General features: G+C 38.0%; 1 protein-coding gene and 1 non-coding gene across 5 annotated transcripts; both read right to left on the bottom strand.

Moving 5' to 3' along the window:
* Window positions 1–3,824: 3,824 nt before the first annotated feature.
* Window positions 3,825–53,690, bottom strand: LSM14A (LSM14A mRNA processing body assembly factor). Of its 4 annotated transcripts, XM_061172774.1 has the most exons (11): window positions 53,366–53,690; window positions 31,078–31,241; window positions 28,256–28,385; window positions 21,253–21,375; window positions 16,185–16,364; window positions 15,840–15,905; window positions 11,991–12,173; window positions 11,714–11,885; window positions 10,398–10,629; window positions 8,185–8,261; window positions 3,827–4,954 (listed from the first exon to the last, which is right to left on the bottom strand). In XM_061172774.1, exons 1-11 carry the CDS (start codon window positions 53,484–53,486, stop codon window positions 4,912–4,914), a joined length of 1,491 nt encoding a protein of 496 aa, XP_061028757.1. In that variant the 5' UTR covers window positions 53,487–53,690; the 3' UTR covers window positions 3,827–4,911. The 4 variants fall into 4 exon arrangements, with proteins under 4 accessions (XP_061028759.1, XP_061028760.1, XP_061028757.1 ...); XM_061172776.1 differs by lacking the exon at window positions 16,185–16,364 and having other exon boundaries at window positions 3,825–4,954; XM_061172775.1 differs by lacking the exon at window positions 8,185–8,261 and having other exon boundaries at window positions 3,829–4,954.
* LOC133079242 (U6 spliceosomal RNA) lies at window positions 13,734–13,840 on the bottom strand. The gene has a single exon (XR_009698122.1). It is a non-coding gene; the product is annotated as a U6 spliceosomal RNA (small nuclear RNA).
* Window positions 53,691–60,209: the final 6,519 nt, after the last annotated feature.

The raw sequence follows: 60,209 nt of genomic DNA, 5'->3' as shown, positions 1-60,209 counted from the left end.
TCCGCTCTTCCACTCCCAGGCTGCTCTTCAAGTTTAGAGGCAAAGGCAAGATTTTCTGGGCCATGAGCTCCTTGCTGGCCGCTCTCAGTTGTTTCTGTGCACCTAAACTATGAGTCACTCTGTGAAAGCCTTATTATTAAACTGAAATGTGCTTTGGCCTCACAGAGCTGCTTTGTTTCTTTATAAACCACAATACAGACACCAGTGCATTTTAAAGCATTTCCCTAAAAATCAACATTATGAACTAGAATCAGATTCAGGTTGATTTTGATATGTTTATGAGCTAAACCTGAAAACATTTTATCAGTCAGCCAAGTCTGTTAAAATACGAACCGAACTGGAATTTAAAGAACACCCATATAACGGGCACAGCTTGGCACCATCACTGAGAACAGAAACCACATTAGATTCATAGTCTCATCATGTGCTCTTGGAGCCAGATTTCAAACTGTCTCAAAAACCACAAGCTCGCTTTTACTAACCCTGGCTTTGAAGAACAGCATAAAAACTGCGTCACTCCTCCTCAGGAGGCTGGTTTGACCCCCACAAGAGCAGGGCCTGGGACCTGCATCTTTAGCTTCCCAGTGTACACACTAGCTGACTGGCTGGCTGCTGCTGGCCTCCAAGTCTCTGCTGCTCAAAGCTACACTCTCCCTTACTTCCCTCACCTGACTAGCTCCTATGCCAAGAAGTTGTCCCAGTGTCTCTATATTGGGAGAAGCTAAGGCAGCCTGCTCTGAGCAAATCCCCATTAAGCACACCCAGATTCAGAGATTAACGGTGCTACTTTACTTCCTTAAGTTTGATTCCGATTGTACTCATACTTGTCATTTTTTTTTTAAGTTTTTAATTAATTAATTATTTATTTTTTGTCTGTGTTGGGTCTTCGTTTCTGTGCCACAGCTTCCTCTAGCTGCGGCAAGCGGGGGTCACTCTTCATCGCGGTGCGCGGGCCTCTCACTATCGCGGCCTCTCTTGTTGCGGAGCACAGGCTCCAGACGCGCAGGCTCAGTAGTTGTGGCTCACGGGCTTAGTCGCTCCGCGGCATGTGGGATCTTCCCAGACCAGGGCTCGAACCCGTGTCCCCTGCATTGGCAGGCAGATTCTCAACGACTGCGCCAGCAAGGAAGCCCCTTTTTTAAAAAAAATTAATTAATTTTTATTTTTTTGGCTGTGTTGGGTCTTCGTTTCTGTGCGAGGGCTTTCTCTAGCTGCGGCAAGCGGGGGCCACTCTTCATCGCGGTGCGCGGGCCTCTCACTATCGCGGCCTCGTTTGTTGCGGAGCACAGGCTCCAGACGCGCAGGCTCAGTAGCTGTGGCGCACGGGCCTAGTTGCTCCGCAGCATGTGGGATCTTCCCAGACCAGGGCTCGACCCCATGTCCCCTGCATTGGCAGGCAGATTCTCAACCACTGCGCCACCAGGGAAGCCCTGTCATCTTTTAAAATCACAGTCAAGGTAGGTAAACTAAGCAAACTGGTTGACATCTGAGCTCCTCTAAGAGCTCACTCACCTTCATTACTTTATTCTGTGACACTCTCCCCACTGTCACTACTTAAACCAGCTTATAGTCTCTGAACTAATAGGGCAGGGGGATCCTGTAACAATGAATCCAGACATGATTAGATGTGAGCTATTACCACAGGGCTGTGCAGAAAGAGTAGCTTTTCTTTCAGGCAGACAACCCATGGAGACAGGGACAAAAGCCATGTAAAATTGAGACACAGAAACAACACACGCTCATTTCCTATATGCTAGGAACGGAGCCTCGGTACTCAAAGCAGCCTAACCCTGGAGGAAACAAGTCTCAATTTTCCTGTTTCCCCTTAGATTCTGTCCTGCAGAAATGCTCCCCTGTTCCATTTAGTTCTTTCCCACTCTTCATGCTGGAGTCACAATTTAGATATACTGAATTTGGAAGGACAGAGAAATGATAAAATAGTTCTACATGGAAACATCACCAAGGCCCTTACAAGGAGGGGGGCTAGATTAGATGAGTCAGCTGTGATGTTTTAAAATTGGCTTTCTAAACCTGGCTGATCAGAACTACCTGTGGGACTTAGGCAGATTCCCAGGTTTCACTGCAGAACTTCAGAATCAGACTCTCCAAGTGTGGGGCATGGGAATTTGTACTTTAAAAAAATGCTCCTCAGGTGATTCTGGTATGAGATTTATGAACTACTGACAGAGAACAGGATGAAATGGTAATTCCTATGTGATAATGAGTTTCCAAAATGTTGACAGTACTCCTGCAACTAAGGTCCTTTTCCTTTTATATACCATGTAAAGATTCTTTAGTAAAGTTTTATTAAAAATTTTTGGGGAAAAATTAATTCCCCACTCATTGTCTTTCCATGTAGAGGGACTTTAGTCAGTATTTCTCAAAGTCGAAGGGTCACTGCTGCACTTTGGGCTGGATAATCAATTATGGCACCGTCTAGCATAGCACAGAACATTTACCATCCTGGCCCTTACTCTTAAATGCCAGTGGTGGTCCCGAGTCATTGTGATAACCAAAACACCTGCTTTCTCATTCCTAAATGCTCCCCGGATGTCAGTTCACCCCTGATTAAGATCCATTGAGCTGAATTAACATTCCTGACCACTCTCCCTACCCCTCACATTAAGTCGTGCTTTTGGAAGGAGAAATGGTCTATCCAAAGACAAGTTGCAGCGGAATCAGCCCTTCCCTTTTTCGTCTTTTGCACCTGCTTGCCCACAGAGGGTGCATTCTAGCCTAAGGTTTCCAGCTTGGCCTGTGCCTGGTTGGCTTAGTCTCCTCACGTCATGGATTGTAACTCAGGAGCTGTCTGTACTCTAGGAGGGGGAGAAAGGTCTTCCAGCTTTAAACACAACACTGTATAAATCCTAGGAAAACAAATTAATTTAGCTATTTTAGGGAATATAAACATGACCATAATTCCATTCTTACATGTTAAAGATGCCCTTCACTATACTTCTTTCTACTGTAAGAAAATATTAGTGTTTAAAGAGAAAGAACTTTGACGAACATTTTTTATTGAACAGTTTTATTCTGTCTTAGAATGAAAACCTTTTTAATACTGTAAGGTGCACTGCAGGTATGTCATGCTGCCGGTTATTACTGGGGTACCAAATGCCCTAGTCAATGACCCAGAGGGCTTGGAAAATGCATGAATTCATACTTTCAGAGCATGTAGAACTGGTATTCACAGTTTTTTTTTTTTTTTTCAAACCAGCCCAGGACATCTCAAATAGTCTACACAGGCATTGCCATAGCACTTGCTTTGATGTTCAGAATGCCTCAGAAATGTGTTCAATGCCATGATTTGTGGGTCCTCCAAAAGATTTTGTTGTTAAAATGCAAGCAAACAGTATTAAACAATATTATCTAAACTATGGCTGCCAAGTACTGGACCTTAATAATGAAACCAAATTACAAAACATTTTCTTGTAGAGCTACACAAAAGATATAAAATTAAAATTAAAATTAAAAATCTCAACCACCTTTATATACTCCAATTGTCCTACAGTGCAGTTTTCCATATCTTTATCACTACTGAATATTTTAAGGAGAAAGTTAACAAATATCAAAATAGATAAAAGTACTTAAACTTTGGATCCCTTTATTCCACGGCCTTCATAAAAACACAAAGTGGCCAGATTTTTTTTTCCACCATAGCTTAAAATATCAAAAAGATTTACTAATAATTTTAGCAATGAACTCTATACTGAGTCATTTGTGGGTCACAGGCCTAAGGACCAGTGTTATGATATCTTATAGGTTGCCAAAATAATTTCTAACACTCTGAATCCTCTTGAAATATAATGGAAAGAGTCAAGGTATCACAACAAAATTCCAGGCATATCAGGAAGAACAGGTTAATTGACACCTAGTTTTATTGTCTTAAAAAAGGGGGGGGGTTACTTATTTGAAAATACAGCTAAATACATTCTTATCTATGATTATTTACATTTGTATACTGAAAATATCTATTATGTGGATAAATCCTGTGATATGCCATTTGCTACAAAATAAAGTTCTTACAATGAGCATAAGTAATTTACCCTTTTTAGATAATGAAAGAATGTATCAAATCTTCATTTACGTTCCAAACATTTAAAAAAAAAAAATCAAAATCAACAATCTTAAGCCTGAAAAGCTATGAAAAAAAGACCCACCCATACCTCTGCTCCTCAGCACATCAACTTCTGCAAGGACACAGTATGTTTGCTGACTTTAAAATGTTTATTCTTTAAAAAATTAGTTGCTTTTTATACAGCTATACAAAGTTCTTAATGTTTCTTTGGCAATGGAATATAATGGAATTTTACAACTATATAAAAAAGTTACCTTTGCCTAAGAAACAGTATTTACTGTGTGTACATAGTTGACTGACAAAATTCTCTACCATCCAGCACCCTAATTGGCGAAATAAGCTACCTCAGAAGGGTTATTACAGGATTTCCAAAAAAAGAAAGAAAGAAAGAAAGAAAAAGAAAGATACAGACAGACACACAGACACATAGACACACAGACCCTTCCTTCTGTGGCTCAAAACAGTATCACGGCCCTATCTGCAGGCAACTCACAATAATTGCCAAATACAATTTAGTGATAAGAAAAATCCTTTCAGTGATGAAAAAATACTTATAAGTTCCACTGGAGTACTGCTTTAGTTTAACTATACATAAGAAATTACTTAACCTTCTGCTATTCCAAATATATTTAATGCTCATTTATTAAGATGAGCCTTCCCTCCCACCCCCAAAATTAACTGTATTGTATCTTTGAAATTAAGCAGAAACACAAACAAACAAACAAACAAAAACCCAGTGCTGGTGACAAATATACAGCAAATTCACTTTTTCATTCTTCTCAAAGACTGAAACCAATTCTCAGGACCACGAAGAGCTAAAAATCCATCTATTTTCAAAGACTTGTTTGCAGACTATGCAGCAACTTTGTTGTCTTTCTAAAAAGGAAAAAAAAAATTAGCTCATGTTCCAAACTATTGGGGTTTATTAATAAGTATTTCTTTTAAATTTGCTTTAAATATATTTTTCATAACCTTTAAATATATCCTCCTCTTACTTTCATGTATAAATTCGTTTCACTGATTTCCAGGAAACACTTTTTATAACTTACACACCCAGCAGTAGCTCATTATTTGTTAACTGTATTTTCCAGTTAGTAGAGGTTAAAGCAGTGGTGCTGTGGGCTCGTCCTAGCAAGAAGGCCCCCTGCTAATATACAGGCACACCCTACTACCTTTGGTGCTGTCCTAATAATTAAAAAAAAAAATTAAGCCTTCAACATAGTAGTCAAACTCATCAAATACAACTGACAACATATTTTGGAAGAAGATAAATAAAATTCCCGAGTCTCTGATATCTTTACTAAGCAATAAAATATCCAGGCGGTAAAATAACATTTCTCTTCTCCACAGTTTCATGTCAGGAGAAAGCAATGATTTGGAAATTCATTTCAAAAGGACAACATTTAAATCTGAAATAAGTTCTGAAAATCAGAGCGCTGCCTGGGAAATGTTTTTAAAGGCAACTAGGGAGAAAGCAATAAAAATCTCAAGGAGCCTCTAGCTTTCCAGTGAGATTAATCCTAAACCAAATGACTGTACACAGAGCCAAGGGCTTCTCTTTTCCTCAGGACTAGTTGCTACCACGTACCTGATTTTTACTGCTGATTCTCACCCTGCCTGTTAGAAATACACACTGCCTATGTTAAAAACTTAATTTTATCTGCGTATACAACACCAAACCATTTGTACAATGTTATTAAATTAGAATACAAATGGCATGGTATAAGTTGATGCAGAAAGAAATAAGCTGAAGATGATCCTGATGTCTGTCCCCCACCAATGCCAACCTTCACATGCCCTGTTTTTTTTTTTTTTTTTTTTTTAACCTTTCAGAAAGCTGTATGATCAATCCAGACCTTTTAGGGTTCAAAAGCTGTGATTTTCTGAAAGGTAAAAAAAGAAAGCGAGAAAGAAAGGGAAAGAGAGAGGGAAAAGGGAGAAGGAGATAGAGAAGTAGCAGGAAGGAAAGGAGAAAATAAAAGGGGAAAGGGAGAGAGACAGTACCATGCTGAGTCATTTCAGATACCTTGTCGTCTCTGAACCCTCTCTGAAGAAACACAGACTCAAATGAAAGGCAACCTGTCTCACTCACCATGGTGGCTTAACCTCCTTAGAAGCAGAGTATAAAATAGGAGTGGGCCACTCTCTCATTATCCCCAGCCTGATCTCCCAGCCCCCAAAAAAGAAAGAAAAGAAAAAGCACCATAGGACCAAACTCACCACAAGTTTATGTTTCTAACATTATCCTTAAGGAAAACTCAGAAGCCAAAGAGTAAATTTTGGCTAAGCTTATACCTAGATCAAGAGAGTTAACTCCTCTGGGTCCTTGGTTTCCTAACTATCTATTGGAGTAGGGTGGGAGAGAAGTTCTAGTTTGACTGATGTTTCTAAGGAGTTCTAAAAAAATATATATGATCCTATCTTTACCCATGTTTTCATTAAACAACCAGATCTGCTTATAATGTTCATGTCAGTGGAGCATAAAGAACAAAGCTAACCCATTACATGAAGGCTGCTGCAAATGCCACTGTACTTCATCTCTGAGAAGAAGTATTAGATGCTTCAGAAGCAAGTATAATCTTTGAAGGTAAATTTCCTTTATGTAATAGTGGTCCATCACTACTTCCAACTTTAAAGGTGCCAGATGCTATGATTTAGAAGGAACAGGCTGCTGAGAAGGTCCGGGATCTAGTGGCAGACAGAAGGATCATTCAACTTTGGAATGGACAATCAATGGCTAGCCACACTGATGGACCTTCAGCCTCACTGAAGTAACTTATTCCTAATCAACATGCTAAGTACTTACTTCAAGCCCACTATGGCTCCATGCTGAGATAGGTGTTCTGGTGGAAAGAAAAGTAAAATACATATTCACTAATGCCAAGAGGCTCCCATCTAGTTGGCGATGCAGAACCAAACAAAAGACATGAAATAGGGAATATAAGTATATGTAAAATGTGTGGTGATGAAAGCAGATACCACAGGAAGTCAGAAAAGGAAGAAATCAGTGGAGGAAGGAAGAGAAGTTTCTAAGGATAGAGCAAACCTTCGGCAAGATTGAAAGGAAGCCCCTGTCTTTCAGCTATGTCTGTCTTCCCACTGTATTATAAATATCAAGAAGGCTGGGACTGCATGTGTTTTGTTACCACCAATGTCCAGCATAGAGCTTGGCATATACGAAGAATTCAATATATTTGGTCAATGAATGAAGTCAGAGTTGGAATCAAGCAGTGTGTATAAAGAAATGACCATGAGTCAACTGCTTGAATCAGATAGGTTAAAGGGTAATAATAAATGAGGCTGGATATATCCAGTGGGACCCTTTCAGAGTAAAACGAGCAGGCAGTGCAATGTCACATTAGAACCTTCTAGCCATCAGCCTGAGGTCTAGTGAATCTATCACTCCTTGAAACACCCAAGCAGAGGTTGAACTATCTGTCAGGGATACACTAGTGCAGGTAAAGCCTCATGCAGACAACCTCTACGATGCATTCTAATTCTACAATATATATGATAGGAGTTTTAACTAAAGGCTCAAAATGGCTGAACAGTGAGACACGGCGTCAAAACGAAGGTTTGCATTAATAAGTGCATATTCTATGCACACAGTGGTTATTCAAAGGTTTACTGATGACTGCTCAGATAAAGGGAATTAATGGTCCAGTCTTAGATAACATGACAGCTAATTTTTTCAAATATATGAAAAATCATCATGAAAAAGAGTATATATATTCTGTGTATAGACAAGGGTAGAGTTAAACTAATAAGTTTAGAAGATAGAGGGAAAAAGATTTTTGTTCAAATTCTGTGTGTGTCTGTGAAATCCTAATAATTAGAGCACCCTTGGGGTGGGATGGATGCTCTTAGAAAGAGTAATAAGTTCCCAGCCTTCATAAAGGACACCAACAGAAGAGGTGTTTGGTTTGGCCAGGAGGTCACAACTCTCAGATGCTTTCCAACTCTGAGACTTTAATGGTCTTTAAAAGGTGTATCTGAAATAAAACTGTGCAAAACTGAGGGCCAGAAAGGTTTAACAACTCAACTGAGGTCATACTAGCAAAAATTACTAAAATTCTCATCAGGATCAAGGTCTAATTTAAACGTACTTTTTCTCAAACCAAGCTGACTCAATGTGGTCTTCAACAGGAGTTGCCATAGGTTCTTCAACAGGTAGCTGATATGCCTGAAGTGAGGTAAAGAGAAACTGAAGGTCTAAAGACCAATCAGTGGGTTATTATGGTAGTTGGCAGAAACGCCTCAAAGGAATGAACGTGGTGATGTGGAAATGGCCCATGATCATGGATACCTCCACAGCCTGGGAGACAAAAAGAACACCAAACTGAGATGATGGGAAAGTGAGAAGATGATGAGGACATTCTGAGGAAGGTTAAGTTGATCACAGGACACAATGCAAGTAAATATAGAAAAATATAAGTGAAAGCATACAAGGTCCAAGTTGAAAAACTGATTAGAAGCTATGAATAGACAAGCTCAGAAAGGGGAGCGGGAAATTGCTGCAGGAGAGGAGAGAAGGAGAGCTCAAGCCTATGCTAGAGTGCAAACATGAACACAATGGAGCAAACTGAACATTGCAGGCAGAAGGAATGGGTAAAAAGGTCGTGAGATAGGAATAAGCTTGGCACTAAACAAGAGCAAGAAGACCCACATATCTGTAGCAGAATGAATGAAGAAAAGGGCAGTCCCACTGGCAGCAAGATCTAGAGCAAGTACTAGACCTCTCATCTGGAGAAACAGGCAGATCATGAAGCACCTTATAGGCTGTGTTGAGGAACATACGTTATTTTTATAAAGAGAAAAATAACAAAAGTGTTAAAAAAACAAAAAGCAGGAAGACAGACTCCAAGTTGGGTGGGCAGTTATCTGTGTCAAATATTGCAGAGTAGTTAAGGGCAAATATTTGTGAAAAGGCTACTGAATTCTGTAAGCAAAGGTCACTGGCAACCTCAAGAGGAGTAACAGTGGCAAGGAAGAGGAGTTCTGTAGTTCCTAAGACACAGTCCCCTAGCTGGAATGGCCATTTTGCAAGTTAGAAGTGCTGAAGCTACATCAGGCTGCATCTACCATGGCTGGATATCCTGAGCTAACAACTTGAGGCTAATTTTCAGCAGCCTTGGCTGTGATGACACAATATCAAAGGCATCAAAATTAACAGAACAGATCCAAAAGCCACTAACAATGACCCTTCAAGAAGGATCTCAACAATGACCAGTTTTAAATATTGAATAATGAAATTCCTGCTAGTAGGTCTTTTTGTTGCTTTTCCTTTTCTTTTTCTTTTTTATTTTTTTAATAATTTTTTAAAAAAATTTATTTTTGGCTGCTTTGGGTCTTTGTTGCTGTGCGTGGGCTTTCTCTAGTTGCAGCGAGTGGGGTCTACTCTGTTGCGGTGCACGGGCTTCTCATTGCGGTGGCTTCTCTTGCTGCAGAGCAGGGCTCTAGGGTGTGTGGGCTTCAGTAGTTGTGGTGTGCAGGCTCAGTAGTTGTGGCTCACGGGCTTCAGCAGTTGTGGCACACAGGCTCAGTAGTTGTGGCACACGGGCTTAGTTGCTCCGCAGCATGTGGGATCTTCCCGGACCAGGGCTCGAACCCATGTCCCCTGCGCTGGCAAGTGGATTCTTAATCACTGTGCCACCAGGGAAGTCCCGGTCTTTTTGTCTCTAGCTGCCCTATGTAATTCGTAGTAGACTTCTTTATGATGGGATTTTGATCGTTTCTTTGATTATATACCTTCCTCTCCACTATCCCTAAAATTGATGACTAGGATAGTAACACTGACTTAAAGACCCCTTTAAATATGTTCTTCCTAGATTCTCTTGGTATTCTCTTGGAAGCATACTTTGTAATATGAAATAAAGGTGATACAATATGGCTCTTTTTTGTACTGTATAATATCTTTTAGTGATCCCCTGTGCCTCCAACAACAACAACAAAATTTTTTTAAGGAAAGGAAATTAATCCTAAGTCAGTCTCTTAATAGGTTTTTGGAAGAAATTTTACCAGTCCATGAAATCTGAAACCATGGTTCTATAACAGAAAGATAAAAAAGAATATCACATTTCTATCTCTTTATTTCTTCTAACTGAAAAGAAAATAGTTAAAAAGAATTAGATTCATTAACCAATAAGTTACTGTTCCTTAAAATTATATAAATATCCTAATCAGGTACATCCTCCACTGAAAAGTCAAATGGAAGTTATACAAATGCCCTAAAAATATTCACCTCAAATAGATAAAAGTTTAAAACATTTTGAATTTCATACAACTGCAAGCCAACCCCAAAGCACATAATAATACTTACCCTATATTCGAAATCTGCAAACTCCCTTCCCCCACGACCTCCTCTGAATCCACCACGAAATCCTCGAGGAGTGGCAAAGTTACCACCTCGGCCACTACCACGTCCTCGGCCACCACGGAAACCAAGACCTCCCCTGCCTCTGTACCCTCCACGGCCACGGTTTGGACGAAGTGGGATTCCAAATGTTTCTGCATTTAATCTTCTTTCTTCAGCCCAGGTTGGTCTCCGTTCTCTATTATGAGAACAAGTAATCTTTAGTGTATCAAGTTTTAAAGAACATTTTCCAGCAAAACTATGCAGCACTGATTCCCAAATTAAGGCTAAGTAATTCCTAACAATCAAATAAAAATAAGCACCTTATCTAAGTCATCACAAGCTGTCCATGGCAATATGTTCCTATAATTCATGTGAAAATATGACTGGTATTAAGCTTCTTGCAAATGCAGTTGATAATACAAAGAAACTGACAACAGCCCCAATAAATGGGATTGGCAATTGACTCTACCCTCCAATCAGCCCCAAAGGAAGAAAGGGCAAAACCAGGAAAGGAAACCCTGTCTCAGGATGTGAGGAGATGGAGGATAGATCCCTGAGTTCCTAGTATGCTCCTGGACCAACCTCTGAACCTGACGTCTGAAGCGTCTGAATTGCTGCTGCTGGCCCACAGCCCAGACAATCAGAGGATTCAGAAGCATCCCCATCCACGTTTAAAGTGAAGTAGAAAACTGCCACCAGGTGGCACCAAACTACAGCCAGGAGGACAATTAGGATCAGGCAGCAGAAACCCTGGAACTCCTAGTTTGTTATGTTGGATCCTTTAATTAACCAGTTTTCTGGATCCACATTTACTGCAATATAGCAGAGTTTTACTGTATCAGCAAACTTCATCTGAACTACATTGTAGAGGGGTAAAGTAAAAGGTGTTTAGGTGTTAGATGAATGCCTCTATTTTTAATTACTAATTTTCAAATGTGAATGCATCCCCAAACAAAAGTATATGATTATTTATTTTTCTCAAAGAGTAATATCATTTAAAATTTTAGTATAAATTATTTTATTTTAGCAAAATAAAACATTAAACAATCGTAGTCATTAGATTTTTTTTTTTTTTTGGCCGCACCATGCAGCATATGGGATCTTGGTTCCCCGACCAGGGATTGAACCCGTGCCCCCTGCATTGGAAGTGTGGATTTTTAACCACTGGACTGCCAGGGCAGTCCCTAGATATTTTTAAGTATTCATTAAACTTTGTGAATTTATAAGAAATCATTTCACACTTCAACCTAAGAGCATAAGAGCAGCTTAAAAGACTGTACCTATTATCATCACAAGAAATATTATCAAAGAAAGATTTAGTTTTGTCATAATAGCAGTTAGGTCCAAGTGGATCTTCTTCATCTGCATTTCCTTCACTGTTTTGGGTATCAACTCCTGAGTCTCCTTTATCTTCACCATTTACAGGCTTCTCCTGTTTCTCAAGTTTATCTTCTAATGAAAAACAAGCACATACCATAAAAGTCAAGACTTGTACTAAACATCCATAATTCACAAGTCAAATAAGAATATTTTTTGAATAGAAAAATAAAAACTCACCTTTCAATTTCAGTTTATTATGAAACTCTCTGTCGATTTCCTCCTTGTTAAATTGTGCATTTGCACTTTCAAAGTCAAAGTCTTTCTCAAATTTCATTGGACCATCTCTTCGAATACCAAATCTTCCCCTGCCACCTCGATGACCCCCACGCCCTCTCCTTGGAGCTGAAGGAGCACCTGGAACTATGTTAATAAAGAAAGAACAAGCTGGTTTAGAGCAGAAGCTATTATTGTGGTCTTTATGGTCAACAAGAGAAATGCTTACAAGCCTCTATACACGACTATATTTGTATTTTTTAATATAAAAAAGAGATGAAGTTTCACAAACATTTAATACATAATAGACTGAGAAGAGCACATATAAAATTTATAAACATGAAATTTATAAATGGCACACATGAAATTTATATCTATGGGGTTTACGCTCATACATGCTGCTGATACAGTATACAGCCAAACAATTTGGGAGACTTCTGTACTAAATTACTTTGTTCTGCTTATATCCCTAATACCTACAAAATGTCAAATATATATTGGGTTCTCATAATTTAGGAAGACTTTTACGGAAAGGATCATAGAAATCAAGATTTATAGTGAGAAAAATAGATGAACATTTATCAGCACAAACTGCAAGATAACACAAAAGACAAGAAGTACATGGTCTCGGACTTCCCTGGTGGTGCAGTGGTTAAGAATCCGCCTGCCAGTGCAGGGGACACGGATGCGATCCCTGGTCCGGGAAGATCCCACATGCCGTGGAGCAACCAAGCCCGTGCGCCACAACTACTGAGCCTGTGTCTAGAGTCCGCGTGCCACAACTACTGAAGCCCGCACACCTAGAGCCTGTGCTCCACAACAAGAGAAGCCACTGCAATGAGAAGCCCATGAACCACAATGAAGAGCAGCCCCTGCTCACCACAACTAGAGAAAGCCCGCGTGCAGCAACGAAGACCCAACGCAGCCAAAAATAAATAAATAAATAAATTTATGTTTTTTTAAAAAAGAAAAGAAGTACATGGTCTCAACCACTCCAACCACTTCCTGCTTCACCTTTACTGTCTCCCTCTAAATGGCTCCATATTTTTCAAGTCTTCCTGTATCTATTTTTTCTCTACAATTTAATACAATAACAAGATTTATGAGGTATGATAAAGCAATACCAAAGTCGCATAAATTATAGTGAAAACTTGAGAACCCAAATATCCAACACAAGAGGAACAGTTAAGAAGAAAAAAAATTAATATGGAATAGTATTTGATGTCAGTTAACAGAAAAATATAGAGCACAAAGCACTATGAATTCAATGATTATAATTATGTGAAACGTTTAACACATACTGACAAAGATCAGAAGTGACTACAGAGTAATAGGTTTGTGCTCACTCTTCATTAAAATTTGGCAAATTGTCTAAGCTTGAGAAAACAAACCACAAAATCCCACAGCAGTATATCCAGACACTTAAATCTAGACAAGCAGGATGTTTAAATATTCAACTCTACTACTGAAAATGTCTTGGCCATAAGCCAGAAAGTACAGCACAGTATTTCTGTCTTAAATTTTGAAGGGCAGTGAGAGATACTTTTATTTATTGCTTTACATGATTTATATTTTATTTATTTTTTAAATTGAAGTATAGTTGATTTACAATGTTGTATTAGTTTCTGGTGTACAGCAAAGTGATTCAGATAGATAGACACACACACACACACACCACACACACATATACATATATTCTTTTTATATTAAAATATACTGTTCTTCACGAATTTGCATGTTATCCTTGTGCAGGAGCCATGCTAACCTTCTCTGTATCGTTCCAATTTTAGTATATGTGCTGCCAAAGTGAGCACTACTTCACACGATTTTTGAATGACGGAAGCATGGTAATAATTTTGTCTTGAGAAGAGAGGGGTTCTTTTTCCAAATTAAAAAAAGTGAAACATAGTAAACCAAACCCAAACCTCTGTAATTCTATGGTACACAGCACAAATAAAAATACATATAGGGACTTCCCTGGCAGTCCAGTGGTTAAGACTTTGCCTTCCAATGTAGGGGGTTCGGGTTCAATCCCTGGTTGGGGAGCTAAGATCCCACATGCCTCACGGCCAAAAAATACAAGACATAAAACAGAAGCAATATTGTGACAAATTCAATAAAGACTTAAAAAAAAGGTCCACATCAAAAAACAACAACAAATAAAAACATATAAAAAAATGTACAGAAGAAATTAAGTGTTTATACATTTAAAATTGTATCTAGCTTTCTAAAATTAAGTGAAAGATCATCTTCCAATTATTATGTAATTAAGGAGATCACACACTGCTTTTATTTTTTAATTTGGAAGAGTTTATAATTATAATTTATTCTCTGCTAATAAATTTGAATAAAATGGATGGATTTGGGGTAAATGTCATAGATTACAAAACAGACAAAGAAAGTATAAATCATATTAAATCAATAATAATGAAATAAAGTTAAAGTTCTTGAATAATTACTTCAAAAAAAAAAACGGAGCCCAGAGCTTAATTTTAATGAGAAAACTTCTCAATTTTTAATGTACAGATAATTCCATTCTTTTTTAAAAAATTTATTTTATTGAAGTATAGTTGATTTACAATGCTGTGTTAACTTCTGTTGTACAGCAAAGTGATTCAGTTATATATATTCTTTTTCATATTCTTTTCCATTATGGTATATTACAGGATATTGAATATAGTTCCCGATAATTCCAATCTTTTTTTTCTTTTGGCCATGCCACGCAGCTTGCAGGATTTTAGTTCCCTGATCAGGGATTGAACCCAGGCCGTGGCAGTGAAAGCACTGAGTCCTAACCATTAGGCCACCAGGGAACTCCCAATTCCATTCTTAAAAGCACAGAAAACAATTTTATAATGCTAACATGAAACTGACACAAAAACATAAAAAAATACAAAAGATAGTACAAAAGAGAAAGCCATAAAACAATGTAAATATAAATATAGAAGTCCTACTTGCAGATAACATTCAAGAATATATCAATAGGGCTTCCCAGGTGGCGCAGTGGTTGAGAATCTGCCTACCAATGCAGGGGACACTGGTTCGAGCCCTGGTCTGGGAAGATCCCACATGCCGCGGAGCGACTAGGCCCGTGAGCCACAATTGCTGAGCCTGCGCGTCTGGAGCCTGTGCTCTGCAGCAGGAGAGGCCGCGATAGTGAGAGGCCCGCGCACCGCGATGAAGAGTGGCCCCCACTTGCCGCAAATGGAGAAAGCCCTCGCACAGAAACGAAGACCCAACACAGCCATAAATATAAAAATAAATAAATAAATAAATAAATAAATTAAAAAAAAAAAAAATCAATAGACAACTGCCTACCGTCAAGTAGGGTTTATTCCAGACACGTGATAATTTAAAAAAAAAAAAAATCTTTTGAAATAATTAGGTTAAAAAAAAATTGAAATAAAAAGTAGAGTGGTCCTGTGTGCCTATCACCCAGCTTCCCCTCCAACAGTAACGTCCTGATTATCTATTGTACATTATCAAAAACCGGGAAAAACCAGGACACTGGCACAATATAATTAACTATACTACATATCTCATATTCAGATTTCAACAGTTTTGGAGGTTCTCATTTTTTGGTATGTCTTTATGTACAGTTCTATGATATTTTGCTACGTATACAGATCCACAGTACCCCCACCAGAAGATAAAGAACTGTTCTGTTACCACAATAAAACTCCCCTGTGCTGTTCCTTTATAGTCACCAACCCTTGCTATTCATTTTTTATAGTAATTATGCATCATACATTTCAAATGTTCCCTCTATTGAAAAGCATAGGATAAGGCTTTCAGATCCAAGTAACAACTTACCTATTTGTCTCTTGCTATCATTTCTGAGTTGCTCATTTTCTGGTCTTGAAACCTTGTGAACTTCAGCTATAGAACACACAGAAAGTGAGTTAACTTAGGACACATAATCAAAAACTTCTGGAAAGTTAGAAATGGAAAAACAAACAAACCCAGAACAAAACCAAAAATCTATATATCCCCACCAACATCACTACTTTGAGTCAAATTTGAAAGACTAAACACTCTATCAAGTTCAGTTTAAACTTTCTAGGATCATTTACATAGAGTAAATGTTTTTAATGAAAGTAAGTTGAATGGAAGATGTTGACCAGTCAATTAAGAAATAGTAAATAGCTAAAGTTCTACCTCGCCTGTGCTCTTGATTCTCTATTGCTTTTTGGCTGGTTGATGGTAAAGGCCTGGTTGATGATACAGGGCTCCTTCTCCCAACAGGTGCTGGAGCAGGTAAGTGGGCCGAGGCTGTCTGCACTGCTTGTTCCATGGTTGGGCTTTTTCTCAAAGGGTCTAACTGAGGGCTTGAACGACCTGAAACGTAACCAAAAGATAAGAAACTATCCCTATCCTCTGGGGGTTTCAAAATAACCTAGACCCTAAAAAAAGGTCTAGAGTTTTACTTCTACCAACTCAAATCCTCAGCACAATTTGAATCCGTCCACTCATTAGACCAGAGTTTAAAACTGTTTATCTTTAGTGGGCTGGTCACTTGATCGGTACAAAAAATAAAATAAAATAAACCCCCAAACAAACAAACAAAAAAACTCTGGTACAAAATCCCCCAGGAATATTATCAAAGATAATTTAGGCAGGTCAGATGTAGGTTTTCCCCAATAACCACAACCATCAGATTACACTGAGACTTTAGCCATTATTTCTAGAGGCTTTAACTTTTTTTTAAATTTATTTTTGGCTGCATTGGGTCTTCCTTGCTGCGCATGGGCTTTCTCTAGTTGCGGAGAGCGGGGGCTACTCTTCCTTGTGGTGCACGGTCTTCTCATTGCAGTGGCTTCTCTTGCTGCGGAGCACAGGCTCTAAGCGTGCGGGCTTCAGTAGTTGTGGCTCCAGGCTCTAGAGCGCAGGCTCCGTAGTTGTGGCGCACGGGCTTAGTTGCTCCGCGGCATGTGGGATCTTCCCAGACCAGGGATCGAACCCGTGTCCCCTGCATTGGCAGGCGGATTCTTAACCACTGTGCCACCAGGCAAGTCCTAACTTTTTTAGTACTTTCTGAAGATATGTCTAAAGTGATACCCTTATATCTGTAAGTATTGTCTGCATTAAATTTCTATTATAAAAGAAGTAAAGAACTAGAAAGTCAGGTGAAGTTCTTCGATTCCTTAGAGGCTTGGGTAATTAAACATCAATACTAAAAGGCCAGCAACAAATAAACCCTTCAGATAATTACACAGTAGCCATACTCACCCTTTGCTGTTTGAATGATCACTTGGCAAATTTTTGCTTAATATGGGTTTTGTACTTACAAATTCCATTTTTTCTTTCATGAGGTCAGAGCCCGGTCACAGTATGAACAGAAGAATGTAACACTGGGTGCTCCCATCATGCTTTTTGTCTCTAATGTTTGCCATAAATCTCTGCTCAAGGTGCTCTCACATCCCATGATATTGCACCAAAATAGGTTTTGCTTTAAAAAATTGTCCTCATTTTATGTAAAAAAAAAAATATTCCCAAATATGCTGCAAATGTTACTACCCACCTGTGCTATCTGCACAGGCTCCAAACTGGGGAACTGGTGAGTGCTGACAGCACATTGGTTGTTGTGCACCAGGTGCTTCAGGGACTGTTTATTAGTAATACTCCCCAAATATATGGTTAACTAAAGTATGCAATTACAAATGTGTGTCACCATTTCCAGCATTAACGACAAAGTTTACTCTGCCATTAATAGAAACACTGTAATTTTCCCACTGATTATAATGGGAAATCATGGTGGTTTATATAAGTTTTGGTCTAAGAGAAAACATTTTGTAATCACTTATCACCTTATAAACAGATTTATCTGTCAAACAAGTGTTAAGTTTTTGGAAAAGCCTAATGTTTAGGTAATTTTATAATAGTACATTAAATGATCTTATAAACTTACAAAACTTTACTTCATTAAGGCTTTTCTTTAAGATCCTGTGACTCACAATATTACAGAACTGCAAGTGATAGCCCAATCACAGAAAGTAATAACTCACTGCTGTGTATTTTTTTTTTTTAATATTTATTTATTTGGCTGCACTGGGTTGTAGTTACGGCATGCACGATCTTTTAGTTGCGATATGTGGGATCTAGTTCCCTGAGCAGGGATCAAACCTGGGCCCCCTGAATTGGGAGCACGGAGTCTTAGCCACAGCTAAGTCCCTGCATTTTGAAAACATTTGTAATTAAAGTCTAGTACTACATCATGATGGCAATTTTGTTATAAATAGGGAAATACAGGTGATACTGGACATATTAGGAATAAACTCATAAGCTCTTTTATAATAAACACACCCCCTCGAGTTATCTTTACATTCTTATTCTTACAGTTACAAGAAAATTCTAGGTGTTAAAATTTTATAAACTTCAAAAATTTTAGTTGGTGAAATTAAAATGCAGATTCCCAGGCCTCCTCTCCCATTGTTTTATTTAAACATACCTCTTTCTTCTAATAAATGTCATTAAATTTTTAAAAAACATTTTAATCTATTTAAAACTTATTTTAGTCTTAAGTATGAGGGAAGGATTCTAGAGTTACTTTTCCAAATGATCAGGCAGTTGTCTGTTCACAACATCATTTATTGGATGGATCATTTAGTAGTCTTTCTCTACTAATTTAAAAATAATATCTTTATCATATACTAATTACTTATTTATACTTGGATCTATTTCTGACTTTTGCTCTATTCATGTCTAAATTTATTCCTGTACTGCTTTATTTTATGTATACTTTATTAAGGAGGTAAGCCCTATCTCATTACTTTTATTTTTAAAACAAAAATACATGTCTAGGTATACTTGCATGCTTATTTTTAAGATAGTCTGTGTATCTGTTTTATTAGGTTCTCTTACTATTCCATGTAGATTTATTGAAAGTACAGTAAATTTAATTATTATGAGAAAGTCTCCCTAATACTAAATCTTTTTATCTAGGAATCTTTTTACTAAATCTTTTTATCTAGGAATAAGATATGTTTCTTTGATTACATGTAACTTCTTTTATGTCCCTCTATTATATTTTGTATCTTTCATCATAGAGGCTGGCCATATTTCTTATTATGTATTTTATATATAATTTCTATTTCTCATCATTGTGAACATCTTCTTTTATCCCCATTAATAATCAGTGGGTTAGGTTTTAGGACATCTATTTTTTTTTTTTTAATTTATTTACTTTTTGGCTGCATTGGGTCTTCACTGCTGTGCGCAGGCTTTCTCTAGTTGCAGTGAGCAGGGGCTACTCTTTGCTGCGGTGCACGGGCTTCTCATTGTTGTGGCTTCTCTTACTGCGGAGCACGGGCTCTAGGCACATGGGCTTCGATAGTTGTAGCATGCGGGCTCAGCAGTTGTGGCTCGCGGGCTCTACAGCACAGGCTCAGTAGTTGTGGCTCACGGGCTTAGCTGCTCTGCGGCATGTGGGATCTTCCTCGACCAGGGCTCGAACCCGTGTCCCCAGCACTGGCAGGCGGATTCTTAAACCACTGAGCCATGGGGGAAGCCCTAGGACATCTACTGATTTTTATACTTATTCTCTACATTTTATCTCTATCTAATTTAAGTCTCATATTAGTTCTAGTTTTTCAGTGAATTCTCAATTCCAAGTAGGAAGTCAGCATTGGCAAATAATGCTATTCTAATATTCACACCTCTTATTTCTTTTTCATGTATTTCTGACATAGCTAAAAATTCCAGAACAATGCTAAGTAGCAATGAGAAAGGGAATCCTTACTTATGATTTTAATAAGAATCCTTCTGGTGCTTCAATATTAAGGTTAATGTTGGTTATTAATTAAGCTAGTTAACATCTACTGAGCACATTCTATGTGTCAGGCATTATGCTAAGGGCACTGCATACATTTCAAAAAAATTTAACCCTTACAATAAGTCTGTTGGTTTATCAGTAAAGTCCTGTTTTACAGTATGGAAAACTAAAGCTTAAAAAGATTAAACATCTTCTCTAAGAAGGAAATCTTAAAAAAATTAACAAACCAATACATACACACACAAATATACACTTATGTTAACCCAGATGAAAGTCTGGATGTAAATATTTGTTATTTCTGGGTGGTGAGATTATAGGTATTTTTATTTTCTTCCTATGCTTAGTGTATTTCTTTTTTAAAAAATTTATTGAAGTATAGCTGATTTACAAAGTTGTGTTAATTTCTACTGTACAGCAAAGTGATTCAGTTATACATATATACATACACACATATATATTATATATATATACATTCTTTTTCATATTCTTTTCCATTATGGTTTATCACAGGGTATAGCACAGGTACCCGTGCTATACAGTGTGCTTAGTGTTATTTCTATTTTACCTACAAAAAATCTTTAGAATGTTAAAAAATTAAAAATTAAGTTTTTTTAAATCAATATGAATAAAAGTAACTACAACTATTTCAAAATATCTAAAGTGAGATACACAGGATTATGTTTAGCATTGGCTTGATTTTACCCTCAAGTGCTTTAAAAAATACTGTCCTGATCATAATAGCATCTTTCTGAAATGACTTTACATTGTTTTAGTTAAAAGTAAACATCCATATAAAGCAATGGGCCAGTATCACCCACTTTAGCAGCAGATAAAGATAAAGAATCCTGGGACCACTGAAGGTTATGAGACTAGTTGGTGGAAAAACAGAATTAAAAAGAAATGAAACAGGATCCTTTAAGCTTATAAAAATGCAGATCTCCAAGCTCCAGTGATTCTGATGTAGCAGTTCTCAGGATCTACATTTTTAAGAAGCATTCCAGATCAGATGATTTGATTGTGGGTGGTCCACACTGAGAGCCACTGCTCTAGATTCTATGAGGATGCTAGGAAAGATGCAACAGCATAATGAATAGTTTGTTTCCTCAGCTACTATTTCAAATTCATCAAGGATAGTTCATCCTCAGTGGTGAGTCTGAGATTGACCAGTAATATTTAAGTATTATATACAAGTAATATAATTGCTTTATAAAAAAAAAAAAGTCAAACTTAGACAATGTTCACCATTTCAGTTTTATGATCTAGGAATTATAAAAAGTCTGAACAGTGGAAGTCATTCAATAATGTACTTATTGAACAACAATTTAAAAAATTTTTTAAAGAACTAAATAGAAATTATACATGTGAGTTACAAGCTGCAAAAGCTCTTACATTCAGAGAAAGACTATTATCTATAGAAATTTAGAATGGAAAATTTTGAAGGAAAAAACAGCTTACCTTGAGATAACTGTGTTTTTAGAGATCTTGTATCCTGTGTAAAGGCAGAACCAACTGCACTACTTTGGGATAGGGCACCGCTGTTCGATGCTTCTGTTCCAAAGGATGTCAAGGAGCTTCCAGCTTTAAGAAAATTTTTTTGAATGAAAAAAATTTTTTTTTAAATTTTAAACCTTTCAATTATATAAAGTAACACACCATTTTAATAATTGTCCCCCCCGTAGCACCTGTGTAAATTAATAATACTGGAAATTAATGAAACTGAATCAAAAAATAATTTGAGAAATTTTTGACAATATATGAAAAGCAAGCCCATGTATACTCCAGCATCTTTGGATGCAAACAATTTTTTTAACATATGCAATACTCTCCTGGATAGTTATACAGATGGGACAGCAAGGATGTACATCAGACAGAGAAGTAGCAGAAATGGTACATTCAACACCAACATTAAGGTTCAATTATCTTAACACCAAGTATCTGCACAAATAGCCAAATCAGCAGACAGGTCTATGAAGAGCTTTTCCAGCATTTCCAAGGCAATGGACAATGGACTCCAGTCCATTTTAATGCCTCCCCTCAGTACAGTATTGTGGGGCTGCATTCTGCCTAAAGCAACCACAAAAAGTTCTGGTAATATGAGGAACAAAATCCCTCGAAAGGACCTTTGCTATACTAGGTTATGTCAATCTTCTTTTCTACATTTCTTCAGAATTTATGGATCAATCACTTTCCATATGCTGTGCTCTCTTCTTAATATTTAATCTACATAGGTTTTCTCTAGCAGGAACTGTTTCAATAGCCCCTCTTCCCCCACCTCTAAATCCAATATAAAAGTGGTACTGAGAATAATCTTTTATGAAACAAAAATAATCACATCACTACAGTGCTTAGGACTCTCTGATGGCTTTCCACTGCCCTCAAGAAAAAAGTTCAAACTATTTACCTTAGTTTATAAGGTCCTCCCCCTTATCTGCCTACCTCTTTTCTCATTACTCATTTACACCTCTCTACTCCACAACAGAAGTTTAACTATCTGCTTTTAAATTACTTGAAGATTATGATCATGTTCCTCACATCTTCTCATTTCCAAGCTAAGCAACTCTAGTTCCTTCAACAATTACTCACCTTCACATGGTCTTTAAGCCTTGCCTCTTTTGACTTCTCCTAATTTAATGAATTCTAGTTGTTCATATCTCTCTTAAAACGGGGCATCAGAACTCAGCAAAGTACCTCAGACAATAAGAATGAATGGGACTCCTTTAGAGGTGTAATCCATTCAGGCTGCAGCCCCAGACAGCTAAGGAGAGGCCTAACATAACCTCCCACAACATCCCCAGAAATGTTGAGACTACTGCTCTCAATAATTCTGTGGGATGCTGAATCTATCCCATTATCCCTAGTATTTCTGGGTAATGACCAAGACATAAACCACTCTGATGATGTGTATTCAACCTCCATCCTGCTCTGACTCAACCTCCCACTGCTTGTGCCTGTCTCCCCCCCACCACCCAACCCCATGAGCAAACTCTTCTATATCCTCCGTCTCTTTTCTGAGTTCCTGGTCATACTACACCCACCTCCCTCATGCCATTGCTGCTATTGATTTATCTCAAATTATTTTTTATGTATAGTGTGAGGCAGGGGTCATTGTTAATTTTTTTCAAATAGATATCCAGCTGCTGCAAGATCATTTGTTAAAAAGATTTCCCCTTCTATCCACAGGAAAATAAAAGTGAAATTTATAATCATCATTCACACACACACAAAAAAATGATTTCCCCTTCTCCATTGAACTGCACTGGCATCTTTGTCTTAAATCAGCATTTAAGTAGGTCTATTTCTGTACTCTCTATTCTTTGCCCTGGTATATTTTTGTATTCTTATATCAATAATTCCCTGTTCTGAATCTTGAAATTGGGTGTATACCTCAAACTTCCTCTTTCTTCAAGAGTAGTTTGGCTATTACAGATTTTGTATTTCCATACAAATATTAGAATCAGCATGTCAATTTCTATTTTTAAAGTGTGATGGGATTTTGATCAGGATTGTGTTCAACCTGTAAACCAATTCTGGGGAAAGTGTCATCATAAAAATAATACTGAATATCCTAATCCATAAGCATGGATTAACTCTCCATTTATTTAGATCTCTAAATTCTCTCAGCAGTGTTTTGTGATTTTTATTGTAGAGCAGAGTTTTCTCAACTTCAGCACTACTGATGTGTTGGGCCAGATAATTTTTTGTTGTGAGGGGTTGTCCCATGCATTGTAGGATGTTAAGTAGCATCCCTGGCCTCTACCCATTAGATGCTAGTAGTATCCCCCAGTTGTGACAAACAAAAATATCTCCAGGCATTACCAAATGTCCCCTGAGGGAGGGGGGTAAAATGAACTCCCCTCCACTGAGAACCACATAGAGATTTTTAAATACTATCTTTTGTTATATTCATTGCTAGGTATCTGATGTTATTGGTGCTATTGTAAGCTGTGTTGCATTTTATATTTCATTTACCAATAATTTGTTCTAGATCAGCAAACTTTATCTATAAGTAGCCAGACGGTAAATAAAATATTCTAGGCTTTTCAGGCCATATGCTCTCTGTTATAACTATACAACTCTGCCCTTGTAGTGTAAAAGTAGCCACAGACCACATGTAAATAAATGGGTATGGCTGTATTCCAGTAAAACAGGAGGCTGGTGGGATTTGGTCCACAGGCCATAGTTTGCCAAACTGTCTGTTCTGAATACAAAAATACAGTTGATTTTTGTATATTTACCATGTATTCCCTTACCATGCTAAATTCACTTATTCATTCCAGTAGCTTGACTATTCCTTTGCATTTTCTACATACACAATCATGTCACCTTCAAATAATGACATTTTTAGTTCTGCCTTTCCAATCTCTAAATCTTTTATTTATTTATTTTTTTCTTGCCTTATTGGACTGACTAGGCCACCTCTAGAACAACACTACATGAAATAAGACAATTCTTTCGCTTTATTCCTTACCTCAAGGGAAAAGCATTCATTATCCCACCATTATGTGTGTAAGCTTTTCATTTCACTGATCAGATTAGGAAATTCCCTCCTATTCCTTTGTTGTTGATAAATGGGTATTGAATTTTACCAAATGCCTGTTCTGTATCTCTTGGGATTGCAGTTTTTCTCCTTTATTCTGTTAATGTGGTAAATTACTAATGATTTTCAAATGTTAAAACATCTTTGCATTCCTGAGATGTCATTATGTAATATCCTTTTTATGAACTGCTGGCTTCCACTGCTAATACTATGTTAAGGATTTTTACATATATGTTCAGGGAAATTAGCTGTAATTTTATTTTCTTGTATTGATTTCATTTAGATACCATTTAGGTTTTGGTATCTCAGCTTGCCTTGGTTATCTGGTTAGGAAGTGTTCTTCCTTTATTCTCTCAAAGAGTTTGTGTAAGATTGGTAAAATTATTTCTTCCTTAAATGGCAGAATTTATCAGTAAAGCAAATAGTCTAGAATTTTCTTTACAGAAGATTTTAAATTAGTTTCAACTTCTTTAACAGGGTGATACTGAGATTGTACTTCCTCTTGTGTTGGTTTAGGAAAGTCGTATTTTCAAGGAATTTGTCCATTTCATCTGAGATGTCAAATCTGTTGACATAAAGTTGTTCACAATACCTTCATATTATCCTTTTAGGCTCTATAGTGATGCCTGCGCTTTCATTCTTGATATCAATATTTGAGTCTTCTTTTTTTCCTTGTTTAGTCTTGCTAGGGGCTTATTAATTTTATGAAAGTTTTCAAAGAACCAACTCCTGGCTTTGATGATATTATATATATTTTTTGACTTGTTTCTATTTCCTTGATTTCTGCTTTAAATTTTTTCTTCCTTCTAGTACTTTTGGGCTAATTTTCTTTCCTTTTTTTTAGCTTCTTAATAAGCTGACAGCTTAGAGCACTGATTTTAAAATATTCTTGTTTTCTTATATATGTATTTAAAGGTATGAAATTTCCCCTAAGCAATGCTTAAGCTCCACTCACAAATTTTGATATGTTGTACTTTATGATCATTATATTTAAAAATATCTTATTTCCCCTATGATTTCTTTAATTCATTAGTGATTTTTGTAAGTTTGCTCAATTTCTGTATTGAGCAAACAGAAATATACAACTATTTGTATATTTTTCAAGTTGTCTTTATTAATTCCAAATTTAATTTCTTTGTGGTTTGAGAAGATACCACGTATGATTTCAATCCTTCTGAATTTAATGTAACTCGTTTTATGGACCGGGATTTGATCTATCCCATTGATTGATCAATATTTACTTAAAAGAATCTATATTCTGCAATTGTTGGTGTTGGTGTACTATTTTATAAAAGTTACATACACATTTAGGATTGTTACAGCTTCCTGATGTACCGTTATAAAGAATCCTTCTTTATCTTTGGCAGTACTCCTGATCTTTAAGCTGCTTTGTCTGATGTTAATTTTCCTAACATAGTTTTCCTGTTATTAGTGTTTGTATGGTATGTCATGCCCTTTTCTGTTCTTTAACTTTCTGTCTTTTAAGTCATCTCTTATAAACATCACATAGCAGGGTCTTTTTAAAAAAAATTCAGTTTGATGATCTCTGCTTTTTAACTGGAATGTTTAATTCCTTTACACATTACCAAAGTAGATATATATATATATTTATTTATTTATTTAGGCTATACCACGTGGCATGAGGGATTTTAGTTCCCTGACCAGGGATCAAACCTGTGCCCCCTGCAGTGGAGGCAGGGAGTCCTAACCAATGGACTGCCAGGGAATTGCCCCCAAGTAGATCTTTAACAATCTTTAGTCTGTCATCCTTAACGCATGAAACACCCTCCTGGTTTATGCTAACTTTATTTATTTATTTATTTTATTTTTGGCTGTGTCAGGTCTCAGGTGCAACACATGGGATCTTCGTTGCGGCATGTGGGATCCTCCGCTGCAGCGTGGGCTCCTTGTTGCAGCGTGTGGGCTCCAGAGCGCGTGGGCTCTGTAGTTGTAGTGTGCGGGCTCTCTAGCTGTGGCCCATGTGCTCAGTAGTTGCGGTGTGCGGGCTTAGTTGTCCCGCAGCATGTGACATGTTAGTTCCCCGACCAGGGATCGAACCCGTGTCCCCGGCATTGGAAGGCAGATTCTTAACCACTGGGCAACCAGGGAAGTCCCTATGCTAACTTTAAAGTTCATAAGCATGTTAAGTATTCATTAAACTCAGTGATTAAAAATTAATGTGTACAAAACACTAGAGACCTAAGAGAATCACTGTCCAATATGGTTCTGCTATTTAAGCAGCTAAAATGTACCCACTGGCTGAACCCATGTTCAGCCAATATGCCTCCATCTTGCCCACAAGAGTAGTATGAGACTTAGCATGTCATGGCTGTTTTGATGCTTCAGTTTATTGTGAGATAATTAATTTTTCCTAATTAAAGTCAGTAATGACCTAATCTTTGCACATAAAAATTACTTGTGCATCATCTTAAAAAAAACAACAGTGCTTTAATTCTACGCAGTGCATCATTCCTTTCAAAGTATGAGAGTATCTCTTTCTTCACAATCTTGCCAAAACAGAATATATTCAAACTTTTGGGTTTTTGTCAAATTGATAGTGAGAAATGGTGTCTTGGTGATGACTTAAGTTGTATATCTCTTATCATGAGCAAGATTTAAGCATCTTTCCATGTTTGAGCACCATTTGTATTTATTTTTTTCTGAAAAAGGCAAAGTCAGTTTCTAATCTTTACAAATTTTTCTGTTGGACTGTAGAGCTTTATTTTTAGAAGCTCTTTAGATATTCAGGATATTAACCCTTCATGATATAAATTGCAAATAAAACTATGAAAATTAAAATAGAAAAAATTCCCCCCAAACAGCAATAGTGTAATCTTGATTTATTTAAACTTTCTCTTTACATCAGAATACTAGGCACAGAAAATGAAAACAAAAGGCTTAAATTAAAATCTGGCTTAATTTGTACCAACACAAACTAATCTGAGTTAATTCCGTTTCTAAAAAACATCTGCCACCTTAATCAACGCTACAGTTTTCCTCCTCCTCATTTAACTACTTCTAAATACTATATATAGTTCTCTCTATATATAGTTCTTCTATATATAGTTCTTATTTCTGTGTGGTTATGTTATCTGATATATACGTAGTACCAGTTGTTTCTGTTTGTATTCATTCAATTTTTGGATTTACTTTTTTCCCATTGTTTTTTATTTTGTGAATAAGTAAAACATTTACATACTTGGAAAGTCACAACTATATAAAAAATATTCATAGAAAGGAATTAATTTTAACAAAATCTGTTAACATACTAATGAGTTTCAAGATAAACCTGAAACTGGATTTGTGATCAGTGAAATAAACTGATAAGTGATTATTTCAATGGAATTAAAAAAGATTAAGGGCTAGAGTTTGAGATTTAAAACTCTCCTTTACTGTGGAAATTTCAATAAAGGTGTACTTAAGAGCTGAAATGTACAACTATAAAAATAAACACAAAAAAATCTGATCTGATTATACCTGGCTTTTGCACATGATAGCCCTTGTCCTCCAATCATCAATAGGACTGTTATTAGCCTAGCCCTCCTATATTTTCTCCTTATAGTGTTATATATTGATATTGCTCCCTAATAATGGCATTATCTCTACTTCCCTTTTTGAAAACCCACAATGTTGGAAAAAATGCTTATTTCAAATGGATATATCTTATGTAAATTTAAAATAACATTCAATAAAATTTGGTAATTGGATATATCTAGATTTTTAAAAAATGTTAGCATTCTAAGAGATGGCCTTTATAGAACCACTAATCATTAAGGACATTAAAATAAAGTCTTTAAAATAATAGGCTACAAAAGGAACACCAAACAATATGTCTGAAAATTTGTGGTTTTATATATCTTTGTGGTAAAGACAAGGAAATTACAAAAAAGAAAGGAAAAAAAGGAAAAAAGCACAACATACCAACACCAACAGCCCCAAACTGCTGCCCAACTAATGAACTTGGACTGAATTGACTGTATGTTGGCATCCTGCCGAAAGGTCCATAGGAGCCCACTGACTGGAATGAAGAAGTAGATGAGCCTAGTGAAGACTGAAGAAAAGATCATGGGTTACTTTTCCAGGCTCTAAACAATATGTACATAATGGAAAGAAATTCGGATATTTACATTTTAAAGAAAACTATTAAATTACAACTACTAGACACAAAAGCAATTATAACAACTTGCAACATGCATTTAATGTTAAAACAGCTGAATAACCTGATTGCAGTATTTATATACATGTGTCAATTGTACGCAATGTGATTTATAAATGCTTTTTTCTATAATGAACTCCTCCTCTCAGTTCAGTTTTACAACAGATTTAGGAAAGAACCGAAGAAAAGTTACCCGAATAAGTAAACTAACTTTGCTTAAAGAAAAAATATGAGAAAAATCAAATTTCGTTATAGTACTAAGTTTCAGTCTGGTGGTGACATAAGTAAGACATCTCACTTTTGATTTTACTCTTATTTTCAATCACTTGAGGTATACTATTAAATTTACGGGAAAGAAATGCAGAAACAAACTATCCTGTACAAAACCACTTACTACTTACACTTTTAAATATAGTTATTATTACGTTAAAGAGCACTTTATAAAAAGCTTCTTACTAAACCTAAAATATATATATATAAATATATTAATATGTATATACATAAACTTTTATACATTAATTTATCTTAACATAAAATGTCTTATAATATAAATATGAAGTGTACTAACAGCCACCAGGATACAAGTTCACTGATGGCAGAACCCTGTCTGTATGTTTGCTGCTAGTGTCAGACACATGGCAGGTATTCAATAAATACTACTGAACGAATGAATCAAAAGATCAAAAGCCAAAATTTACAGTGGTTGGAAGAAGTTTTTAAAAATCATTTTGAATTGTGCTCTCTAGGTTATTCTCATTCCATAAAACTGATTGATTAAATAAGTTGTTCCCTGGAGAGTTATCAAAAGATATGAGAGTCCGATAACATCGCTCTTCGGTGTAGGCAGCTATTTCTATGAGAATGTGTCTCTTCTCCCTCCATTTAAGAAGTTCACATTTTCTCAGGATTCTTTCAGACTTAATTCCTCAAAAGTAAGACTTAAAAAGCAGGGGATAGATAAGAGTAGAGAATTTCTCCAGTTTATGTTGCAAGAACCAAATTTATTATTTCTTAATAAAAAGCTTATCTTATATTCAGAAAAATAGTAAGTAAATGTTAAAAGGTACTTTCTCTTTTTTTTCCCATTTTAATTTTATATAGCACTTAATATTTTCTTTAGAAGAGTTCATTAGGTATTTCCTTTTAATAGCTGGAAGGCACATTCTATGCAAGATAATATATATTTTAATAGTCAGTTTTGTGAAAACCTAAGATTTTTATCACTCACAGCATAAAAAAGAGGAAGTTAAAAAAAACCAACAAGCATATTTTACTGCAAATGACCAAAGACTTCTGACAAGAAAAAAACTTGAGAAGAAAATGGATTCAGCAGGAAAACCATATGGGGGCCACAAAGTTTTTAACCATCTATGCCTGCAACTAAAAATACTCTTATGTTAACCTGCTTCCTCTGCTGCGATAGTAGAAATTCAGAGTTTCTATGTGCTTCCAATTAACATATAAACAGGTACTATAATGAACATCTTCTTTAATTCATAATTTACAATCGTTTAGACATCATGTGTTTCTGTTTTAAATAAAATATACAAATTTTACAATTCCTCGGGCTTCCCTGGTGGCACAGTGGTTAAGAATCCGCCTGCCAATGCAGGGGACATGGGTTCAATCCCTCGTCTGGGAAGATCCCACATGCCATGGAGCAACTAAGCTCATGCGCCACAACTACTGAAGCCTGTGCACCTAGAGCCCGTGCTCTGCAACAAGAGAAGCCACAACAATGAGAAGCCCGTGCACCGCAACGAAGAGTAGCCCCCACTTGCCGCAACTAGAGAAAGCCTGCGCACAGCAACGAAGACCCAACACAGACAAAAATAAAAACAAATAAATAAATTAACTGATTAAAAAAAAACTTCTCTTAATGAGAATACTTAGGATTGTCTTCTTTAATATTTTATTTAGGGAATTGAACAACGTATCTGTACATGTTAAAATCCTTTTATGTTTGTGCATTGCACGTATTCTATAACAAACATAATATATAATGTGATTTAGCATTTTTTTCTTTAAACTTAGTCATCTTACCTAAGAGTAGCCATCACCACCCTGGTTTGTAATATGAACCACGTGTGAATAATATAGTGGCATACATCCTGGATTCTAGAGCCAGAATTCCTGGGTCTGTTCAAATTATGGGTCTACTTCAATTTCCTCACTTATAAAAATGAGGATTATAAAAATGAGAATAACTATAGTACCAAACTGAGAGGGTGTTGTGAGGATTGTCCTATTATATGTGCAGTGCTTTGAATAGTGCTTCTTATAAAGTTAGATCTCAATAAATGTTAGCTATTTTAACCATTGTTGAAATCAGAAAGTATCTTTTGATAAAAATTAATTCCTCAGCTATTTCTTACTCTATTTAGTCCCAACTTATTATCTAAAGAGAAAAACCTGGATGGGAACATTATTCAGTTATTTTGGGTATCCAGGTAACTAGAAAATGGTAATAAGCTATATGAACATTTAATCGAGGAAATTTAAAAAACAAAAACAAGGAGAGGCAAAATCCAAGGCTAGTTATGTGCATGAAATTTAGTTGAACTCCAAGACAAATTTACTATGTTACCTGAACGATAGCTGGGTCCTGAGGCAAAGAACATTGTGGTTTTGGTGGCTCACAAACAGTGAGATCTTTAATATCACTCCCACGGAATATAATGTATTCAAAGACTTCATCTCGAGGTGGTATTGGACGATCTGTTGGTCTGTCTTCTGTACCAAAGGACCGAACTGGTGAGAAAACAGAGGATATGAGATACATGTCTACTCACTGTATTCAGGTAGTGCCTCTTACAATGAACTGTTTCAAGTACTAAACAGCAGTTCTTAAATGCCATCCATGAGAAAGTATTCATTAATTTATAGCTAAGTAAATTTTTTTTTTTTAAGTGGAAAACAGAGTGGGTTTTGCATAAAGCTAAATGTGTTCAATTTAAAAGACTATTGGCGGGGCTTCTCTCGTGGCACAGTGGTTAAGAATCTGCCTGCCAAGGCAGGGGACACGGGTTCGAGCCCTGGTTCGGGAAGATCCCACATGCCGCATAGCAACTAAGCCCGTGCACCACAACTGCTGAGCCTGTGCTCTACAGCCCGTGAGCCACAACTACTGAAGCCCGCGTGCCTAGAGCCCGTGCTCCACAAGAGAAGCCACCGCAATGAGAAGCCCGCGCATGGCAACGAAGAGTAGCCCCCGCTCACTGCAACTACAGAGAGTCCGCGCGCAGCAACGAAGACCCAACGCAGCAAAAAAAAAAAAAAAGTTATCTTTAAAAAAACAAACAAACAAGACTATCGGTATTATGAGGTTGTGTCCTTCCTACATTTTTATTTACTTATATCTTTGGTGGTGGTGATAAGAGGTGTTAAAAATGTCCTTCATTGTTATTTATTTTTAATGCCCTCATTCAGCAAAATAAAAAACTGGCAACCTGTGTGATATTTCGTGTGTGTGTGTGTGTGTGTGTGTGTGTGTGTAGTAAGTGAAGATGTGAAGATTTTCCCAATCTACAAAAATCCCAAAGTTTGGGAAACTGAGCTTCGGGTTTAAGAGAAGAAAATGGAAAGAATATCTATCTTGGTGAATAATACGTCCTCTAGAAGCCAAGGAAAGCAGCTGTCAACTATTCAGCTCCATGGGATAGCCTGAAATGCCCTAGTTACCTAAAATATATATCTCATAATTAAATCTGATTATTTTAACACTTAAGATAGCATTACTCAAAGGTGAACTGTGGACCACCTGCATCAGGGTAAGCTAGAAAGATTCTCGAATCCACTGACTCAGATTTTCTGGGAAGAGGGTACAGAAATCTGCATTTTAAACCAATTCCTCAAGAGTTTCTTATGAATACTAAAGTTTCAGGTTCACTATCTTAGGAGACTTCTGAAGTTGACATCCCTATAGAAACTCCAAATAAGAAAGTTTGCAATATCAGATATTATTCATTTAAAGAGTGTCCTAGAGGAAGTAAACACCTTAACATTGTGCAAAGTTTTGAATGTATGCATTTTTCTGCAGAACTGATCCATAGCTAGATAGAAAATAAAGATTTCAGTTTAAATAATGCCTTTTTTTAAATCCTAAAAATTCTTTCTAGTACTTATGAGACTTCCAGGAAAGATGATGGCATAGTTGTAGGTTTACAAAATACGCCTCCCTAAAAACTAAAGAAAATTAAAAAGTTAAAATATCCTTAAACCAGGAAAATACCTCAAACCTATACCATAAAGCTTTATTAAAAACTATCATTCAGATACTGAATAAGTTAGTGCAAACCGGAAGACCGACTCCAGAATCCATATGTAGCATGCTGAGAAATTTTCCCAGGCACCCTCCAACTTGGTGGATGGGGACACAGATGTGATAAAGGAAAAGATGTAGAACGTCCTAGCTGAAGCATCCCTTCCTCTGGTGGCCGAACAATACTTTATCAGGGCGGGAGCAAGTGACAAGGTCCTACATCTTGTCCTTTAACCAAAAGGAAGGCTAAAAAGAATTAGAAAAAGCAAGACTAAGAAAATTACAAGTAGGCCAATCTCACTCCTAAACTTAGCACCACCACTATTGCCACCATACAATGCTTTATAAAGTCCCAGACCTCCAAAGTAACAGATTAGCTCATCCTGAAGCTGCAGGCAGGTGGGGTGGGGTTAAAGGTCTTCCATCTATTTACAAAACCAAAGAGAAGCTCTACTAGGCTTTCTAAGGCATAACAAAACCATTCAAACTATACCCATGTAGTCAAAAGAAAAATGAAAAATCCATTCAGGATTAATATTTATCACAGGAAACAGAAGAAAATTTCAGAAAGAACTGCTTTACATTCTCAAGAAAAATAAAACTCTTATGATCAAAATGATACTGAAAAGAAAAGGTAGCATAGTTAAGGAAAGAAAAAATAGACAAGGCAAATATAACAGCAGAACTAATAAACATATCAACAATAAACAGAACAGTCTCTGAGAAAGACAACAGAACAAATAAGAGAAAATATAACTAAAGATATAACAAGTATCCTGACATAAAGACCTAAATTTGATCAGAAGGTTTCATTGTACTTCCAGGAAAAAAAAATTTAGTGCACTATAAGCCATACAGACTTACCCTTTGTTACATCAAAATAAAGAACTCACAGAAACAGTGGCATCAAAAAATAAGAGATGGACAACAAATCTATTTAAGCACATAAATACATGTGACAATTTACTAAGGTGCTAGAATAGAATGTAAATTTAATAGTTCTGAAAAAGACTACAAAGTTACAAAGTGTTGCAAAAATTAGGATTGTACCTATTTCACACAGTATTCTAACAAAAATCGGGAGATGAAAATGACAAGAAGCAGAGGAAACACAAAAGGAAATTCATAAACTAATACTCATCTTTTATAGTAGGAGTCACCTGATAAAATTTTGGGGGAAGTTGATAAATTAACATATGTAGGCTTAAAAATTTGTTATTTGCAGTCCTAAAGGTAACCAACAATTGAGTTGAAAACTAAAGGCATACTTTCCAAAATATGGTATGAAGAAAACCGCTACCGGGCTTCCCTGGTGGTGCAGTGGTTAAGAATCTGCCTGCCAATGCATGGGACACGGGTTCGAGCCCTGGCCCGGGAAGATCCCACATGCCGTGGAGCCACTAAACCCATGCGCCACAACTACTGAGCCTGAGCTCTAGAGCCCACGAGCCACAACTACCGAGCCCTCGTGCCACGACAACTGAAGCCCGCGTGCCTAGAGCTCGTGCTCCACAACAAGAGAATCCACTGCTATGAGAAGCCCACGCGCTGCAATGAAGAGTAGCCCCCGCTCACCGCAACTAGAGAAAGCCAGCACAGCAACAAAGATCAATGCAGCCAAAAATAAATAAATAAAAATAAAAGTTCCCTTTAAAAAAAAAAAAAAAAGCTACCATACAGCAAAAGAGGGAAAATGAAAAAGTATGAAAACAGAGACCATGAAGAATGATTTGCACACACTAAGAGTTTGAGAAACAGGCTCTAATGATGGAAACTGATTTGATCAGATTTAATGTTTTCAACAGACAGTTCTTTTTTTTTTTTTAATTTTTAATTATTTATTTATTTATTTATGGCTGTGTTGGGTCTTCGTTTCTGTGCGAGGGCTTTCTCTAGTTGCGGCAAGCGGGGGCCACTCTTCATCGCGGTGCGTGGGCCTCTCACTGTCGCGGCCTCTCTTGTTGCGGAGCACAGGCTCCAGACGCGCAGGCTCAGTAATTGTGGCTCATGGGCCTAGTTGCTCCACGGCATGTGGGATCTTCCCAGACCAGGGCTCGAACCCGTGTCCCCTGCATTGGCGGGCAGATTCTCAACCACTGCGCCACCAGGGAAGCCCAACGGACAGTTCTTGTAGCATTATAAAGAATAAGTTAATTAGAAGAGCAATCAGAAGGGAACACATGTCTGGAAGATAACAGAACAAATGAGAGGTGGTGAAGGTTGAAACCTGGACATTGAGAGTAGAAAGAGAGAAGGCCAGACAAACACAGAAAAGGTAGAAAATTACTAGTACTATTCTGCTACAAAACATTTCAATACATGAATTAGCTCATGTGCAACTGGTTAGTAAGGGAATTATGTCAGTACAGTCAAAAATCATTGTTTCATCCCTAATTTTTTTAACCTGTTATTTTTATTTATTTATTGCACTTTAGGGGTCAGCAGCTAAACACAGAAAGCCACAGAGTAACAGTATATGATGCCCAATCACCCCAAGTTTCCTCTTGGCTCAATTTGGCTACATAATCAGTCTTATAAGTGCTTATTGCATGGTTCTCCCTGATCCTGATGCACTCTTTCATTGTCTCCAACAGCAGACTCAACTCTTTTTTATACTTTCTTCCATCAGGCTACCTTACATTTTTTTCTTTCAAGCTGGCAGATGACTTCATTGTTAGGTATACTTCACCAGCATTTTTGTTAATGCTATCATTTCGATTCATCTTCTTTTTCTTCTATTCTTTTTTTTGGCCGCGCCACTCGGCTTGCAGGATCTTAGTTCCCCGATCAGGGATTGAACCTGGGCCCCAGTAGTGAAAGCACCAAGTCCTAATTAACCACTGGACTGCCAGGGAATTCCCTATTTTTCTTAATTGTGGTAAGAATACATAACATGAGATCTACCCTCTTAACAAAATTTTAAGTGTACATCACAGTATTGTTAATTATAAGCAGAGCTCTACAACTTTACCACCTTGCTTAACTGAAACTTTATACCCATTGAACCACAATGTATCATTTCCTCCTACCCCTAGCCCCTGGCAACCACCATCCTCCAGTATTTTTTCTTCTGTGACTTGGAAAATAAAATGAAAAAGGAAGCAGAGGGCCAGTTTGGAAATTACTGGGCAAGTGTTGGTGAAAAGGTACCTAAAGAAAGAGGTCAAAATATAACATGATTTATCAAATGTAATTTCTTACTTAGAATTCTACAACTCTGTCCACTCTTTTTCAAAATAGACTGCTATATTATTTGTAACATCAAATAATATATTTGATATACAATAATATATTGTATATTAGGTAAATATACAATAACATTAAACATGCTATGTATGAGGCAGATTATAAAACTATTATTTTCAAAAGATTACAACTATCTAAAATAAAAACATACATGTGAGCGACATCATGGAAGATGGTAGAGTAGGAAGATCCAGGAATCGGTCCCTCCACCCAAACAACTATTGGGCTGGCAAACAGTCTGAATTAACCTTTTTGGAACTATGGAATCTAGTCAAATGCCTGTAGCATCCAAGGGAGCACCTAATGAAGAAAGAGGCTGGTAACCTTTGGTGAATTTTGGCATTTTGCAGAGTGGCTGGTTATTACCATTCATCATCTCCCATCTCTGTAAAGGGTAGCTTTGGGGACAGTGGCCCATGTTTCTGGTGCAGCTTGCTGATGCCAGGTGGGCAACAGGGATCCTGTCCTCAAAAAAATTAGGGCTGTATGACATGATCTGCCTGAAAATTCACTGAGGGGCCAGCACAAAGGCTGGCCATTGTTTCAACCCTCAAGGGCAGGGCACAAGTGGCTTCCCTAGTAGTGCTGGTGAAGGCATTTAGAAGAGTTAGCATATCTTTTCCCCCCTCAACAACAGCAGAATGTACATTATTCTAAATTGCACATGGAACATTTTTCAGGACAGACCAAATTTTAGGCCAAACCAACTCTCAATAAATTGAAAAGGATCGAATTTTATGAAGTATTCTCTCTGACCACAGTGGAATGAAGCTAGAAATTAATAATAGAAGGGAAACTGGAAAATTCACAAGTACGTGTGAATTAAACTGACTCTTAAAGAACCAATAAGTCAAAGAAGAAAGCACTAGGGAAATTAAGAAAAATCTGAAGACAAATGAAAAAGAAAATACCACCTGCCAAAATTAGGGGATGTAGAGAATGCCATACTCAAGCAGGAAATTTATAAATGCTATATTAAAAGAATCTCAAATCATCTTTATTAAGAAACTAGAAAAAGAGCAAACTAAACCCAAATCCAGCAGAAGGAAGGAAGGAAATTATATTGGATTAGGGCTGAGATGAACAACACAGAGAACAGAAAAACAGAATCATCAAAGCCAAAAATTGGTTCTTTGAAAAGATCAACAAAATAGACAAACCTTAAGCTAGACTAGACTGACTAAAGAAAAAGATGAGCAGATGTAAATAACTAAAATCAGATGAAAGCAAGGACATTACTACCAACCTTATAGAGATTAAAAGACTCAGGAGAATACTGCAGACAATGTATGCCAACAAAATAGATAATCTAGACAAAAAAGAAAAATTCCCAGAAACATACAAATTACTAAAACTGACTCAAGAAGAAATAGAAAATCTCAACAGAGCTTTAACAGGTCCAACAAGAGACTGGACCAGTAATCAAAAACCTCCAAACAAAGAACCAGGTCCAGTTTCACTGGTGGATTTTACTAAACATTTTAACATCAATCCTACTCAAACTCCTCCAAAAAAACAGAAGAAAAGGGAACACTTCCTAACACATTCTATGAGGCCAGCATTACCCTGATACCAAGATCAGACCAAGATACTGTAAGAAAACTACAGACCAATATCTCTTATGAATACAGACACAAAAACCCTCAACAAAATACTGGCAGACTGAATCCAGCAGTACATTAAAAGGACTATAAACCATGAACAACTGGGATTTTATTCTAAGAATGCAAGGGTGGTTTAACACACAAAAAATTTCAATGTAATATGCCACATTAATAGACCAAGGTAGGGGGGAACCCCACAGGTTTACTGCAATAGATGCAGGAAAAGCAGTTGTTAAATTTAACACCCTTTCATGGTAAAAACACTTAGCAAACTAGGAAACGAAGAAAACTTATTTTACATGATAAAGGGCATATATGAAAAACCCACAGCTAACATCACATTCAATGGTGAAAGACAGAAAACATTCCCCTAAGAACAGAAACAAGACAAGGATGTCCACTTTAACCACTGCTATACAACAATGTACTAGAAGTCTTAGCCAGCACAATTAGGCAAGAAAAAGAAATAAAAGGCATCCAAATAAGAAAGAAGTAAAACTCTTTTTGCAGATGACACGATTCCATATATAGAAAAGTCCATAAAATCTATTTTTAAAAAAACTACTAGAGCTAATAAATGAAGTCAGCAAAGTTACAGGTACAACATCAGCACAAAAATCAGCCGTGTTTCTACCTACCAACAACGACCAATCCAAAAAAGAAACTAAGAAAACAATCCCACTTACAACAGCATCCAAAGGAATAAAATATCTAAGAATAAATTTAACCAAGGAGGTAAAAAACTTGTACATTAACAATTACAAAATGTTGCTGAAAGAAATTGAAGACCTAAATAAACAGAAAGTCATCCCAGGTTCATGGATTAGAAGACTTAAGATTACAATGCTCCCCAAAGTGATCTACAGATTCAGTGCAGTCTCTATCAAAATTACAATGGCCTTCCCCCTTCCCCCAGAAATGGAAAAGCTAATTCTCAAATTTATATGGAACTTCAAGGGAGCCTGAATAGACAAAAGAATTTTGAAAACATTGGAGGACTCATACGTCCTGATTTCAAAATCTACTACAAAGCTACAGTAGTCAAAATAGTGTGGTATTGGCATAATGATAGACATATAGATTTATGGGATGGAATACAGAGTCCAGAAATAAACCCAAACATCTATGACCAATTAATTTTAGACAAGGGTCCAAGACGGTTCAACAGGGATAATAGAACAGTCTCTTCAAAAAATGTTCTGGGACAACGGGATAACCAAATGTGAAAGAATGAGGGTGAAATCGTACCTTACTCCATATACAAAAATTATCCCTAAGTGGGTGTGATATTAAGATATGATAAGAAATACATATATATATATATATATATATGTCTTTGTCTCTAGCTCCTGGCCAGAGTGCCTAAAACTTCTGTAATTTCCTAAGAGACAAAGGTACTAAGAGCATCTTTTGTTCTTATGTTTGGTCTTTGACCCTGGCTTCTGACATAGAGCTCCTAAATCTCTTGGAATTTCCTGGCTGATATCAGAGCATCTTTTGTCCTAATGAGGAGACTCTTGGTGAGCTCCTGGGTAGCTTCAGGAAGGGGGCTGGACATCAGAAAGACGAAGCTATGATAAGCAGCTTGAAACTTTCAGCCTCACCTCTCACCCTCTAAGGAGGGAAGAGGGACTTGAGATTGAGTTAATAATTGATCACGCCTATGTGATGAAGCCTCCATAAAAATCTGTAAACTATGGGGTTTGGAGAGCTCCCTGGTTGGTAAAGATGTGGAGGTGCTGGGAGGGTGATGTGCCTACAGAAGGCACGGAAGCTCGGCACTACTTCCCACATTTTGCCCTATACATCTCTTTCATCCAGCTGTTCCTGAGTTGTATCCTTTTATAATAAACCAGTAATCTAACAAGTAAACTGTTTTCCTGAGTTCTGTGTGCTGTTCTAGCAAATGATCAAACCAAGGAAGGGGTTGTGGAAACCCCCAATTTATAACCAGTTGGTTAAAAATACAGGTCACAAGCTGGGACTTGAGACTGGTGTGGGGAGTGGGTGGGGGGAAGTCTTATGGAACTGAGCCCTTAACCTGTGGTATCTGACACTAACTTCAGATAGACAGTGTCAGAATTGAGTTAAATTGTAGGACACCCAGTTGGTGCCCAAGGAGTTGGAGAATTGATTGATGTGGGAAATCCTCCCCCCCCCCACAATTTGGAAGCCACAATGGAGGAGAAACACAGAATTTTTCTTTTAGTGGGTCAATGACCTAAATATAAGAGCCAAAACTATGAAAATATTAAGAGAACATAGGAGTAATCTTTATGACCCTGAATTTGACAATGGATTCTTAGATTTGACACTAAAAGCAACAGTAACAAAAGAAAAAAACAGATGAATTGGACTTCATAAAAATTAAACCCTTCATAAAAATTAAACCTCTTCTTAAACAGTATTAAGAATATTAAAAGACAAGCTATGAAATAAGAGAAATGTTTGCAAGTCATATATAAGTGCTTAATATGTAGAATATATAAAGAACTCAACAAATTGTTAAAGACAAACAATCCAATTAAAAATGAGCAGGGCTTCCCTGGTGGCGCAGTGGTTGAGAGTCTGCCTGCCAATGCAGGGGACGCGGGCTCGAGCCCTGGTCTGGGAAGATCCCACATGCCGTGGAGCAGCTGGGCCCGTGAGCCACAATTACTGAGCCTGTGCGTCTGGAGCCTGTGCTCCGCAACAAGAGAGGCCGCGATAGTGAGAGGCCCGCGCACCGCGATGAAGAGTGGCCCCCGCTTGCCACAACTAAAGAAAGCCCTCGCACAGAAACGAAGACTCAACACAGCCATAAATAAATAAATAAATAAAATTTTAAAATGCGCAAAAACTTGGAGACACTTCTCAAAAGAAGATATACAAATAGCCAACAAGCTCATGAAAAGATGTTTAATATTGTAAGTCATTATGGAAATGCAAATCAAAACCAACATGAAATACCACTTCACAACAACTAGGATGGCTTTAATAATAAAATCAGAAAATAACAAATATTGACGAGGATGTGGAAAAATAGGAATCCTTGCACACTGCTGGTAGAAATGTGAAATGGTGCAGCTGCTGTGGAAAATAGCTTGGGGCCTTTTTTTTTTTTTTTTTAGATTCCATATATATGTGTTAGCATACAGTATTTGTTTTTCTCTTTCTGACTTACTCCACTCTGTATGACAGACTCTAGGTCCATCCACCTCACTACAAATAACTCAGTTCTGTTTCTTTTTATGGCTGAGTAATATTCCATTGTATATATGTGCCACATCTTCTTTATCCATTCATCTGTCGATGGACACTTAGGTTGCTTCCATGTCCTGGGTATTGTAAACAGAGCTGCAATGAACATTGTGGTACATGACTCTTTTTGAATTATGGTTTTCTCAGGGTATATGCCCAGTACTGGGATTGCTGGTTTGTATGGTAGTTCTATTTTTAGTTTCTTAAGGAATCTCCATACTGTTCTTCATAGTGGCTGTATAAATTTACATTCCCACCAACAGTGCAGGAGGGTTCCCTGTTCTCCACACCCTCTCCAGCATTTATTGTTTGTAGATTTTTTGATGATGGCCATTCTGTCTGGTGTGAGGTGATACCTCATTGTAGTTTTGATTTTGAATATTTCTTGAATAAATTCCACAGTGGAAAAAGCTACTAAGTAAGCTATTTCCAAAATTGCTGAGCATTGTTTAATACCAAAGGAATTGAATTAAGTTACACAATAAACCTACTTAGAATAAAATGGGAAAATGACTATTTACAGCCAAAAGAAATAGCTGGACATCAATAGGATGGGCAAACAGAAAAAATAGCACATGGATTTAAAAGCTGTACTTGGTATTTTTCTTCTCCTTCTGATATTTATCCTTAAGTACAGTTCTTGGTGCAAATCCAATATCATATATAAACTTTTGCTGAATCTATTTGACATACTATATATTTGGAATAGCTGTTATATAAGGGTTTAATACAAGGTTTAATTATTTAAATATTAAAAGATCTTCACTCATCAAGCTATCTCTTCTACAATGTACTACCCTGCACAGACCCTGACAGCAGGACAGTAGTAAGCAGGCTCTAGATTTTTTTTACTTGGGTGGGGAGCTTTAAAAAATAAGATTCCACAGGCCTGGTCTTTGAATCACACCACAGCTTGTCACCACAAACCTCCGCTTTCTGCACACCTGCATTTTCTCCTTTGGTCCATTCTTCACACTACTTTCCTTCTATTAGGGAATATTATTGCGCCGAATAAAAACATCTGTCCCGGGCCTTCCCTGGTGGCGCAGTGGTTGAGAGTCTGCCTGCCAATGCAGCGGACACGGGTTCGAGCCCTGGTCTGGGAGGATCCCACATGCCGCGGAGCAACTGGGCCCGTGAGCCAAAACTACTGAGCCTGCGCGTCTGGAGCCTGTGCTCCGCAACGGGAGAGGCCACGACAGTGAGAGGCCCGCACACCGCGATGAAGAGTGGCCCCCGCTCGCCGCAACTAGAGAAAGCCTTCACACAGAAACAAAGACCCAACACAGCCAAAAATAAATAAATAAATAAATTTATAAAAAAAAAAAAAATCTGTCCCCAGCCTCTGTAATCTCTTCCTGTACCAACTACATACTTGTCATCCCTAATAGAGACATTACTACTGACCTCTCCGCAACATTCTCAATCTCCTCAGCGCTGTCACATGCCAGTCACTGGTGACTCTAAGATAAGAGTTCACGGCCCAGATGACTTTCCTCTCACCTTTTCAAACATATTCTTAAAACCAACTCCTTATCACTTAATTCTAAAAGTGAAAGTAAACTCCTGTTTGACTAAAAAGACTCCAAATGATCTTGTCTTTTTCATTAATACATTTCATTATCTTCACTCATCTTCTCCCCTCTTCCTTGCAGTCTTGGGGGAAGTAAGACCCATACATTTCTTTTAACCCAATGTCATCTTCCACGATTATAGGTTTGAGACCTTGCTCAGTCTTATTTGCAACTTCACTTGCTTCCTCCTGTTGGATTACTAATACATGCAGATTTACTCAGACATATCTATGCTCAACCATGAGAATTTCAGACTGAGCTTAAGGGAATAACGACTAGTGAGAATAAGAATTTAGAAAGAGTGCCATGGAGACAATTCTAAAACCAGAAAGCAATTTGAAAATTTAGATGGTGATGCAAAACAACAGTAATAATGCAAAACACATAAATAAGGACCTCTTTGAAATTGTAGATCCTGAAACATTTCTATAAAGCACAGGATGGCGAAAGAAAATTTGTTTATACTTATTGTTACTAATCTGAGAGAATAAAATATTCTCAATACTTAATTTATCATACTGTCTTTTCCTATTAAATGTCAAGTTCAACCACACATTTTCTGACCAAGGAGAATTTTCAGAAATAATAATTCTTTATGTGAACAACAGTTAATTTGCTATGCACAACGGACACAAGGGGGGGGGAAGATGCTGAGGTCTAGTAATGAAAAATAAGAAAAGCTTGATAAGCACAAAAAGAAAATAGAAGGTAAAACACGAACACAGAAGATGCAATGAACACTTCCTGACTAGGGTAATCAAGGCAGGCTTTGCAGGGGTGGTGATACTCAAGCAGAATCTAGGAGTATAAACCTGATTCCCTCCTGATCCATTCCCAATTTTGGTCAATAGGAACCATTATAGGTACCATCATTCAATTCCTCCCTGTTCCTTGTTCAATTCTTTAAAGGCCAACCCATTCTCCTAATTTCTCATGTACCTGCTCTTTCTTCTCTATTTTAACTAGTTTAGGTCTGTATTTCTTCTTTCCCAAACTCTTAAAATATTCCAACTGAACTCAATATTGTCCGCTCATGTTGTCCCTCACCCCCAATTTTTGCACAATGCTGTCAGCATAAACTTCCTAAAGCTGGACTCTGACACATCACTTTATTGGCTAAAAACTTTCCGTGGCTCCTTACAATCCACCAAGAAAACTCAGACTTGTTCGCATGCCATTCAAATGACAAACGGAATAAACAAAGATAAATGTAGCAGTGGAAGCAAAATAAAAGGGGACGGAGTGCTTGAGTCTGTTATCTGACACATTTTCATTGGGACTTGAGCCTTCCAGAGCAGTCAGTCCTTCTGTTTCATTTGTGACTTCATTCTCAATCTGTTGCTTTGTCCCATTTCTTCAACAGCCATGTAAGGAGTAAGGGAAGAACATTTCAGTCAAGAGAACCTTGTGAAAAGGCCCCAAATCTGAAGGAACTTGACTGATCTGAAGACCTAAGTGACAACTAGTGTGGTCCTACCTTAGGTGAGTTGCAAGGTGTTGTGGGTCAGGATAAGTCTTGGACTTTGTGCTGTAGTTGTCTCTGTGTTCACCTCCCTGACAGACTGCAAACTCCCTGTGACCAAGGATTGGACACTTCTTCCTAGATATCCTCTTCATGTGGCTAATTGTGACTATCTGTCAGGCCCTAACTTAGCTGCTGGGTCCTCAAGAACCTTGTCTCTGTTGCTCTCTTTTGTTTACTAGCACCTAGCATAGTGTTTAACATATAGTCATAGTAGGCGCTCAGTAATTGTCTTGAATGGATATAATAAGCACCAGGCAGATACAAGCTTCCCTTATGCCCCATGTGCTCCATGCTGTCTTTAGTGTGGTAGGTACCTCTGCTCCCATATGTGCTAAGGTTTCTCCAGAACCTCTAGTTTACCCTCACCAGAGAGCACCAGGGTTGGAAAGGAATGGCTATCCAGTTGTGTAAAATGCAAAAGGGGCTTTGGAAATCTGACCACTGTTGAAACAAATTTTAAGTTAATCTTCCAGTTTTTACCTCTATCTTACCCAATTACTATAGTCCTTGTTTCCATTGCACATAATGATGCCAATTCCTGAGACTTTTAGGAGTTTGGGTGCAAATCAGGTTTACTTCTTGGCTTTACCCACTGCCTACTTAGTCTGCAGCTTTCTAAATTCTGCTAAGAAGACATTTAAACTCATGCATTTGTTTTTCAGCCTCCAAAATTTTGTTGCTGTTGTCTCCTTTCCAAATCTACTTTGTCCTTTATGGGTTTATGTCTTTAAAAAAAGGCCTTCTCATGTAGTTTTAGTAGGACTTATAAACAGGAAGAAAAAGTAAAAGCACGTCCAATCTGCAGTCTAAATTTAATCTTGACTCTCTAAGCTTGCTTTGGGCATTCTTCCTTGTGGTTGGTCTTTCTATTTTAATCTTCCAAACATATAACCCACAGACAGAGATATAAAAATATTTCAAAGAGCAAATTAATTAATTAAAAATAAATGTATCCAATAGGAATTAAAAAACGAAAGAAAAAAAACCGGGGTGAAAGAGAAACTAATCTGAGAGTCAGACAGAGAGAGTAAATTTATTAGGTTACAGTAAATTTATTATGGTACAGATGAACCGGTTTGCAAGGCAGAAATAGAGACACAGATGTAGAGAACAAATGTATGGGCACCAAGGGGGGAAAGCGGTGGTTGGAGGGGTGGGATGAATTGGGAGATTGGGATTGACATACATACACTAATATGTATAAAATAGATAACTAATAAGAACCTGCTGTATAGCACAGGGAACTCCACTTCGCTGTACAGTAGAAACTAACACAGCATTGTAAAACAACTATACCCCAATTTAAAAAAAAAAAAAAGATTTTTTTTTCAAGATTTACAAGATCCACAGAGAACCACTCAGGAAAAAAACATACCAGTGTGGCAACATTTCTTAACTCCAGGAATAAAGCTTCCAGAGAGAAAAGTGACTGAGAATCAGACTGGCATCAGCAACACCAGCATGTGAGAACACAACATTCCAGTAACTTCAAAGTTCCATAGAAAAAAAATTCTGAATTTGTAACAATATAGCCAGCCAATCAAGTAATCAACAAAAACATAGGTTCACTAAGAAAATTTGCCACCCACACATCACCCCCCGCCCCCCACACTTTTTTTTAATGACAAAGATGCACTTAAGCAATACTGGGGGAAAAAGAGAGTCAACTAAGAGGTCAACTTGTAAACAAGAAACAGGAATCCCTGAATGTCTCTGAATAGACTGGTGAGAGATAATGGAACAGAGTAAAGCAGTAGAGGTCGTAAGAAGTAAAATTCTGCATATATTTTGAAATTAGAGCTGACAGGGTCAGAAACATGTATGAGCTGTGAGAGGCAGAGAAATTAAGGATGACTCAAAGGTTTTTGATCTTACCAACTAAAAGAATAAGTTGTCATTCGATTAGATGGAGAAACAGGTTTGGGACATGCTGAATGGGAGATGCCTAGTAGACATCCCTCCAGGTGGAGATGTTAAGGAGGCAGATGGATATACAAGTCAGGAGTTCAGAGGAGGGGTACAGGTTGGAAATAACAGTAATCTATAGATAGTATTTGAAGTCATGAACTGGATAAAATCATCAAGAGAAGAGTGCAGATGATAAAATAAGGAAATAATTTGTAAACAACATAAAAGAAAAAAGAAAGAGGAGAGAGAGAACAAGAGAGTGAAGTTACGAACTAAGCCCTGGCACGCTCCAACATTTGGAGGTTTAGGAGTTGAAGAATCAACAAAGGAGACTGAGATGCAACCAGTGAGGTATTAGAGAAAACTAGGATAACATCAAGTGGAAAAACTGTTACAAGGAGAAGAGATCAATTGTGCCATAAACTGCTGATCAGTCAAGTAGACTGAGAATAGGAACCAACCACTGAATTTAGCAACATGGAAGTCTTTGGTAACCTTGAGTAGACAACTCCTTCAAGGAGTTTTGGTGCAAAGGGAAGGAGAGAAATGGGGCAGTAGATAACAAAGAACTGCATTAAGAGTAGTAGTGCTTTTTTGTTGTTGCTGTTTTTAAGATACGTGAAATAACAGCATATCTGTGAGTAGACAGGAAGGATCTGGTAGAGAAAGAAAAACTGAATACATAGGGGAGAGAGAGTAGAGAACTGCTAGAGCAATGTCCTTGAGTCATCAAGAAGGGATGAAATCTTGCACAAGTGGAAGGGTGGCCTTAGAACAGTTTATCTATATTGACCAGAGAAAAGGAGAGGTTTGGGGCAGATGCAGGTAACTAGGTACATGTGGGATGAGTTGATAAAAATTCTCTTCTGTTTGCTATTCTCTTCTCAATTAAATAGGAAGCAAGGTTCACAGGCTGAAAGTGAAGATGGGGGAAGAGGTGGTGGAAGTCTGAGGAAAACAAGGAATGGAATAGTCATGCAGAAAAATGGAACGAATGGACTATGGAAATACAGTATATATATATGGGAAGTAGCCATGACTGCGGGGCTTAGTGAACATAAACATACAGTGAAATTGGCCAGCATGTCTGTGTTGACACTTGTACAAGAAAGTGGGAGAGGGAAAGGGGGATTGACAGTATATGCTCTGTACTGACTGTAACAACTCCTTGTGGAATTAAAGCAGGAAGTAAAGTTATGAGGGGAGTGTGGGGCAGTGAAAGGTAGTAAGATCAACAGACTATAGACTACAATAGATCTGAATGACTGATGGAGTTGGGGTACCTAGACAAAGATGGAGACAGTGGTTGGAAATAACACTGAGATAGCTACTCTCTATTAAGCACCTACAATAAAACAGTTAACTTTTGATATTATCTCATTTAATTCTGAGAATGACTCTGAAAGATGGGTGTTATTATCCTTATTTAAAAGATGAAGTTAAAGCTAAGGTTAAATTACTTGTCCAAGGTCAAAGAGCTACTAAGTATTCCAACTGGCCTTTTGGGTCACATTTTCTTTCAGAAACGAACACCCCACAAAACTAGAATAAAATCCTTGTGAATAAAATATTTTACAGACTAACTCACACTTTATCCATTAAAAAAACTTACTTCAATGATATCCAGTTTTTAAAATGGCTAACTGAAGTATTACTTTAAAGCATCATAGAGAAAATTAAAGGTAAATTGTTTCTATAGAAAGCACCTTCTATCATGGAGTAATAAATTCAAGCTAAACTATCTACAGTTACTGCTATTATTACTTTGGCACTGAGTTAAATATAAAATTCTTGCTATGTGTCATGCACAGGTAAGATCTCTTTACTCTTAATATTTCCTCCTTCTACTATTATTTTCTTCAGGCTTTATGTTGTTTTCTTTACTTCTGATTCAGAAAGTCATGGCTTATTTTACTCCACTGGAAAATGTACAGTTAGTTTTTGGCACTTGACCCGAGACTCCCAGAATTACCAAGAATTTCTGCGGACTATGTATGCAACAACAACAAACTGTTTCCAAGGCTCCAAGTTCTGGCAACCTCACTAAATAGGGCGACCAAAAGAAACTGCAGCATTAAGTTTCACTAGATCTTTGCTGTTCTAGGTAGTGATTTTGTGAATTGCTAGATTTGGATCCCCAACTCATGCAAGAATGCAAGAAATCAATAAAGCACTTCACAGGCATTCATCCATCATACAAAACTCTCCCACTCTCTGAAGTTTATGACTATGTGGCTAATCAACAGTCAAGAAGTAGGTAAGCTATGCCAATGGGCAAGACTTAGCAGATGAGTAAGGAAGTAATCCATTACCAATTTACCCGCTTTTATATTCCTCCACCTCACTTGATTTTAAAAACAAATCATTTTAAAAGCAGCTGGCTTATATAATCATTCTTCTTCACAAATTCTCTTTTCCTAATTCAGTGGCAACCTGGTTTTCATTTGAGGGGTATATTATCCAGGTACAGCTAACTAAATATATGTTAGATAAGAATTTCATTTAATTTTATTTAAATACTTTTAAAATCTACGTATATAATGCTTATAGGAAATGTAAACTTCCTCCAACTTTGAGATTCCCATAATTAGAAACCTTCAATAACTACAAGTATACTTTTCATTTATTCAAATATTTACCAAGGGTCTGCTATGTGCCAGGCACTGTTCCAGGTACTGAGGATAGAGCAATGAATGAGACAAAACTCTCTGCCTTCACAAAGCTTCCATTCTGTGGGAAATCTCTTGGTATCCAGTATCTAGTATGTGTCTGGGCATCATATTCACAAACACAGGTGCAAATACAATTGGAAGTATCCCACAAACTATTGATGCATGTCATCACTTTGCAATTCCCTCAAACATCCTGAACTGATTCTTCTCTTAAATTTTTTTTTTTTTTAAATAATTAATTTATTTTATTTTATTATTTTTTAAATTTTTGGCTGTGTTGGGTCTTCGTTTCTGTGTGAGGGCTTTCTCTAGCTGCGGCAAGCGGGGGCCACTCTTCATTGCGGTGCGCGGGCCTCTCACTATCGCGGCCTCTCTTGTTGCAGAGCACAAGCTCCAGACGCGCAGGCTCAGTAGTTGTGGCTCACGGGCCTAGTTGCTCCGCGGCATGTGGGATCTTCCCAGACCAGGGCTCGAACCTGTGTCCCCTGCATTGGCAGGCAGATTCTCAACCACTGCGCCACCAGGGAAGTCCCCTCTTAAATTTTAAATGAAAATTATAATTGAGCTTGAGTCATAAGGTGAAACTCTGTCTCCCCAACAATGTCATTTAAATCATGTCATAAGATTTTATTCTCTTATATCCCTATTCTCCAAAATTTCTTACTGTTGGGGGAGGGAACATACCTATGTATTTTAATTTTAAAGAGAGATACAATTGTGAACATGGAATTTGGAGATATCCCCAAGAGACTTCTATAAGATTAATAAACTAAAATGCTAATTAACTTCCATTTATTCATTCATTTAATAAATATTCGTTCATCCCAGAAGCTCAGACTCTACGTGGGGAGCGAAGGTGGAGACAATAAACACATGCAAATAAACAAAGATGATTATGTGTAGGTCATGATCAGTACTAGGAAGAAAAAAACGCAGAGCTGTGACAAAGACTATAAGAAACAAACTACAGCCCAGGTTATCTATTAACACACTTAGACCTACATTAAAGTCTTTCTAGGTTGCCTTTAAAACTTCCTGACATTGATTTAGAAGATTGAGTATTAAAGTTCATCAAACTTACCTCAATTTCACTTTATAGAACTAGAGCTAGTCTGTGAAATCTCTAGCAGAAAATAAAAGACATCACCCATTCAGCAGTACCTCTGGGATCGGGCTTTTGATTATATACAGTGTGACCATACAATTTATTATCCAAACTGCAACATTTTCAAGAGAGAAAAGGGATGTTTTAACCATTATGCCAGAATAACAGGCACAAACAAGGACTTTCCACCAGGGCAAACCAGGCCATATGGTCACCCTAATTACATACTACATCAAACAGAACTAGTCCAAAATTTCAGGAGTATTTTATAGTTCCAGATGGATTTAAATTGTAAGTAATATCCAAGTAAAGAATCTAAACTATAATCTGGACCACATAAGCCAAGTGATTCCCTTACTAAATTTAAAGATTTAAATACCTCACAACATATACAAAATTAATTACAGGCGTATTAATAGACCTAAATGCGAAAAGGCAAAATAAAAAAGTTTTGAAAAGCTAATCAAAGTAACTCCATGACTTGGGATAGGGAAAAACTTAAAAAAAAAGGAAAAGAAACACTAGCCATAATGGAAAAGACTGATAAACATGTCTACATTAAAAGAACTTCTATTCACCAAAAGAAACCATTAAATGGGAAAAGATACTTGTAACAGATACATCCAGCAAAGGATTCATATTCTAAACACTTAACTCTAGAAAAAAACATGCAATTCAATAGGAAAATGGGCAAAAGATTTCAAAGGCACTTCACGAAAAGATGAAATCCAAATGACCAAGATATGAAAAGGTGTTCACCTCATTAGTAATCAGGGAGATTAAAACCAGGTACAAATACATACCCACCAGATTGGATAGAACTAAAACATAAAATACCTTATACTAAATATTATTGTTGAAGGATGTGGAACAACTATAACTTTCATATACCGTACTAATAATTGAAATAAAAACTAGTAAACAACTACTTTGGAAAACTGTTTGTCATTATCTAATAAAGACACACAATCCCCATGATCCTGCAATTCAAAGTATACATCATAAAGAAAATTACATAAACATGCATCAGTAAACTCAAACACAAATGTTCACAAAGGCATTGTTCATAATTGCCAAAAACTGTAAACAACTTAAACAACTGTAGAATATCCAAAACAACTGCAGAAATAGATAAACATATAATATGCATGATGGAATACTATCTCCCAACAAAAGCCAAAATAAATATATACAAGATGATTCCATTTATATAAAGTTCAAACACGGACAAAACTCTATCATTCAGAGATGTAAACTTAAGTGATAAAACTATGAATGTCAGAATAACATTTATATCTAGCTTAAGAGGGTAGTAGTTGATGGGAAGATGCAGGGGGTGGAAGGCTTGTGGGATGTTGGCAATGCCTGCCTTACCCTGCATGGTAGTTACAAGGATCTTTGTTTAAAAATATTTCATTTTAATCTACTTATCTTTTCAACATGTGTGGTTATATTTCACAATAAGAAAAAAAAAAAAAAAAAAAAAACAGCTCCCTAGAGGGGAAAAAAATTAACATCTTAAAAAGAATTCTAAGAATGTTAAAGAGATTAACTCACTCCATAGTTTAAAAAGAGTTAACAAGGATCTCTAAATCCAAATACACACTGTATTCTAAACATACTGTATTCTAAAATCCATGAATAAACTTTTGACTTCAATCTGTTATACTGCCACTCTTCATCCAAATTTTGAAAAAGGTGGAATTTCAGGTATCAAATTACTCAACAAGTCATGTAAATTCTAAAATTTTAAGACCAAACACCCCACTTCTAATTTTGAAATTTGAAATAAGTGCCCGGTTGTTGACTGGACCGTTATAAAGTAGTTTTAGATTAGATACTGCTAGGTAGAATAATATCAAGATTTGATAACTCCAATTTTTTGCAAACACAAATTCCCAAACCTCTGTTACACATTAAATAACTCATATTTCTTAAGAAAAAAGAATATATTATGTATGTGGGATTAAATATCAAAGCCATAAGTACAGACATAAATTCAATGATTAAAAAAAATCTTTTCATTGCTGTACTTATATAACATTTATCAAGTCATGACAAAAAGGACAAATTATGTTTTGCATATGATTTTAACTATTACAGACTAACAAAATGTTCACTGACCCTAGAAGCTGTTGAAAGGATAATCTGTAAAAATGTGGATCGTTATTAAAATACAGACTTTTTAGGTTCTTGCATAAAAGAGTGTACACATTTTTTTAAAAGACTGAAATGAATACATGAGAAACCTTTACAATGTACAGATTTTTTTCCTTGTGAGGAGTGAAGGAACTGGCAAGACACCTTAAAATTCAGATTAGGTAAAACAATGCCTTTTTAAAAAGCTATTAAACCACTTTAATGAGAAATATTGTTTTCAGCTTGTATGTGACTCTCACCAAGAACTTTAGAGGACCTTTTTCACAATTTCACAAAGTCATAAAAATTAAAACATTATACAGCTAAATATGCACGCGGGGGGGTCAGTGGGAGGGGAGAGGAAAGAAAATTAAGATAAAATAATTTAAGGCTCCCTACCCAGATATAAGATTTGTCCCAACACGAGTGCTATTAAAAAGGATGTACCAGAGAATCCAAAAAAATGTTATTAAATACTTGCGTGATACCGCGAAATGACTCTCCTGGGTCAAAGATTAATCTTTTAAAAAAAAATAGATTTAGAAAATTTTTTTCCTATCGCCGGACCTGTCTCCTTACCATGCTATTCATTCTATAACTCTACCATGTGTTGCGAAAATTATCAATACCTTAGTTATCTTGCTTCCCTCTCCTAAGTGTTCCAAAAACTTGTGAGGTTTCTTTTAAGATCAGGAGCTAAAGTTTATTTTCTTCCTGGTTTCCTGGCGGAGCTAAAGCCCAGACGTGTGAACGGAAACAAAACCCACAAGACTGTGGCGATGCTAAATATTTGGGGGAGGACACCTTCCTCCCCGACCCCAGAACTCTCTGTCCCAGGGAGCCTCCACGGGGGTCGGTCAGCGCCCACTGACCACTCAGATCTGCCTTGTGAACAAGGGACCCGGAATAAACTTGAACACTTCTTCCCCCCGGGCTTCCAGAAACAAGGCCGAAACGAGAGCAGCAAACATTTTTAAAGAGATGGTTGCACAACAGGTTTGGAGAAGGAGTCCGGTCTAACAGGTAAATACCACACAGGAGACAAGTGGGATGTGATCTGCTCCATGGTACCAATGGCATTTCAAGACCGTCTGCGTCGCAGAGGAAATCCAAAGTTTGGGCACATCACTTACAGTTCACCTGAGGGATATGCAGCGAACTGAAATTAAGAACGCGAGAAAATGGGTGCCGGAGAATCAACAAATCAGCACTTTAAACTAAGACTAGGCGGAAAAATTCTTTGAATACTCAGGCTTTGTTTGATGCTAAGACGACAGAACCACCGAATTTAGGAGTTGGAAGACGCGTATCTCCGTGTTCTTCGGCCCGTTCTCGGACTTCAGGGCCGCCGTGTCCGCCCCGCTCCCGGTCCTTAGTTCCCGGATTGACGGCGCGGACCTTGGGGCAGAAGCCTGGGAGCCCAGGGAAGGCCGCGGCCCGGCCCAGCCCGCGACGCCGGGGCCCGGAGGGAGGGAAGGGGGCGGCCCCCCTCAGCAGGACGGCGGAGGGAGTATGGAGGGAGCGAGGAGGTCGGCAACCCCGAGCTCGGCAACCCCGAGCGCCCGGCCCGGCTCCACACCCAGAGGCCCGCCCCGGCGTACCTTTGGCGAGAGCTACGGTAGAGTTCTCGGTGTCGATAGTGTAGAGGATGCCCTCGTAGCGGATCTCCGCCTTGGAGATAAGGCTGATCTTGCTGCCGATGTAAGGGGTGCCCCCGCTCATGGCGCCGGCGCCGCCGCCGCTCCCGGCCGCTAGCAGAGAGGCAGATCCCGCGCCGCTGTGGCCGCTCCGCACGCCCGCTTGCTCCGTAGGCGCCTACAGCAGCCGCCTCAGACCCAACATGGCGGCGGCGCCGGCTCCGCTACCCTCCCCCAGCCTCCCGCCCTCAAGCCGCGGCGCGGAGGCTGCGGCGGCGGCGGCAGCACCAGCGGCGGCGGCGCGGGGCATGCTGGGCCGGGGAGGCCGCGCTCTCGCGAGACTCGGCCGGCTGTGGGCGGCTCCGGACTCCTTGGCAGCCTCGGTAATTCTAGCTACGCGGCTTGGTCTGGTCTGTCGCTACCGTGCCCGGGTGGCCTGAGAGGAGATTCACGGAGAGGCCGAATGCCTCGAGACGCCAGGACACTGTGGGCTGGAGTGGCGGTGCGCGCGACCCTCTTGACCTCAGCTGCGGCCTCCGCCATTTCCAGATCCCTTGTATCTTGTCCTGAGTCCGGTGTCATTGCAAAAGCGGATCCCTCTACCTGGGAAGTTTCCAACCCGCCTCCAAGCTCCTGGTGAGCCCCTTTAAGACCCAGGCACTTCGCCTTTGAGGCAACTGCGCCCCTCATGGAACCCTCATGGCCCCATTACAGCATCTGTTACCCAGCGAGTCTCCCCTCTTCTCCACTTCGCTGCTCCTGGAGGTGGGATTCTGTCCAGCACTTTCAGATTGCCTCATCCAGGCTCACTGCTTTCAATGCCATTGCACACAGACCAATCCCAAGTGTTTGTCTGCAGTTTTGTTCAGTTCTGTGGACTCTGGATTCATATAAGCCATAGCCTTGTTAACTAAAAAAAAAAAAAGCACAACCTAAAGGTTGAGAATTGTGTTTTATTCCGGGATTTTGCTGAGGATTTAAGCCTGGAGACAGCCTCTGAGATAGCTCTGAGGGCCTACTGGGAAGAGGTAAGGGAGGAGCCAGGATATATAGGAGTTTTTGAAAAAACGAAAACAAAAGAACAACCCAGGTAACATCAAAAGATTACTCTTAACTGAAGAAAAACCAGACATCTCAAGTTAATGAATTCACCACTTTTCTATGTACGGGAAGATGTAAGAGTCTGGGCTCATTGAAATCATTCTTTTGATATGCACCTTAACTATCTAGGGTTAGTAAACTGTTTTTCTCCGTCCTGAACTCCCTCAGGGTGCACAGTTGGGGGTGGCTACTGTGGCTGACGGCTTGATAGCTGTAAAATCCTTATGTTTACTTATATGGCAGGCGACGTCCACAGCCTCTTCAGCATCAGCATCTCCAGTTGAATGTCTAATTGGCAACTTTGTGTGTCCGAAGCCATAATCCCGATTTCCCCTGTAAACCCAACCTTTCTACTCAACTGTTCACACCATCTGTTCTGACTGCAAAATCCTGTCCATTTCACATATAGAATATATCTGGAATCTGAGCACTTCTCACCGTCTTCACCCCTACCCTACAATAAGCCACCCTTACTCTGGCCAGAATTATTGCAGTAGCCTCCTTAAAGGTCCTTCTACCTTTGCCCGTGTCCCCAGTAGTTTATTCTCAACACAGCAGCCAGAGGGATCTTGTTAAAAAATCTAAGTCAGATCATATCCCTCCTCTATTCAATACTCCTCTCCCCAGTGATCTCATATCACACAAAATGAAAGCCAGACTCCTTACTTTGGCCTATAAGGACGTACATGATTTAGTCCCTTGTTACCTCGCTTCATCATTCTGTTCTAGCCACCCCTTTTTCACCCAGAACTTTCCCACTTCATTCAGATCTCTACTCAAGTGTCACCTCTAGAGATGACTTTCCTTACTGTTTTGTTTAAAATAATACCACCTAGGACTTCCGTGGCGGTCCAGTGGTTAAGACTCTGCGCTTCCACTGCAGGGGGCACGGGTTTCATCCCTGGTTGGGGAATTAAGATCCTGCATGATCCCATATGCCACGTGGTGTGGCCAAAAAAAAAAAAGATGAAATTATACCACCGTCATCACTTTACATACCCTTACTCTGCTTGCTTTTTCTTCATATCTCCCTCCAATATCTCTACTTATTTGTGTCTGTCTCCTTCACTAGAATGTAAACGTTTTGAGACAGGGATGTGACTTTGGTCACTGCTATATAATCAGAACCTAGTACAGAGCCTGGAACAGAGGAGCTTTTCAGTAAATTGGATGAAGTTGGATAAAGGCAGAGCACAGGAAGGATGTCTGGTGAGCTGAGTGAACAAATGGTGAGAAGCCTGGCAATAAAGAGTGGGAAGCAGGAGAGAAGACTAGAGGCTGTGTTGGGTCTGGTGCACAATAGCTTAAAAGGAAGGCTATGAAATACCTGCTTCAGTACAAAGTCCCTGCCAGGGAGTTGAACTCTTATTTCTGTTCTTTCCTCCCCCTTCCAGGCCTGGAACCCAGCTTATCTTCTCATGCTTCCTGAGTGAGCTCATGCTGTTCCATATATAAGCTGATTCCCAGATTTACATCTTCATGCCAGATCTCCTGATTTCCAGGGTCGCACTAACTATGTACTTACTAGATGCAGTTGCTTGGGTGTCCCTCAGGCACTTCCAACTCAACATGTTCAAAATTATCTGCATCTACTCCCCTCCATCCCAAAAATAAACCTGCCCTTTATCCATGCTCCCTGTCCCTATCACTGGCCCCAGGACTCACTCAGGTGTCCAGTCTTGAAACCAGAGTCCTTATCTGGCTACACGCAATCAATCACCAATCTTGGTGATTCTACTTTATGTTTTTCAATTCATAGCTTCCTGCACCCTAGGGCACCAGGAACTGTGCATAAATGCAGCTGATCAGTGTGGTAGTCCATAGTGTATTATGCATGTGAATCTCTAACTTAGGTGCTAGAAAAAGGTTGAGAAGGTGACAACTTTTACTACCATTGCTTCTGAAAACCGAAATCTCATGTTGCTCCCCTGCTTAAGACCATCAATGATTTCTGGTAGCCTACAGAAACAAACAAACAAACAAAACTACTTCTCCATTGAATGTTTTCAACAATAGAAACTCTAGGATTTCTATATCGGAGGGCTTAAGGAGAGGCAATCAAGTTGAAAGAGGAGATGAAAAGGATGGGAGGCTTGTCCAAAGCTATGTTTCTAGCTGGTACACTGGTTTTTTTTTTACATTTGTGTTTGCTTGGTGAGGCTGGGGAGTGGCTGATGGAGAATATGGGGGAAATAGACTCCTGCCACTCACCGTCTTTTAGTGTGGCCACAGTTATTCATTGTAACTCCCAACAACTCTCTGTGTGCCTTAGGCTCTGGCCACACTGAATTCATTGCTTCTCAGAACATATGTATCACTCTCCCACTTCTAACCATTCTTTCATCTCCTGTTTGATATGAAAGGCTCTCTATTCCTTCTCCTCTTGACAGGCAAGATTCAAAGTCACCCTCACAGTATAGATAAAAATTAGCTCGGAATAGATCAAAGACCTAAATGTAAGACCTAAAATTATAAAGCTCTTAGAAGAAAACATTGGAGTAAATCTTCTTGACCTGGATTAGGCAGTGGTTTCTTGGCTATGCCACAAAAAGCTCAAACAACCAAAGAAAAAATAGTTAAATTAGATTTCATAAAAATTAAAAACTTCTGTGCTTCAAAGGACATTATCAAGAAAGTGAAGAGACAACTCACAGAATGGGAGAGACTCTTTGCAGATCATAGATCTGATAAGAGATTCAGAATATATAAAGAATATATTGATACAAAGAATTCTTACAACTAACAGAAATTAAAACATTAAATTAAAAAACACAAATTAAGTTGCCCAATTAAAAAATGTATAAACCATAACGGAAAAGAATATAAAAAAGAATGTATATATATGTATAGCTGAACCACTTTGCTGTACAGCAGAAATGAACACAACATTGTAAATCTGCTATACTTCAATTAAAAAAATAAATTTAAAAAAAATGTGTGAAGGATTTGTATAGACTTTTCTGCAAAGAAGATATACAAATGGCCAAAGAAGCACCAAAAAAGATGCTTAACATCATTAATCATTAGGGAAATGTAAATCAAAACCACAATGAGATGCCACTTCATACCTACTAGGATGGCTAGTAATGAAAAAGATGGTCAAGAACACGTGTTAGTAAGGATGTGGAAAAATTGGAACCCTCATACATTGCTGATGGGAATGTAAAATGTAAAATAGTGCAGCCTGTTTGGAAAATAGTTTGACACTTCCTCAAAAAGTCGAATATAGAGTTACCATGTTACACAACTGTTCCATTCCTAGGTATATACCCACAATAATTGAAAATAATGTCCCCACAAAAAACTTGTGCATAGATGTTTATAGCAGCATTATTTATAATAGAGTGGAAACAACCCAAATATCCATTAACTGATGAATGGATAAACAAAATATAGTATATCCATGGAATGGGATATTATTTAGCCATAAAAAGGAATGAAGTACTGGTACATGCTACAACATGGATGAACCTTAAAAATGTTACGCTAAGTGAAAGAAATCAGCACAAAAGACACATATTGTATGATTCCATTGATATGAAATGTTCAGAATAGATTAGGAGATTAGTGGTTGCCAGGGACTGAGGGGTATGGCTGGGGAGTAGGAATGGGGAGTGACTGCTAATGGGTGCAGGATTTCTCTTTCAGGTGATGAAAATGTCTGGAATTAGATAGTGGTGATTGTTACACTACATTACGAAGATTCTAAAAACCACTAAATTGGGCTTCCCTGGTGGCACAGTGGTTAAGAATCTGCCTGCCAATGCAGGAGACACGGGTTCGAGCCCTGGTCTGGCAAGATACCACATGCCACAGAGCAACTAAACCGGTGCGCCACAACTACTGAGCCTGCGCTCTACAGCCTGTGAGCCACAACTACTGAGCCCATGCGCCGCAACTACTGAAGCCTGCACGCCTAGAGCCCGTGCTCTGCAATAAGGGAAGCCTGCGCACCGCAACGAAGAGTAGCCCCCGCTCGCCGCAACCAGAGAAAGCCCGTGCGCAGAAACAAAGACCCAACGCAGCCAAAATAAATAAATAAATAAATTTATTTTTTTTTAAAAAACCCACTAAATTATACACTTTAAAAAGTGTATTTTATGGTATGTGAATTGCATCACAATAAAAAATATGTCTCCTCATATTATGACTCTATTACACTAAGGTTACATAGCCGAATGGACACACGCTTATAAGAGAATAATTTTTTTTTATTGCAGTATAGTTGATTTACAATATTGTGTTAGTTTTAGGTGTACAGTAAAGTGAATCAGTTATACATAAGAGAATATTTAAGTTAAAAAGCTAAATACAAAATTGTATGAGTATAAAGACTTTTTTAAAGGAAAAAAACAGGCAGCATATGAAAATAAAGCAGGAAAGTAATAACTTCAAAATGCTATTGTATCAAGGTATTAGATATAAGATTTTATGTTAATTTTTTCTTTCTGTATTAGTTAGGAGATGTGGTCTGGTTATCTATCGCTGTATAACAAACCACCCTAAAATTCAATTATTTATTTATTTATTTATTATTATTATCTTTATTTATTTTATTTATTTATTTTGGTTGTGCCGGGTCTTAGTTGCAGCAGGCGGGCTCCTTAGTTGCGGCTCACTGGCTCCTTTAGTTGCAGCATGTGTGCTCCTTAGTTGCGGCCGGCGGGCTCCTTAGTTGTGGCATGTGAACTCTTAGTTGTGGCATGCATGTGGGATCTAGTTCCCTGACAAGGGATTGAACCTGCGTCCCCTGCATTGGAAGGTGGGCTCTCAACCACTGCGCTACCAGGGAAGTCCCTAAAATTCAATAATTTAAAACAATTACCATTTTGTTATATTTCATAATATTTAGAGCAAGGCATGACTAAGTAATTCTATTTCATGTAGCATCATCTAGGATCATTGTGTGGCCACTTGCCTGGTCTAGCGGGTCCAAGATGGCTTCATTCACATGACTGGCAGGATAGAAGGCTGGGACTTTTATGACACTGTGAAGCCACCTTACCAGCTTGGACTGTCAACTACCTTACTTGTGTCAGTGTTTTTTATATAAATATATATTGGCCGCACAGCATGTGGCATCTCAGTTCCCAGCCAGGGGTTGAACCCATGCCCCCTGCAGTGGAAGCAGAGTCTTAACCACTGGACCGCCTGGGAAGTCCCATGTCAGTGTTATTTTGTCTCTCTTAACTAGCAGTCAAATACATTTCCTAAGTGATGCAAAAAGAAAGGCAAATGATTGGGTCAGTCATTTTATATACATTGGAGGAGCCACATCTTAAACAGGGTTGAGTTCTAAACTCAGCATGTTTGTCAGCTGGTTCTCCTCAGAAGTAGATTCTGAGACATAAGTGAAAGAGGTTTATTGGAGGTAATGCCTGTGAAAGATAAAAAGGAGAGGAAGCAGGATTCAGCAGGTAGAGTTTGCAGATCTGACAAAGTCTCAGGCAACCTAACAGGGGGTCATTGAGCAAAGGTTGCTCTTTAGAATAGACCCACATCAAGCAGAAACTGTCAGGCCCTAGGACCCTTGCTGTGCTCTGTCATTGGCCTGGGCTACCCAGGAAGAGCAAGGACTTGGACTGAAAGGTGTCCACTAACTGCACTCCTTGCAGCAGCATTGCAAGTAAAAATTAGGTAGAGTCAAGTAAAAATTAGGTAAAGTCAACAATTCCCTAAAGTCTTTTTATGTGATCACATCTCACTT

This window comes from Eubalaena glacialis, chromosome 18, assembly GCF_028564815.1.
Source record: "Eubalaena glacialis isolate mEubGla1 chromosome 18, mEubGla1.1.hap2.+ XY, whole genome shotgun sequence".
NCBI classification, from domain to species: Eukaryota; Metazoa; Chordata; class Mammalia; order Artiodactyla; family Balaenidae; genus Eubalaena; species Eubalaena glacialis.
The sequence above is the reverse complement of the archived record's forward strand: the minus strand, read 5'-3'. Positions and strand labels throughout refer to the sequence as shown.

Coding starts and splice junctions, on each gene's coding strand:
- LSM14A (XM_061172774.1), bottom strand. CDS start 53,486: ATGAGCGGGGGCACCCCTTACATCGGCAGCAAGATCAGCCTTATCTCC. Junction 28,386..31,077: donor AGGACCCAGCTATCGTTCAG/GTAACATAGTAA, acceptor TCTTTTCTTCAG/TCTTCACTAGGCTCATCTAC. Junction 21,376..28,255: donor GTTTGGGGCTGTTGGTGTTG/GTATGTTGTGCT, acceptor ATTTTCTTAAAG/CTGGAAGCTCCTTGACATCC.